Here is a 72,089-nt window from a genome sequence, read left to right on the forward strand (position 1 = left end):
ACCTCAGAATCCATTTAAGAAATTACAGTGGAATCAACCCTAAAAGCTTAGCCCTCCATGGCTTTGATGGAATACATGATAATATGATGAAAAGAAAATAAAAGAAAGAATGAGAGATGTGGTGGAGACGGTATCTGCCAAAACTAGAGAGTTCTAAGTGTCTAAGCTGTAAGTTCTAAATTGTCAGTCCCCCCGCTTCTGCTCCCTTAAGTCTCTTTATATAGGCTTCCACTGGACTTTGGGCTTTATCTGTCAGTTGCTAAAATCTTTTATTTTTATTTAATTAATTAGCAACTTAATTGCTGTCCAATTTCCAATTCTGCCCCTCTCATTTAACCATATTTGCAGTTTTGACCAGAGTTGACTGCTGACTTTGACCAGTTGACCAGAGTTGACCAGTTGACCAGAGTTGACCAGTTTGACTGTCCTATCAGATGCTGACACGTGGCAGTGTAGATTCTCTCTCCAGAATTAGGGTTTCACTCTCACACTCTTCTCCCTCCCTCGTGATGGCGGCTGTTGCCGTTTTCTGATGAGTGTGGTGGCTGCCATGGTTCGTTCTCGCTCATGGTGGCATGGACGGCGCTGCAATGCGTGAAGGAAGAAGATGTGCGGTGGTGTTCGCTGCTGTTGCGGACGGAGTTGCGTGTTCTGGCTCGCAGGTGGTGTGCGATGGCTGCGGAAGCTGCTGCCATGGTTGTGCGCGAGGAAGAAGAACTCGCTGGTGGCTCGCGCGTTTGCAGGTGCATTGGTGAAGATGGTGGTGGCGCCGCTGTGCGAACGAAGATGGTTGACAATGGAAGAAGATGGCGTCGCGATGATGGTGGCGCTGCGATGGTTCGCGCGACGGTGTGCGACGCGAAACGGTGAGGAAGATGGTGGCGCAAGGTGCAGAGATGGTGGAGGTTGGATGCGTGACGGAGCTGTTGGACGCGAGAAGAAGATGGCGTTGCTGTTCGTGGTGGCCGGCGAGTTGCAGTGGTGGCCGGCGAGGTTGGCGGCGGCGGCTGCCGTGAAGGGTGGAAGGAAAATTAGGGTTAGGGTTTCATGTGTGAGATGGAGGAGATGATGACGTGGCAAGATCTGAGTGGTCAATTTGGTGAGTGGAGGATTATGACACGTGGCAGCTTATGGTTGGCTAATTTTAAAAGGTGGGGATTGCCACATGGCATGATCTGGTTGAGTGGAGTTTAAATGGTAGGAGGGGTGCAACTTAGTGAAAACTGGGGGTGCAGAACAGGTTTTTGTGGTCCACTTGAGGGAGGAGTGTGCAAATAAAATATGGGGGTGCATTTAGCTCCTGATTTATTCTTTTCCAGAATTTCTTGATTTTGGATTTATTTTGTAACTTTGAATATTTTAAATCCACACTATTAATGACCAAAAATAAATTCCAGCTGCATTAACAAACGTTAGAATATCCAATAATATTTTATGCAACTAAAATCAATTTTTACGCCACTTTTACCAAACTTACTCAATAAATCCAATAATCATAAATCCTAATTAAATCAATCTTTAAGCACAGAAAATTCAATTAAATCCCCAAATTTAAATATTAAATGAGGGCAAAAATTTGAACTCATCAGCCCCATCTATATAATTTGGTAAGGATTCAAGGTAAGGTTGCATCCTGACGCTCTAAGGAGTCAGTTAGTCTCACGTAGAGCAGACTAACTCTTGTGGTGACAGTAGCAGGAGGCCGGAAACTTACTAAGGGTTAACCTTGTGTGTGGGGGATTGAGACATTGTAACACTTGTAACACTTAGCTCAGGGGTGAGCAGAGAAATCCACCACAAGTGCAAGCATTTGTTGAATCCGACTAAATTACATATATCCGAATGAGTCGAGTCGAGTCTTAGTGTATTGTTTGGAAGGTCATAACACGTTTGCATGATGTATGTATATTTGACTGTGAAAGTATATCTGATTGCATGATAAAACTACTTTTGGCTCTAGCTTACCCTTTTGTTTGTTTGTTGTGTGTTTTATATGTGCGATTCTTCTCTTTTTGCAATGATCATCAACTTGTTGATGTGAGTAGATACGAGAACTACCCATGGTCATCAGGGTGATGGAGGTTCCGCTGCTTAGTCGACTGGACTTGGGCTCTGCTCTTTATGTCTTTTGTTAGGGCTATGACCCATGTATTTTATGGATTAGTACTATGTTTCTAGTTACATTAGACCTTGTACCTTGTCTTGTATTGGCATCATGGTGCGCCTCAAGATCATGGTCAGTCTAGTGAAAGTTATCTAGGATCGGAGGACAAGTGACTCTACGTGGGAGTTAGAGGAGGATATGAGAAAATCACACCCGCATCTTTTTACCTGGTAAGTTTTTATTTTCGAGGTCGAAAATTTTGTTGTTGGGGAGAATGTAAGGTCCACTTTCTACTATGCCCTAAATTGTAAAGGGCTGCCCCAAATCGTTTGGGCCTAGGGCTGGCCCAAAGCAAGTCCAAACCTAATCTGCCCTAACACTCTCACCTTTACTCATTTCACATAAACAAAGCCGTCTTTCTCTCAATCTTTCCAAAAGAGCTCTACTAGGGTTTGCTCCTCCGTCCCGTTCAAGTTAGTTCAACTCTGTTCTTCCCTCACGTAAGTTGATTCGCTAACCACACTTTCCTTATTTCTGACTCTATTATCGTTATTCTAGCTAGGATGCACCTTAGTAACCCGATTTGAATCTATTATGCCATATTTCTAGTTCGCGAATCTGCTCCGAGGTCTGTCGTATTCACTAGCTTGGTGGTCGGGGTTTTCTGCTAGCTATTTCCAGGTAAGGGAAGCTAGAACCCTTTTGTCTTGTGTGATTTTGGTTTGTACTATTCTTGGTTTCATGATTTTGAGTTGTGTACTGGTGTGGATACCTAGATTTGTTTGGTTATTTTGTTTGGCATATGTATGTGGCTGATGTAGGTGCGAACAGTGGCGAGGGCTGATAATCTCGCCCAAGCGAGCTTGCCTTGCCTAGGCGAGATGAGCAGAGACTCGCCCAGGCCTTTTCACGCGAGTGGTCGCCCAGGCGACCAACTCAGTTTTGAGCGAGTGAGCGTCTCGCTCAAGCGAGAGGAGTCTCACTTAAGCTAGAATGCGCAGAGGCCATTGTTCCTGTGTGTCGAGCTCTCGCCTAGGTGATGGGAGCTCGCCTGAGCGAGCGACCCTCTCGCTTGAGCAAGACCCTTCGGCCTAAGCGAAGAGCTAGGCGAGAGTGTGTCCTGGTTTGATACTTTCTCTGTTCTTGGATGCTTGACATGTATTTGATTGGATTATTATATAATGGCATGAGGTGAATGAATATGCATGAGCGAGGGGTGTATGAGTTGTGAATGATGAATTTGGATAATTCTTGGCATGTAATGAACATGAAATGGTTGGTTATGAAAGTGGCATGGTATTGATATGAGATAAAATTCTAAATTCATGGATGGAGGATGATGAGTTGGTATGAGTTTGATCTGGAATATAAAAAGGGGTTGGTTATAAAGGTTGACATGAGATGTACATGCATGGTAATTATTACTTGGTTGTTTGAATATGATTGGTATGTGGTTAGTACGTAATTCCTTGAAACCTCTAGGTGGGATTTTAGGGTCGTGCTTCAGTAGTCGGGACATAATTCCATGACCTCTATTAGTTGGAGTTCATGGTGGTGCCCCATCTATATAATTTGGTAAGGATTCAAAGTAAGGTTACATCCTGACGCTCTAAGGAGTCAGTTAGTCTCACGTAGAGCGGACTAACTCTTGTGATGAGAGTAGCAAGAGGCCCGAAACTCACTAAGGGCTAACCTTGTGTGTTGGGGATTGAGATATTGTAATCTTTGTAACACTTAGCTCGGGGGTGAGCAGGGAAATCCACCACAAGTGCAAGCATTTGTTGAATCCGACTAAATTATACATAACTGGATGAGTCGAGTCGAGTCTTAGTGTATTGTTTGGAAGGTCATAACATGCTTGGATGATGTATGTATATTTGACTGTGAAAGTATATCTGATTGCATGATAAAACTACTTTTGGCTCTAACTTACCCTTCTGTTTGTTTGCTGTGTGTTCTATATGTGCGGTTCTTCTCTTTTTGCAATGATCATCAACTTGTTGATGTGAGCATATACGAGAACTACCCGTGGTCATCAGGGTGATGGAGGTTCCGCTGCTTAGTCGACTGGACTTGGGCTCTGCTCTTTATGTCTTTTGTTAGGGCTATGGCCCATGTATTTTATTGATTAGTACTGTGTTTCTGGTTACATTAGACCTTGTACCTTGTCTTGCATTGACATCATGGTGTGCCTCAGGATTTACCTTTTATAACTTTTGGACATCTTTAAGGAGTGGGTCTTTACTCCGTATCTTTGCTCGTATTATTATATTGTATGACATGTCATTTAAGTAAGTTTATTTATTAAATGAGACGTTATAATTATTATTATTATAATACTAATATTTGTTATAATTTTACTACTATCATTATAAATAATATTTATAATAATAATATTATAGTTGAAATCATAAATAAATTAAAAAATAAAAACAAATTGACTTTTGTAGGATTTGAACCCGGGTTCTTTTGTACTAGAGTTTTAAAATGACGAAAAAACTCATTTTTATGACACGTGTCAATGAAAGAAATTGGGTAATGTAGTAATTTTGATAGTATCTTCTTTATGTAATAGATAAAGTTGGTTTAAGGGACATTTTTTACTGACAATTGTTTATGGCAGCTAATCATTGTAATTCTTGTAGTGAGACAAATTAGTATAGAAAATCAATATATTATTCTCATCCTCTCTATATTTATATATTGCATGCTACTTACATTGGCACTAGCATTAAAAGAGAGTTGTTAAGTAAACATTTACTTAAAATATCTATACAACCAGTTAAGTGTTAAAGTTCCAACATGAGGCTAAACCATAATTTAACTTATCGCTCAGTCTTTTCGTTAAACTATCGTCTAAATATCATTAATAAGATGATATTTAGGAAAAATGGCAGAAAGTTTTCAAAACATAATTCAATTTCTTTAAACTTGTTTTTCCTTCTTTTTACAAAAACAAAAATATAATCAGATATTTAATAAAGAATGAAAGTCAATATGGTCGGCAAGGACCTTTAATCCTTGACGGCAAATGATGCTGAATGATGCAAATATTCTACGTACTTCAGTCATAATATATTAAAATAATAAGAGAAAATAGAAAACTATGCCTAATTTCAAAATCAGTGCAACTATTAATTCATTATCTTAAATACAGATTGAAAATAATTGAAGCCTAGTATTGTGTCTTCGAATATTTTAATTATTAATTTAATTTAACATATGCATCATTGAGTCTTACGAAGAAAATAAGCAAACGGAAAACTGAAGGCAAAAAAGAGAGGGGAGTAGGTAGTTTTGCTCAAATGATGTGTGAAAAAATAGAAGATATTATTGGTTACACTCATAATTTAAGCTCTCACAAATGAGTGCCGAAGATAGTAGAAACAAGTTTGCATGAATTATCTTATCCAGAAAAATTACATTTTCTAGTTATTCTAATTCCATAGTCGATTATTTAATTTTTATTATTAGTTTAATGATGAAAATTATTACTACTAAATAATTATTAATAAAAGTAAAACTATTTATTACCATTTTTTGGGTTAAATATGTTTTTGGTCCCTTAACTTTCAGTGAATTTTGTAATTAGTCCATTTTGAAACTTTGAACCAATTTAGTCCTTCATCTTTTGAAATACGTGGATTTAGTCCTTTTAATCAAATTTTGTTAAGTTTAGTTGACATTTCAAGCGCGTTTCACAATTGTATTTGACTTAACATTAAAGCAAAAATGTGTCAAACAGTATAAACAACTCAAATACAATTCTAAAATGCGTACGAAACATCAAATAAACCTAACAAAATTTGATTAAAAGGACTAAATCCACATATTCCGAGAGATGAAGGACTAAATTGGTCCAAAGTTTCAAAATAGACTAATTCCAAAATTCATCGAAAGTTAAGGGACCAAAAACATATTTAACCCCCATTTTTTTAATTAAAAAACTACGTTATTTTTTTTTTCTTTTCTTCTCTTTTACATCTCCTGTATTTCCTTCCTATTTACCAATAAACAAAAATTGAAATTAATGTTTTTTGCATAAATAAAAACTTATTTTCCAAATGTAGTTTTCATATATTTATTATATTTTTATACTATTCTTTTTAACCTTTCCTCCAATACTTTCTAATTTATGATTTCTATCTATTGGTTGTTTAAAAAATGTGAAAATGTATAAAATTGAATTTTACAAAAAAGAAACCACTAATTTTATGTATTTCTTAAAAGATTTATCTTAAACTTCTGACATAAAGATGTTATATTAAAACTATTCCATATTAATTATTATTATTGTATCAGGACGTGGGTTAGGCTGTGGGGTGGGGTTGGCGATGGTGGCTGCATAGTCGTTGCAGAATTTGGTGTGGAGGGTTTGCATTTCCTCCATGCGGACATAGTCAGCTGCATGTAACTTGAGTTCGTGCATGGAGGCGGGTGGGTGGAGATAGACGTTGTTGGCGAAGGGGCCGGGTTGTAAGGTAAGGGCCATGCACTGGAGGATCATCTCCTGATTGAGGTGTGGTGTACGAAGAGCTGCCTTACTGAAGCGATCTATGAACACTTTGAGTGGTTCATTTTGTTCTTGTCTGATGCCAAGGAGGGATATGGTGGTAGTTTGGTGCGGGCGGCTGCCGGCAAAATAGGTGGAGAACATGTGGGAGAGGACGTCGAAACTATCGATGGAGTAAGGCGGAAGGGTTGTGAACCATTCTAGGGCAGGGCCCTTGAGGGTGGTGGGGAAGGCTTTGCAGAAGACTGCGTCTTGGGATGTGTACAGGGCAACATGGGTGATGTAGACTTTAAGGTGCTCGTCAGGGTCAGTTTCGCCAGTATAGCGATCCAGGGTGAAAGGTTCCCACTGGGACGAAAGAGGGGTGTTGGCGATAAAGTCAGTGAAGGGGTGACGACGTCTGGACTGGTGGGGGGGAGCAGGTGAGGTGGGATGGGATGGTTGATCATAGTGGGGAAAGTGGAGGTTAGGTTGTGAGGGGGGATGTGGGTTGTCGGAAGGTATTGTGGGTTGTATGGTGGAATATGTGTGGTGTGTAGGGTGGTGGGTATGTTGTAGGGGATCTGGGTGGTAGGGAGGGAGCGGCAGGGGTTGGGGGTGCAGTGAGCCCCGGTTGAGTAGATGGGAAGTGAGGGGGATGGGTAGAGGGAATGGGTGTTTGTTGAGTGGTGGTGAAGGTGTGAGGGGTGGGGTTGTACTCGCTTTCTTCCTCTGTGGGCTGGAAGGCCGGAGACTTCGCAGCTTCAGAGGTTTCCTTGGCTTTTCCCTTCAGATTGGGATCAGCTTCGATCCTTCGCCTCAGGCGAGAGTTCTCTTGTCGTAGTGCCTCCATTTCGTCAGCGCTGCGTTTCTTCAAATCTGCAAGTTCTTGTTGCATCTTTCCTTGACCGTCTAGGATGGCGGCCAGATCATGGGTGATGCCTGGAGGTCCAGAGGGACCAACATCCGCCTGCTTGTTCACTCCAGCTTTGCTATGGGTGGAAACCATTTTCAGAGAAAAACGGGTACTAAAGGTGTTCGTCTCGTGCCCCACGGTGGGCGCCAATTGTTCCTACAGAGAACAAATAAGATGAGCACAAGCGTCACCTTACCATGTAGTCCGCTATCTCCTCAGTTGGCCTCTCCCCGGTTGATGCATGTCAGCTTGAACCCAGGAGGGGTTACCTGCAGAAGAGTCTCCGAAGCTCAAGTAAGTCAAAGCTCTCAAAAGGTCAAATAAGTGATTAATGAATGCGTACCTTTAATTATTGGGGTCCACGTGTATTTATAGAGCATTAATGATGCATGATTACCTCATGGGCCAGGCCTTGACTTGGGCTCTAGCTTGGGCCATGAGTGGGCTTGGGCCCTTAAGACCTATTGAATGCGGGGGCTTCTATTTTCGCTAAGTTTATTGGAGTTGTCGGCCTGGGCTTTAATCTTATCGGGTCCGCTAGAGTAGCCAGCCTGGACCGGCTACCTATCTAAGGTTACATGAGGTGTAGGTCATTCTTTTAGATGCATAGGTTAAAACCGGTACAAGTTAGGCTGACTCGGCCTAGGCTGAATACTTGGCTGCCTTGATACATTGTTTACTTATTTGGTCGAGTTTGGTTAGGTGTGGTACACCAGTCCCCCAGCCTTGTCCGATATGAGTTGTCGGTCAAGGATGATATGTGTTGGTATGCTAGTGGAACCGGCTAGGTGTGATACACCTAATATATAACATTATCACGTTTTTTAAGAAGTGATAAAAAAATGTTATTACTTTGAGTATGTCCATGTTGATATTGCTATCTATTTAATGCACCCTTCATAATAACATCACAATGACACTATTTTAGATCAATACATTACCCTCAAATATTTATTGCATAAATACAGATAAAAAAAAAAGAATGTTGACCATCATGATAAAAAAATGTTCCTCTATATCCAATAATTTGGTTGCATTGAAAAATTTTACGAGATTCGAGCCTTATAGAATAAAAAACTATTTAACAAAAATAAAGTCTACAACATAATTTAAATTTTATTTCTATTCTCATCCACTCCTAGTGATGCCGTAAAGTAACAGGTATTATTTATTTGTGGTAGGAAATTTCAGTTTGTACCATTTGCGTGCTTAGTTTGACCTTTCAGCATAGTCGTTGACTTCAATTATGGAATGTGTGGTTTGTGCTTCTTCTGCTGATTCTGCTTGTTCTTCTTCATCAAAATCGAAAACCCATTGGAGATACGATGTGTTTCTCAACTTCAGAGGAGGAGACACTCGCAGCACCTTCGTATCTCATCTCCACAGCGGGCTCTCGAACGCGGGAGTCCACACTTTCATCGATGTGGGACTTTAGAAGGGACAGAACCTTGGGCCAGAGCTTCTGCGAGCAATTGAAGGCTCTCAGATAGCAATAGTTGTTTTCTCAAAAAATTACGCGGAATCAAGTTGGTGCCTTGAGGAGTTGGCAAAAATTTCAGAATGTCACAGAACTCATGGGCAAGTGGTTGTGCCGATATTTTACGACGTTGATCCATCGGTTGTGCGCAGACAAACGGGTGATTTTGGAAAAGCGATGGAAGCAGTTGCTGTCAGAACGTTCTCTGGTAAGACGTTGCTAGACTCGTTGGTAAGATGGAGCGATTCACTCAACCAGGTTGCAAATATTACTGGTTGGGATATGAGGCAATGCAGGTAACTCAAATTTTTTTTTTCATTTTCTTCTATGAGATGTTCTCATATTATTAATATGATAAATTATAGTATATATAATATATAACTGTATGTAAATTTAAATTTTATTTTCCAAAATTGTATCGTGTTATGCTGTATTAATATATAGGCTTGATTAATTTCAATTCTCACATAATTTTTTTCTATTTTTAAATAAGTATTTATTGGGCTTTTTCTTTATTTGTTAAATATTTCAAATTTTTATATTTTTCGATTTAATCCCTAAAGTTTTATCTTTTTAATTAAATGAATGATTTGACTGTTTTTCCATTTGATTATCTTGCTAAATCGTCTTTTGTTTCAGATATGAAAGTAGCGCTAAACTGATAATTTAAGGTTTAATTAGTCGGATATTACCCACTTTTATTTGAATGTGTCAATTTGATATATGTTTCTAAAAATGTGTCAACTGAGTCACAACTTTTGAAAAGATGTTAATTGAAAATGTTTTATATCTTGCTCTTCATAATACTCCATGAACTTTGCTGATGTGAATTCTCCTCCCTTGTTAGACCGCACTGCTTTAATTTATTCATCGGTCTCTTTCTCCACCATCAACCTGAACTTGTTGAATGCCTCAAATGCTTTTGATTTCTTCAATAAGAAATGCATCCAGGCCTTTCATAAAGCCTTTTTGTCGCCAAAAATACTTAGTCAAATTCAATTTTCCCTTAAAAACGCAATATAGGGAGAACTTTGGGAATCAATTTATGGACATGGCTTAAGTCAAGTGCAATGTTTGTACTTGAATTGTGGTGGAAAAAATTATTCAAAATCAACACTTAAAAACAAAAAGCTCAAAATCATCAAATGCAAAAAATGCTATGAACTATGCATGAATATGAGACATGTAAGGCACAAAATGGTAGGAAATGATGAATTAGCTAATCATAAATGCTCAAAACATGTTTAATGATCAAAACTAGGCTAATGCAATGGTTAAATTGGTCCAAATTCATCAAACTCGAAATATGCCCAAAATCAAGAACATGTTCATTAACAAAGTGCATGGTAGCTCAAAATGGGATCTTTTGATGATATTATTGAAAATTTAATGATGCAGAATGATTATAAATTATCTCAATTGAATCTAGAAACTAGAATTACTCAATTTGGTGCACTACCAACAAAGTTCCCAATTTCATGAACCCTAATTCCCAATTTCAATTTACACCAACAATGACTGCAATCACAAAACCACGAAATTATGCAGAAACGAAATTGAAGAAGATGTAGAAATTCAAATTTGGCGATCCATGGAAGGAAACGCAAAATTGACGATTTGAATAGCTTGGGGAACATTAAAGGATGGTGAATGAAGTTCAAGAACAAATCAAGAAGCTTAAATCACGTGAAATTCGAATGAAATCGTGTTTCTGTGTTGAACATGAACGAGAAAAATCCAGAAAAATGTGAATTGATGAAATGGTGATGGAATTGGGTGTGTGATGGTTCGAATAGCTTGGAAATCATCCCAGGAGTGTCCACAAATTTACGGAACTCAAGATGATTACGAAACAAGTGAGAAATTCAATGGAATAGTAACTAGAGGTATGTGTGTAAAGTGGTGGATTGAGAAGAACTCGAAATTGTAGCAAAAGTGCAATGAAGTAGAGAAACATGAGTGAAATCAGCTTGGGTACTACCATTGGTATTAAACCCAACCCATTCATCTTGTTTTCTCTGAAACAATGATGTATAGAGGTCTTTTTGACACACCAATTCATAGGCTTGGTTCTAGAACCTAAATTCGGTAAGATAGGGTGGAGTTCAAGCTCAAAAAGTGGTAGCCAAATTGGTGGTTTAATGGAAAATGATGATGAACATTATGAAACCATAGACCAAATGAATATTACTGAAATTTTCATTCATTGAAGCTCAAATCCATATTACAATACCAAAAAATGAGTATAAGGAGTTGCCTCAACCTTCCTCTCACTAAGATTTGAGCTATCCAAGCTTCCAAAGGCAAAAATGGAGTGAAAATGGGTATTGGAAGCTTCCTCTCACTAAGATTTGACTCTTAACACTAGGTTTGACTAACCTAAGACCCTAGGACACCAATAATGATGCAACCACACTCAAATGATGTTTAAAAATACTCTACAAACACTAATTCTATGAAAATACGAAAATGGCCTTGAGTGAGGAATCTAACCTAATATGCTCAAATTACTATTCTAGAATGGAACAATGAACACTTTTACTAATGAAAACTAACAAAATTCAAGACACATCAGCAATTTTAGAGAAATCGTCTTTGAATGAAATGAAATATTTCTTACCACTAAACTAAGTAGGAGAAATTGGTCCCCACAGGTTGGTATGAATTAGGCCAAGCTACTCTTCTACCCTTACCCAAGGGAGTTTGGAAATCTAGTCCTCATATGTTTTCCGAGTACACACTCTTCACAAAAATTCTTCTCAAACTCTACGCCATGCCAATTCTACTGCCTAGTTTGATTTGTGCTATCTTCAACATCTCCTCGACCACATCAACCTCGTCCTCGGCCACCTCAACCCTGAGTATTCCAAGTTTCATTCAAATCAAGTTGCCCCTATAGTGCTTGGTAAAGAGGTTTCTTCTTCTTCCTTCTCCTTTGTTCATGAGCCTCATGTGACCCAACAAGTTCTTCCACTTAGAGAACTGACATGTCCTTTGACTCCTCGATGGCGCATATGATGCTCTCTAAATCATCTTTTAGTGATCTCAAGATTTTCTCCACATGCATCACTCTTCATCCCTGCCGAGTTGGTTGGCTACCTTCTCTACTTGAGTTATGTACTCGGTTACCTGCTCTTTGTCCTCCATCTTCAGGTATTCAAACTCTCCTCTGAGCTTGTAGCTAGACTTGTTTGACGCAATCATTCCCTCTGTATGCAACCTCCGGAATATCCCATGCTTCTTCTAAAGATGCAACACTTGCAATCTTCTCGAATAAGACTCGTCCACGCATTGTACAAGAAGTACAAGGCTGATTTGTCTTTCATTCACGTCTTTTTCAATGCGGTAATCTGGGCCACCGCCTGATTTGTGTCCTCCACAAGTTCTTGGTACTCGCTCTCCACTATATCTCTTATGTCTTGGGATCCTAGAAGGGTCTTCATTTGTAGACACCAATTATCATAATTGGTTTTCGTCGACAATTGTGACACAGTCATACCATTAACAACTTTTGCCATCTCTTTTTTTTCTCCCATAGCGGTCAAGCACAAACTTTTTTCTCATGCTATTTCACTCTCTCTCATTTCCACTCGGTACTTAGAACATGAGGCTCTGATACAACTTCATTGAAATAAACTCACACACCCGAGAACGAGAAGATGAGAATGAGACGCACACCATACAATATAAACTTTAACTTTAGTGCGTCATTTTTATTCAACTCGTGAGACCTTTAAATAGCCACTCACGGTGCACCAAAATAAGCACTTTTGCGTGAATATTACTTGAAATATTCAGCTATTTTAAAATAAAACAAATCTGATTTTGAATCTGATTTAATCTATTAAAATAAACTGCAACTAACTAAAATAAAAACTAACTGCCTATTATATTGCAAATAAAAACAATCTACTCAATTATCGAACAGTTTTCCACAGTCAATTAGTTTTTCTCCTGTTTTTGAACAGTGACTCGGTTTCCTTATTTGTTAAACTAGTCCTTCTACCCGTGCAACGCACGGGTATTTTTTATATGTAATAATTTTGGTCATAGCAATGGTTTTTTGGATATTTAATAATCTATATGATGATAATCTAATGTTTTAAAAACATGTTGACGTTTATCAATGGAATAGATCAATTTAGAATGTAATTAAAGTTGTATGTCAACTTAAGATTTGATTTCATTGAATATTGTCGTCAAGCACCAACAACAAAAATATACTAATACACTACTTTGTTAATATAAGAATTAAAAAAGAATAAATTACATACCTAGAATGTATCCTTTGGTATTGAAGTTCATAACTTCCTTTTGTACACAATGACTTCTTTGTTCAACTTTTTCAATACAATGATTTTCCTACATGGCAGAAAATAACATAAATCAATTGATATATATTTATAACAGTTTTGAAATGAAGAATAAAATTGTAAATGACATACCTATAATTGATTTCTTTTCAAAGAGTTTCAAAAATTTCTTTGTACACAACGTTTTTACTTGTGTTTGTTACCTTTCCATCTTCATCCAATATAAGTATTTTCAATCCTCTCTTGGTTTTGACTCTAGAAATAGCAACATATAGTTGGCCATGTGTGAATACAGGTTGTGGAAGATAAAGGCCAACTCTAGAAAGCGTTTGTCCTTGACTTTTGTTAATCGTCATTGCAAAGCATAAAGATATCGGAAATTGTCTTCTTTGAAATTTGAAAGGCAACCCTGAATCAGATGGCACTAAATCCATTCTTGGTATAAAAATGCTGTCACCAATGTTTTTTCCAGTAATTACAGTTGCACATATTACATTCTTGCCTAAATGTTTGACTTGCAATCTTGTGCCATTGCATAAACCTTTTGCTTGATCAATGTTTCTCAAGAGCATAATTGGAACACCTGTTTTCAACTTCAGTTTATGATTTGGTATCCCTGAACATTTGATATCATTTAAAAATTCAGATGTAAACCATTCAGATTGCACTTCATCTTGTTCATCAGATTGGCAAGGTGTATCTGAACTTAAATAAGTCACCTCATCACCACCAATTAATGACAACATGAAATCATTTACTTGCTCTACAGAATCATTTGTTGGGCACAAAATTGCTCCATCATCAAAATAATTAGGATTCAACATGTTAACCACAAATTCAGGATAGACAAATTCAACCAATGACAATAAAGGTAAATCTGTGTTTGTAATCAGGATCTGTTCGGGAATTTCAACAATGCACTCACCATTCTCATTTAGATCCATTTTTGCGTCTCCAATCTTCAAAATCCAATCAGCAAATTCTTGAATATCATTGGCTGTTTCAGTACTTGATGTAGTACTTAATCTCATGTTCTTGGATAACTTTAGCACTTTACAACAATTCCATAACTCTGAATAGTTGATTGATGATTTTATGATATCAAATTTAGATCCTTTTTTGATAACTGGTAGAATTTGTCTAAAGTCACCTCCTAACACAACTGCTTTGCCACCAAATGGTTTGTCTTTATTGGCATCATCAACATTTCGCATAATATCTCTTAGTGTTCTATCAAATGCCTCAAAACACATTCTATTCATCATTGGTGCTTCATCCCAGATAATCAAACTGGTAGCCATAAGAAGTTTTGCCCTAAGACTACCTTGTGCTATGTTGCAAGTTGATTCTTCATTAATTAACAGTGGGATGCAAAAGGTAGAGTGTGCTGTTTTTCCACCAGGAAGTAATAAAGAAGCAATTCCACTTGATGCTACGTTCAAAACAATCATGCCTTTGCTTCTTAGACCAGCCGACAATGTCTTCCACATAAAAGTCTTACCTGTACCACCATAGCCATATAAGAAAAAGAATCCTCCCTTCTTTGAAAGAACTGCTGTCATGATATGCTGATATACATCAATTTGTTCATCATTGAGTGCTTTAAACAAACTGTCATGTTCTCTCGCCATATCTTGTTTATTATATTGCAGCTCATCAACAATAAATCTATTATTGAATGTATGTACATCTGAAAGATCAAGTTGAGGTAATGAAGGATAATCTTTCAAACTTCTACCATTTGACATTAGCATTTCCTCTATTTCCAGAAGACATAGTTTTTGTAATTCAGCAGTCTCAATTTGAAGACCTGCAAATACAGATATATAATAATCATATACATATATATAATATAATAATAAACAACTAAACTTGAGAAGATTTGTAAATAAGTAAAGAACAGAAAATACAGATTATCAATCTGTAAATTAATATTGTTTATAGTTTGAGAAGACCTGCAATAAGTGAATAAAACAATTAAAATTTATATGTATACGAAATTAAAAGAAAAATATGAAGTACCTGGTAAGTTCATCTCCTTCCTTTTTTGGTACAAAATTCCATCACATAAGATACTCCAAGTAGAATTCCAAACTATATCTGGTTTAGAAATTGTATTCATGGACAACAAAGTAACAAATAATCTTCTAAGTTGATACCCACAAGCAAATTCACTTGCTTCTTTGATTGCATCAATATATTCTTTGTCATCAGCCAACAATCCCAAAACATAGCAAGCTTCTTGGTACGTTTCATAATACTTTCCATCAATTGTCTTAATGCTTTCATAATCAATACAACCTTTTTGAATGGTCAGTAATATCCTCAAATAATAAAGTTCTCCAGACCCAGGAGGAATATAAGTAAGTCTACCAATGTTGTAGCCTTTCTTCCTTGGTTTCCATTCTTTTTCTTTGGCAAACCACACAAATTTACTTGGAAATTCTGAATAAGTCAATTGTTTTCCTTCCTGATAGACTTTGTTAGCCTCAAACCAAGCTAGAAACATTGTGTTAGCATTTTCGTATCTGTTGAACACCACATTAATATCATCATCATCTTTAAACAAAGCTGATTGTTGGCCAGGAAGATGAAAGGTCAATCTCTGAACAGGAGGCCATCTGTGATGGATGTCAAAAGCAAATATTCTCCAAGCAGCTTCACATGGTGATAGATACCTACAGTCGTAATACCTTTTGATCTCATCAATAATGGTTGATTTTTCAGACTGTGCAGAGTTGTTGCTTATTTTAAGAGTAGCTCTGTCCGGACCTTTGTTCACATATTTGAACAAATATTTGATTGAATTGGTCTTGTTGCAATACTCTGTATTGACGTGTGCTTGATACCTCATTAGAAGTGGTGGATTGTAGGGAACAACACTTCTATTGTCCAGCTTAATTCCATTCTTCTCAACAAATCTACCATTCTCAAGTCTTCTATAGCATGGATATCCGTCTTCGTCAATTGAAGTGGAAGATGTGAATTTTTTTGGATAAAATTTAGAACATCTTCCTTCCTTCATGCAAGGTGAATTATGTCTTGCAGGTCCGCATGGTCCATGAATCATGTAACTTGAGACAACTTTTTCCAATTTGGGGTACAGATCAGAATTTGGCAATTCAGCTGATATTACTTTATCAATATCAGTTGAATTCTTCAACTTGCTTTCTCCATCCAACCATAAAAGTATATGTGCATGAGGTAGACCTCTTTTTTGGAATTCTACTGTGTACATTCCTGCATATATAAATAAAAAGTAAATAGAGTTGTTAGAATTAAATTTAAGAGAAAATTATATAATGTATATAACTTCATATATAACATACCTGCAGTGCTTTTTCGAAAGAAGTCCTTTTTCTTAAAATCTGTCATCATTTCATCCAGCTTCATTTTGAACACTCTACATACAATATCAGGTCTATCCGAAGCTGATAAGCCTTTTGCTAAGACAAATTCTTTTATTTCACTCCAATTGACATTGCATGTTATAGTAATGAACAAATCAGGATATCCAAATTTTTTACAAATTGCCATAGCATCTTGACAATTGTTGAACATGTATCTGGTACCACCAGTGAAAGAAGCAGGCAAGACAATACGTCTTCCAATTAAAGAAGGATCTGTCTCTCCTCTATTAACAGCTTCTTGTAATCCATTAAGAATATCACAGCGAATTAACTTCTGATTCGCTCTGATGAATGACAACCTTTGCGCTTCAACCATTGTATAGCAATCCACCAGAAACTGTTGGAACAATCTGCATGCATTCACAATATTTCCTGCTTCTACAGCTCTTTGTTGTATTCTAAAGGCAATAAATTCTCGCAAAGAAATTCTAACTCTTACCCTGGATTTTATTTTTGAATGACATTCTCTTATTGGTATATCCTCTTGATAACCATCTTCTCCATAGGGAAACATTAGAGGATATTGCAGTGGAATGAAAGCGGTGTGAGTTTCGTGCAGTCTGGTTAATTCACCAGAACATTTTTTGACCACTATATCTCTGCCTACATCCATATTGCCAAAATCACCAACTATAAGTGCAGCTATTTCATCACATGAAGGTGTATTGTAGACTCTAGGGTCTTTGTTTCTGCCTCTAAATAGTCTTAGCGTGAAATCTGATTCCATATGTTCCAGTGACAAATCTCTTACTCTTCTAAAAGTTTTCGCAAGAACATTGTGATTGTCAATCATTTGAATCAAATCAGCAACCAATGATTCATCTATTACAGATTCCTTTGTGTTTGAACTAAAAAATAATAAAGAGAAAGCATGTCAACACATATATTTAAATATTTCATATAATGAAATTATTTAATATATTGACTGACCTGAAATGGTTGACTCTGTTAGTCATTTCATTTCCGGTATCATATATGTAGAGCTGTGCAAACTTTGGCTTTGATCCATGCTCTGGCAATAAACTGCCAATACGGTGATAGTTCTGTCCATTCAGAATAAATTGTGGAGGAGCAGAACCATTGTTCATTGAATTATCAATCTTACCACCAATTGAAGTAAATGCAAACATGCTATTGTATACTCTTATGTTTTGTAAAAATGATTTGCTTCTCTGATCTTCACCATTTAACAAACCTTCAAGAAGATTAGGTGGTCTTTTTAATAGTGGAATTTGTACTTTTCCCTTTTGACAACACAATGAGAATTCAACTCCCTTAGATGTGTTACATTTTTCTGCTCTTTCTTCATACCAAAGTTGAGCTTTACAGTATTGGCATTCCAAGCAAGGTTCTCCAATATTGAGCAATTCTGAAAATCAATATAAAACATTAGAATGAAGCTGCGAAAATTTTAATCTGCAGTTATATACAATTGTGTTGGACATTATGTACCTTGTAACTCTCCTTTGCAATACAATTCGTTTGTAGTTGTAGTACTTGTATGATGTTCTTCAATATTAGTAACATGAAAACTAATTAATGATTTTAAAGGAATTTATATTAAAATCAAAAAGTTTAAAATCAGAATTACCATCATCTGTTATTGTTGCTGAATCATCGTTTGTTGTGTCTGAATTATTATGTTGTCTTGTTGTTTCATCATCAAGATTGAATCTGTTTTGAAGTGATTGTATGACTTGAAAAGGATATTTCACAGCTTTATTCTTAGAAACAGAATGCGACCCAGTTACAACATCTGATCTCCAACCTATGAAAAACAACAAAAAACAATTGTCCTACCTGCATTGGCATTGTGAGTATCAATCCAAATGTAATTACCTGCACTGGAATCGTTCTTATTTTGTCCATAATTTCTCTGACTGTTATTGTTAAAAGCTGGAGTCATTCAAAAACATTGATATAAAATCTAAAATTGTCATTTCAACATGTATATAACAAATTAAGAATAATGTACAAATATACCGAAAGGACTATGGTAAGTTAAAGTAGAAGTTGCAGATTGTGAAGTGATTTGTTGTTGAACTAAAGTACTTGAAAAACTTGAGAATTTGTTCACAGTTTCTGCATTGAAACCAAGGTTAGTTTAAAGTGGTACGGAATTAATATTGTTCATAAACAATGTTAATGTTAAGCATTGGAAGAACTTCACAACTGACCAATTTGACTGTGAAATAATGAATTCATATTGTGAAGGTTGTTGTTGTTGTTGTCAACATCTGGAAAAGGATTATTGTAGAAGCATTGATATTAAAGAAATGAAAAAAAAAACATCATTGATTAAGTTAAAAACATTCTTTAAAGATATAGATTAGAAAGAAAAGAACTTACTAATATCCAACTGTTGTAATGGATTCCTGTCTATATTTTGGTGAAATGATGTTTGTGATACAGTTGGTTTATCTGTGAGTCAAACAACAAAGATGATTGAGTATGCATCTGTGTTGTGAAGTTAAAATCCAAAACATAGCTATGGTTTGAGACGTATATATATATAAAAAGAAATTGTGAGATTTATTTACTTTGAGACGTATGGTTTGCAAATCTAGTTTTCTTTCTTGCATTCTCTTCTTTGTCATCTGCAACATAAAAAGACAAAGAAACATACAAATGCATCATTTCAAAATAAATGATTGATGAAGAATTAGAAAACATAAATGGATTAAGTATGATGTTAATGACTTACATGAATGTTGATGATTTTTTGTTTTCAACCTCTGTTGTAGCAGCAGTTTCCTTCTCAGCCTTGCATTTTTACAATCGTTATGCTCCATTACAGTACAGAAATGTTATGGAATAGTTTCAAAGGTTACAATGGAAGAAGCAAAAATAAAGGTAAGTTGACTCAATGGATGAAAAAGTGTTTACTGTTTTATTCCTATATTGGTGAATGTTTTTGTTAAACTTTTGGGTGTAGCTTGTACCTCTAATCACAATTGTGGAAACAGAAATATCTATAATTATAGTACGAAGCAGTTTTTTGAGAAGAGAAAAAGATAAAAATAGAAGACAAACATAAAAAACAGAAAGAGCATGCAGTACTGAGTGTTACTATATCAGAATCATTCATATATATAGCACTTATTTCAGAGTTGATTTGTTCTTGCAACTAAGAAAACATTTCCCTTTTATGTAGGTACAATCAGACGTTTTTTTGAGTCAGTACTATATATAGTAAAACAAAGACAACTTTTTCAAAGGAATTATGTACAATCTTAACATCATTATGTATAAAAATGATAACATACAGTTAGTGTACGCACATACTAAAGCAACATACATCCATACATATGATTATATACATTATAACTTTTCATTATTCCTCCAACTATATAGGTTTCAATTTCATCATATATATCTCATTTGAATTATAGAACAAAATAATTTTATTTCTGAATATGATACCATAACAGAGAAGCTTCAAAGAGATTTCATTGATAAGAAGGTAGAACTATACATATGCATTGCTGAAAATAAAAGAACTTGTAGGTTGAAAACTACATAAGTGGCAGAAATAAAAAAATAACTACTTATTGTAACTGTAAATTAAAAATTACAATATGTTAGCACTTTGACATTCTGATTGCTTTTGATGTGGTCCACCTCAAACACCAAGTCAATAGTTTGATGAAATCCATGAGCAGTACAAAATTCCTTCCAGCCACTTCCAATTTTGCTAGACTTCTTAGGATGATTTCTCAACAGTAGTTTGCACTTCACTGTTTTACGCGGTCCATAAAGATAAATGTATTTAAAACTTCCTTGACAAAGATAATTGCCAAAATCAGCTGGCAAATCCTAAAAAAGACATAAAGTATTAATGAAATTAGTATATGGATTAAATTTTAAAAATAATATCGAAATATGAATCAAAATATGATACAAACATCCATTTAGTAAATATTTAGTCTCACCAGATGGCTAGCATTGCATTGATTTGGATTCAGAAATATTTTGAAATGCAACTTCGGTCCATTGAAAAGGGGTTGATCTGCCTGAATTCTTTTAAGAAAACGTGCAATAGACAAAGGTTTGCATTTACTGGGAAAAATAGTGATGTGGAAGCAAGAATCACCAACATATCCAAAATAAATAGTGTGAAAATCGTGAAGATCATATATGTGCCTTAATTCAGTCCATCCTCCAATTAGCATTGGTTTTTGTAAATTCTTGTTATAAGCAACCACATGTCTATTGCCTTCTTCATCTCTTAAAGTCCATTGACGCTGAAGATCGTCATCATAAAGAATGGCGAATGCACGATCAACAAAACCAACAACCTCGAAAGACAGAATTTGTTTAACAAAAAATTGGATTAGTTAACGTTAAAAAGAGGATATTGTAAAAGAGAAGAAGAAATCCTTCTATGCAATAGAAAGAGTAGAAGAAATCTTGTAAAAGAAAATATGTCTGAAAAGTTTGACAATTAACTTACCTCGTCCTGAAGGTGAATAATAGAGAACTGGTACCTACTCATTGTATTAATAACATCATCTTCATTGAAGTTGTTTTCCATTTGGTTGGACTTTGAGAAAGATAGTACAGAAAAAGTTTGAAGAATGTATAATATCCTTGAACTGATCTTGCCGTGTAATGTTCATGGTAGAATGGAGATGAATATTTATTTATAGAAGACAAATGACAGATGAAAAGACCGGACGATTCCAAATAGATTCTTGAACAGTAATGTAATTATTACTGCATTGGAAAACTGGAAGAAGATAATAACAGAATAAAATATTAAAAATATATAACGTTATTAAAAATATATTAAATTATTCTATTACGCTACAAATATAACAATATAATATATGTAATATAAACCAATAACAAAATTCCAAAAATAAACTTCTGTAATGTATAATATTATACGTATAAATTTAATATTTCATTCCTACTTGTTGTATAAAAAAATATCCAATATATCGTCGAAGGTTTAAAACTTACTAATTAACAGAAGATAAGACAAAAAAAGTATTGAATAAAAAATGTATATGGCATCCAATTCTGTTGTCAAAACTTAAAATCTGTCAACAGATAATTCCTTTGCCATATTTATATTATTTATGAAAAGTAAATATTATGAAAAATAGACATTTAGAAATAATTTTATGAGAATAAATATAGATATGTTATTTATGAGTGGCTTCTTTTACACAAAAAAGAGGTTATTTACGACTTCCATTAAATGATGCTACAAAATGAAATCAATTTCAGCAAGTTTTGATGTAGCTGGTAGTAATCTTTGTTGACAAAAATTGAAAAATGTCAACAATATCTTCTGCACCAGCATATAAAATTATTTAAATTCTAAATAATTAAACTCAAAACCGCATAATATTGTTATCATGAAATTGAACATAGAAGTTGAGGTTCAGATGAAATTAAAGATAAAATTTAACATAGTAGTGGATGTTCAGAGGAATTTAAAGACAACAAATAACGTAGACATATTACATCCCCAAAATGAAAGTCATAAAAATAATAGTCTTGGAATAGAATAACTAAAAGTGGATCTCAAATCGCTGATTTTTCCTTCTTAATATTTCTTTTTAAAAGCTTCAATGGAACATTGTCTTCTTCGATGGATTCAAGTGATGCAGTCTTCTTTCCAGATTCTCTCTTATGTGAACTGCTAGCATCATCGTTGGTTGGATTATCTTGGATTAGTTCAGGTGATTGGGATCCAGCCTCAATTGTTTCTTTAGTAAATCGGACTAATAAATCCTACAGTATTAAAAGTAAATTTATTAAAACAAAATCGACATACCAAAATGAACACACTATTACAATTAATAAAGAAATCATTGATTTTAAAAACATTAATATCAGTTGTATACCTCTGAAATATTAACGGTGGACTCATTCACTATACGCAATTTTTCCCTGCTAAACTCACCATTCCCAGCATAAACATCCTTCAAATAGGTACAAATAATGAGATGATAGTAAAGAAAAAGATGACTACATTATAAGATATTATAATGTAATTAATATTATCTTAAATTACATCTTACCACAGATTTCAACGAAGAATCATTGAATTTGTCAATGATATCATCATCAACACATATTTTCTTCACTCTGAAAGACTGTTCAAGTTTGAAATTCTGATCGTTCCTACTTTCCACTTTAAAAAGCAGACTTCTATCAACTAACTCATCAAACTGCTTAGGCAAATTTCCAGAAGAATTCATCTACAAAAAAATAATAATTAAACATTGTGTAATTAAATATATAAGTGGACATATTGAAGAGTATACCTTATCATGAGCGTCTAACATATCAGCACAAGTTTTTTTGAAAAGGGTAGTTGCATCCCTATCAAAGAGGACAAATGTGGTTGAATCGGAAGAGTCCATAACTCGGATCTTAATCCTATATCTGAAAATTGATAAATAAATTTCATCAACTTGATAAATAAATGTTACCATGTTTGAAATTGACATTAATATTAAAAAACAATTCGTTAACCTTGGAAAGACTTTTATAACATGCTTGTTACACTTTTCACAAAAGAACATCTTGGAATCTGGATAAACAGCTTTGTTGCACACACAAGCAGTATACCACCAGTCATCGTCAACCAAGATATGCTTAATTGTTCCAAACAATATGAAAGTGGAGACCTTTCAATATAAAAAACATTAATGAATGTATTATTGTGAATAAGAAAAATTGCACAATGATACAAAAATATATTCTAACCTCTTTACAATCTTTTAGACCTTGAATGTTGGTTCTAGGTGTAAGTGTTAAAAAGTCCTCTTCCACAGTATTTTTTGAAGTCTGAGAAAGTTGCGTTAATCCTTGAGAGGGAGATTCATTGTTCTCAAACATTCTGTGCAAAAGGAAATATAGTTATACTCATAAAAATTAAATATATCATTGAATGTATGTATATCTGAAATATCAAGTTCACGCAATCAAGGATAATTTGCATTACAAAGTAAAGAAAATATAGTGTATGTCATATATGAAATATCAGATACACTATATTTTGAAATATAAAATTCCAATCAAAATTACCTTGATTTAAGTTCAGATGCTTCCTTGAAGTTAACATTGTACTTAATACGGGTGCAGAACTTACAATTTTGAACTTGAACCTTATCTATATTTAAAAATATAGTCTATGTGAGAGTAACATGGAATAAGTAGTAGAAACTACTTTGTAAAAGTAATAAGTAAATTTTACCTTGAAAAGTTTTGACTTTGGCAAATTCTATACTTACAGCAGTATTTTGAACTTCTCCACTCGAAAGAAATACATTCAGTTCATCCACATAAATACCAAACAAAGTACACTCTATTCGAAACCTAAAAATTAAAGTGCAATATAATGTGATGTAGTTATTTGGAAAGAAATATAAAAGGAATTTAATATAGTATAGATATACAATACCCATCGGCTTCTAGTGCTATGACATTTAATTTTGTTGTCTTTCCATCAACTTGCAATTCTCTTTCAGTCCCCACTCCGACCAGTAATCCCAAAATATCTATAATCCATTGTATGTGTTAAATCAGATACTTTAACAAAAAATGTTTATTAAGAAATAAATTAATAGTTACAGAACTAAAAAGATTTACTTACCAACCAAATAATCAGTATCAAATGCAGAGGTTGTCAATAAAGACAAAGGTGTGTATTGTGGTTTAATATCAGGAACCAAATCAACATTAACCAAAGAAACTTTTGTACCAAACTGGAAATTTATCTTATAAGGGTGGTGTGTTGTTCTGTAAATTCCAGAATTCGGAGCAACACTGAAGTTTTGTATGGCATAAACATGGCCTTCAGAAATGTCATTTTGAAATTTGTAAATTAGAGTACGTCTAATTGAAGCATGTATTTTAGAACCCTGAAACACATAAAATGAACATTTAGCAGGTGTAATGGAAAGTAGGTGTAATGGAAGAATTTAAAGAATAACAATAATAATAACCTCTTTGTCTTGAATAACGAACTCCATGGAAAAAGGACACCTCTGTTTAGTGAAATCAGGAACAAACCATGAACGAATGACCCTAGCGATAATATTCCAATTTTCCTTCTGGGGGCTTACTTGGCTTATGCTCTGGCTTTGGTTTGGAACTTCACAGAGAGACATGTTGAACTCAGAAGAACAATATTGAAAAGTGAAAAGTAAAAAAGACCGGATTAGATTGGAGACATATTTATAAGGAACTAATAAGACAAAATTGTTATGCATACAACTAAAGTAAATAAATACCAAAAAAAGGTTGAAATAATACCTTACTTATCAGATTGTATTTTTTATTAGTGAAAGGAGAGTAAAAGAAGTTAAACGATTAATCAAGACGTGGATATGGAAATTTTTGAAATGGTAGAAGAAAGCAAAAAGTAGAATATATTCAAATAAGGACTCTTGAAACATGGTGTACAAACGTTTAGACAGAAGTCATGGGAATATATATTGGTCAACCCTGCAAATAACATCTATTGATGTTAGAAGGAATAAAGTATTGATATTCATTTATTGAAAGGTTTCATAGTAAAGGAAAATTCAGAGAAAAGCATTCTGATGAAAATAAAGCATGAAGCACATTAGCTGAAAGTGAATAAAAAAAGGGTTGCCGTGATGGAGTAACCAAAAAACAATTAAGCAAAAAACTGCATATACATGCATACATGCTGGTTTGTTATGCATTCACGAAAGAGGAAATGTAGAGAAAAGTGATACCAAACGATAATGTCTTAGACGAAATTTCAGAACTGCAAATGTCATATCATTTCGTCTGTAAAGCAAGACTACTATATTTGTACATAAAACAAATGAAGTACATACCTGTCATGACTGGAAACGTTAATGGCTTGTAAGAATACGTTAATGTATGTGAAACGTCTTGTGGATGAAGAAACTGTGTTCGATCTGTACAAAAAGACAAATAAAAGTATGGTGCAGAAGAGAAACAATCTTCTAAGAGAAGGAACTTTGTTTGAATCTTCTAGGAGAAGGCACTCGTCTGGATTAGTTAAGTTAATAAAGTGGAAAAATAAAAAGAAATATATATGAATAGTACAATTAAATATTTTATCAAATGACGGATGCTTACAGCAGAAGAAATGTCAAAGAAGGTGGAAGATAAAGAAACATAATGAAGCAGTGCAATATGTCATATGAATAGACATTGAAATGAAATAGTTAAAAAGTATTATAAGGGATGTGTATGAAAAATGTTCTGGAAAGTTATATATTTAAATATATATAAAAAAAAATTAAAAAGCAGAGACATGATATGATTTGTGTCTGACAGTAATTAAATGCCACAGATTTACGTATATGGAAGAAGATATGGAGCAGGTATGAGTAAATAACTTAGGAGTTCTTCAAAATAAACCGACTAAAACATATACATATATCTAATATAATAATAAACAACTAAACTTCATACAAAACATACAGATTAGAAATCTGTTAAGAAATATTGTTTATAGATTGATCATAGCGGATGATAATAATCATTTATATTAAGAAGAACATTGACATCATTGCTTGCTTGTTGACCGTCAACCTCAAAAAGAATTAAATCTTTTTCCTCGAGTCCATGCACTTCACGAAAACGTTTCCATCCACTTCCTATCTTGACTGATCTAGGTCTAATCAACAACTTGCATTCAACTCGTGCCTTTGGACCGTAAAGAACAATGTGTGAGAACTGAGTGTTGGCAAAATATTGGCGTAAGTCTGAATTTAAGCCCTGGAAAAAAAATTAAAAATAATATGGAAAAAAATTACTTTTTTAGGTGTCAAGGTTAAAGAAAATAAATGATGGACAAAGAACATAAAAAAAATCACCAGAAAGCTTGATTTGCAGTTGTACTTAGAAAGCCGGAACTCAAAATGAATTAACTTGGTCCTTATGAGAGGAGCATTTGTTCTAACATGACTTAGGAATTTATGGACAGTTGATTCTGAACAATGATCGTAAAAGTGTATTTCAAAAACAGAATTCCCGATATGCCTTAAATAACATAGTTTCGGTGGTTTAATTTGATAAAAGTTTCTTATATCAACCCAGCCATCAGTAATTCGCGGACCATAGAAATTCATGTTGAAGGTAACATGGTGAGCATGGCCTTTTTTATCACAAATAGTCCAACGTGGTCCCAGTTCAATGCCTAATTGAATGACAAACAAACGATTGACGAACGCAAAATCCTTCATAAGAAAACCAACATAAAAACCGAATTAGTAAAGGATGTCGGAGAACAGTGATGGTAAATTTCTTATAATAAGCAAGTTCGCAAAAACCTGGTCTTCCATGAAAATAGTAAAGAATCCACCCTTCCATTTTGAGCCAAGTATGGATTGTTCACCAAGGATGCATTGCTTAGTTGTCATCTGTCAAATTGGAAAAATAAGTTTTTTTTGGGAAATATAAATTAAACGGACTCTAACAGTGTTGAACAAATTGTTGAACATGATGAAAATAACAGCTTCTAAGAACGTCTGTTTTAAAAAATGACAGAAAAATAATGAACAGAACCTAATATCAAAATCACTGCTTAAAAAAATCAGAGAAAGATGAAGAAAAAATATTATAAATACCACTGCTTATAGAAAGGTCTTTTTAGAAAAATGAAAGGAAGATGAAGATCAAAATGGATTATAAAAAAGGCTGCTTATAAAAACATGCATACAATATGGCGAGTTTGATGAACAGAAAATAATATAAAAACCTAAAAAAGGCTGCTTATAGACACGTCTGGTTAGAAAAATGAAACGAAGATGAAGATGAAAACCGAATATAAAAAATGCTGTTTGTAAAAACATGCATAGAATATGGCGAGAAAGAAATATGTTGAGAAGATATAGGAGATGAAGAGAAGTAGAGTTGATAAAAGGGTTTAACAGTCATACCTTTTTGTAATGAAGTGGAAGAGGAAGGCTTGTTATCGCAGTGTAATGGTGTTAATGTCAAGCAGAGAAGATAAGTTAATTACTTTGATCCTGCAAAAAAAATTAATGAAACAAATATATACCAGACAGTGGAAGAGTCTGGAGAATGAGATAAGTATGACACGGCATCAGACACTGCAATCATCATTCTCGTGAGAGGTGAAAAAAATAATGAGAAAAACGTTTCAAATTTCTAAACGTCTCTTGGAAAAATAAATGGTCATTAATTTAATCGGCTGGATGATTTGAAATAATGAAAGAGTGTTGCAGATGATCGAGGAGTTCAATCATCATTACCTCGAGCAGTGGAGTAATTAATGCGGGGAAACCTGATAGACTGCGTGATTTGAAATTAATAAAAAGGAATATTTATTGTAATATTAAAAAAAATGATTTTAACTAATTAAAAATATAAATATTGAGATGTTGCTCAGCAAATATATAATGATTCAAATTTAATGTCTTTTAATGACGTGTATGATTAAAATTATAATTGAAATACACATTAATATATATTTTGTTTAAAGTAATGATTTAAATGTAATAGTTTAAATTTATAAGAATATCATAAAAGCATTAATGTCTTTCATAAAAATGTACAAAACTCGTAAACATAAGAAAAAAAAAATATCATACAGACTAAATGTATAAAAGCAAACACATAGACTAATATATGTTATAAGTGCATACAAAATATAATTGACCTAAAAATATTCTTATATATAGATATATATATATATATATATATATATATATATATATATATATATATATATATATATATATATATATATATATATATATATAAAAGAAGATTAACAAAAAGACTATACAACATGTTATAACTTAAAACCAGACTAACGGATAAAACACTTTGATATGGTTGGTTGTTGTGTGTCCTTCAACTTCAAAAAAAACCTGACGATGATCATCTGCAGAAAGTTGATGAAGATTACAAAAACTTTTCCAGCCAGTTCCAATCTTAACACAATTACGTCTTATGATCAGTTTACATTCGACTTGTCCCCGTGGTCCGTGTAGAACAATAGATCTAAGACCACTGTTTTTTAAATAAGTGGCAAATTCTTTTTTCAAATACTGCAACAAAAAGGAGAAAATATCTTACTTATTCAGAATCCATGTAAATAAATAATCAAAGAAAAACAAACTAACCAAGTCGCTGGATCGACAGTAATATGTTGATAGTTGAACTTCAAAATGCTTTAAGTATGAAGTATGTAGAGGACGACGAATAGAAAGATGGTTGAAGAAGTTGGCTTTCAATGTTGAGTCGCAAACACGTTTAGAGACGTGTAGTTGGAAGGACGAATTTCCAAAATATTTGAAGACAACCAATTTGTCAGACTCATCTGCATAAAAAGATATTAAATCATTCCAGCCTTGGGTGATCATTGGAGTGTGAATATTCATGTTGTACGTAACAGTATGAACATTCCTTTCGTAATCAACAATGGTCCACTGTGAACCAAGGTCCTTCAAATTACGTATTATGAAGAGACGGTCGACGTACCCAAAATCCTTCAAAATAAGGAAGGTTAGAATAAAGAAATACAAACCAAAAATAAAAAGGAATGTGAATGAATAAAGAAAAAACCTGGTGTTTCAAAAACATAGTGACGAAACCACCAAGCATTTTGCCAGAAAGTATTGCTTGTTGTGTGCGCACGGATTCCATTGTTTCAGTAAATAGTGGGTATGAAGAATAATTGGAAGAGAAGATAATGGGTCAAACAAAAGAAATAAGTTTTGTCAGTATGTAGACGCCAATATATAGAAAGAGAAAACGAAAGGTCATTACTGTTGCAAATATATAGAAAGAGAAAAGGAAAAGTCATTCCTTTTGGTAGGGTCCGTACTTACACGTGAAGCGTGCATCAGAATTTATTCAATTATTTGTGAATTTAAAAGTGAAATAAAAGGACGACTTAAAAGAGAATAGGGTTGGATTATTTAAGTTAATAACGTGAAAAAATAAAAAGAAATATATATCAATAGTACAATGAAATATTTTATGAAATGACGGATGCTTAAAGCAGAAGAAATGTCGTGGAAGGTGGAAGATAAAGAAACATAATGAAGCGTGCATCACAATTTATTCAATTAATTGAGAATATAAAAGTGAAAAAAAAGAACGACTTAAAAGAGAATAGGGTTGAAATAATAAAAAAATTTATGTGAAATAATAAAAAAAATTCAAAAAATTAAACTTAACATGAAGCAATATCGAGAAAAGAAGAACAGAAGAATATGATCTGCAGAAAGCTCAGAAAAATAGATAAAGAATCGCCATACTCGATTTTTTGGTGGTTCAAAAAGATGTATGTGGTTGTACTCTTCATTTCAACCTTGTATATACCTGGAAAATAAGATGAACAAAACAAACCATGAGATCTTTGCAAAAAACATAGGGAACCATAACAAATAAATAAAAGGTTTCGACAAAAACAAATAAATCTGAAGAGAAGCGAGTCTTGATGTTGAACGTGTTTGTAGTCGTCATGTTGAAGACAAACCCATTCAAGGAAGATGACGAAGAGAAGAAGATGAACAGATGAAATTTAAGAAAGATATAAATAGCCTCGCCAGAGTCGAGTTTTTGCTGCTTTAAACAGAAGATTGTGCTTGTACTCTTCATTTGAAGGATTTAAACACTGAAAAATAAGATCAAGCAAAGAACCAATAGATATTTGAAAGAAACATAAACAAAAATACCAGTTAGGTTCAGAAACCAAAAAGTTAAGACATGAACAACAAAAATGGACAGATGAACGGGAAATCTCAGATGTCTGTGGTTGTACTCTTGATTTCAACCATTTATATAACTGAAAAATAAGATGAACAAAAAAAAAAACATTAGATCTTTGTAAAAAAATTGAAGAAAAATACCAGTTAGGTTGAAAAACCAAAAAAATAAGATATCCACAACAAAAATGGACAGATGAACGGGAAATCTCAGGTGCATGTCTTTTTAACCTTGAGTTGAAGCCTGAAAACAAAACAAACATGATGAACAGAAGAAGATGAAACGATGAAATGTAAGAAAAATAGAAAAAACATCTCCATAATCTTATTTTTGGTGGAAAAAAAAGACGTCTGTGGTTGTAATCTTCATTTCAACCATTTATATACCTGAAAAATAAGATAAACAAAAAAAAAATTAGATCTTTGTAAACAAATTCAAGAAAAATAACAGTTAGGTTGAAAAACCCAAAAAATCAGATATCCACAACAAAAATGGACAGGTGAACGGGAAATCTCAGATGCATGTCTTTTTAACCTTGAGTTGAAGCCTGAAAAGAAAACAAACATGATGAACAGAGAAGATGAAACGATGAAATGTAAGAAAAATAGAAAAAACATCTCCATAATCGGTTTTTTGGTGGTTAAAAAAGATGTCTGTGGTTGTACTCTTGATTTCAACCATTTATATACCTGACAAATAAGATGAACAAAAGAAACCATCAGATCTTTGCAAAAAACATCAAGAAAAATACCAGTTAGCTTGACAAACCCAAAAAATTAAACATCAACAACAAAAATGGATAGATCAACGGGAAATCTGAGATGCATGTCTTTATAAGCGACAGTTGAAGCCTGTAAACAAACCAAACATGATCAACATAAGAAGATGAACAGATAAAATGTAAGAAAAATAAAAAGGAAGCATCTCCAGAATGGTTTTTTTGCTGGGTCGGTCCGAGAGAATGAGAAGATAGAGAAAGAAGAAAGAAGCCGCTGCCAGAGAGAATGAGAAAGATAGAGAAAGAAGAGAGAAGGCGGTCGCAGAGAAAATGAGGAAGAGAGAGAAAGCATTGGTGACAGCAGAAGCTGAGAAGACTCGGAAGAGAGAGAAAGAAAATTTAAACTTCAGCTTTTCAGAAGTTTTAGAATTTTTTTTAAAAATGTGAAAACGCTGAGAGACTGACACGTAAGCTATTATACCTTTTGTAGATAAAAATTTGAATTATGAAGAAGATCAGATATATTATTTAATGTAAAAACTTGCCTTTTGTTAGTTCAGAATTGTATATAGTATTAGATGCAATACGACACTAACTCCTGCAATATAACAAGGTTTAGTTACTTACTTTGTCCTTCAATTTATTATTAAAGTTCAATTTAATCCTTTTTATCAAAAGAAAGTTTAATTATACGTCTTCTAAATTTTAAGGATAGTTCAATTGTATGAGTCTCATTTAAAACAAAATTTATTCTTAATTTTCATAAAATTTGGAGTGGATGAAAGAAAAATGGTATGAAATTGAACTTTTAAGAAAATAAAATATCTAATTGTAACTTATAAACTAGAAGGATTTGTTGAAGCACTTTAACCATTATAACATCTAATTGAACTTTTTAATATAGAGGAACAAATTGAACATAGTAAATAAATAAAAAGATCCAAATAGTAATTAAACCATAGCATTAATCTATTAACAAAGCCACCCACCATCTGTTTGAGACAGATATAAATGATAGAGAAATATCGGAAAGATTGGTGATACATATTTTTGGGTATGCAATTTTCTGAAAATGGTTTTACTGTTCATTCTGTCTTTGTTTTTATTGTTGAAGGGATGAAGCTGAACAAGTTAAGAAAATTGTGAAGGGAGTTTTGACAGAGCTAGACAACACATCATTATCTATCACCCAATTTCCAGTTGGCTTAGAATCTCGTGTAAAAGAAGTGATTAGATTTATTGAAAATCAATCAAGCAAAGGTTGCAAGATAGGGATATGGGGAATGGGAGGATCAGGTAAGACAACAACAGCGAAAGCCATCTACAATCAAATTCGTCGTACATATCTCTATAGAAGTTTCATCGAAAACATTAGACAAGTTTGTGAACAGGACAGTAAAGAGTATATTCATTTGCAAGAACAACTTCTTTTAGATGTCCTAAAAACAGAAGTAAAGGTACATAGTACAGCAGCAGGGACCACTTTGATTGAGGAAAGACTTCGTGGAAAAAGCACACTCGTTGTACTTGATGATGTGACTAAGTTCGAGCAAGTGAATGCCTTATGTGGAAATCGTAAATGGATAAGCTCAGGAAGTGTGTTTATTGTTACATCTAGAGACATACGATTACTTCATTTACTTGAAGTTGGTTACATTTATAAAGTGGAGGAAATGAATGAAAATGAGTCTCTTGAGCTTTTTAGTTGGCATGCTTTTAGGGAAGTAACTCCGACAGATGACTTCATTGAACTCTCAAGAAATGTAGTTTCTTATTGTGGAGGACTACCTCTAGCTCTTGAAGTTCTTGGTTCTTACTTGCAGAAGAGAACCAAACAGGAGTGGAAAAGTGTATTATCAAAGCTAAGAATAATTCCCAATGATCAAGTTCAGAAGATATTGAGAATAAGCTTTGATGGTTTAGAGGATCAGATGGAAAGGGATATATTTCTTCACATTTGCTGTTTCTTTATTGGAAAAGAGAGAGGCTATGTTACGGAAATACTGAATGGCTGTGGACTGCATGCTGATATTGGAATAACAGTTCTTATAGAGCGTAGTCTGGTGAGAGTTGAAGAGAATAATAAACTTGGAATGCATGATTTGGTACGAGACATGGGAAGAGAGATTATTCGTCACAGTTCACCAAACAATCCTGGGAAGCGCAGCCGATTGTGGTTTCATGAGGATGTACTAGATGTATTGACAAATAATACTGTAAGAACTTTCTCTACATACAGATTTTAAACTTTCCTTTCCTTTCGTAAGAACGTTTTACTTTGACTATCATTTCCCTGCTAACAAACCTTTTTCATCTCAGGGAACAGAAGCCATTGAGGGATTGGCATTGAAATCGCATGGAATTGGTGGAGATTGCTTTGAAACAAATGCGCTTACCTTGTGTTTGGATGGAGCATTTTAACAATGCTTAGAAATTAAAATGCTTTGTATTTGAATTGCTTGTAATTAAATTCCATTCATTTTTTAAATAACTTGTTTGGATAAGGAAATTAAAATACCTTACATTTCAATTTCTTGTTTGGAAAAAAAAATTGAATTTATTGTGAGATAAAATTTAATTTTAACAATATTTACTTTACGCTTAATTATGTTTTGAGTTCATGATAAATTTGGAAACATACTCGACAACTCAGATGGGTCGGGCAGACCCAACTACGCAACCGGATTGGTTAGACCCAATGACCCACCCGATGATCTAGAGGCCTGACGGCCCATACTGCACGATTGTGCTGTCAAGTTCGTCAATATGGCCCGGTCCAACCTGTCTAGGTCATTGGCCTAATGCTTTAGACGGGTCCGATGACCCGAACGGGCCCAACGATCAAGACCGGCTCGACGACCTGGACGGACCGAAGACCTGCACGGGCCCGATGACCTGGACAGGCCTGACGACCTGGACGAGCCCGACAATCCGGACGGGCCGAATACCCGGACGAGTCCGAATACTCAGACGGGTTCGACGACCTGGACGGGCCCGTACACCCAAACGAGTCCGAAGACCCGAACGGGTCCAACAACTAGGATGGGCCCGACGACTTGGACACGTCTAACGACCCGGACAGGCCCGACGACCTAGACGAGCCCGAGACTAGAACGGGCACCGACAACTCGTACGGGCCCTTTAAAACCATCAAGCCGGTCCGGATAGTCTGGCTCGTACGACTCGTCGGGCCCGTCTGGATCGTCGGGATCGTCCGTGTCATCGGGCCTGTCTAGGTCATCGTTCCTGTCCAGGTTGTTAGGCTTGTCCGAGTTGTCGGGCCTGTCCGGGTCGTCGGGCCTGTCTGGGTCGTCGCACCCGTCCAGGTTGTCAGGTCCGTCTAGGTTGTCGGGCCCGTCCAGGTCGTCAGGCTCGTCTGGGTTGTCGGGCTTGTCCGCATCGTCCCGCACTTCCGAGTCATCGGGCACGTCCGAGTCGTCGGGCTCATCCGGGTCGTCAGGCTTGTCCGCATCGTCCCGCACTTCCGAGTCATCGGGCTCGTCCGGGTTGTCTGGCACATCTAGGTCGTCAGGCATGTCCGGGTCATCGGGCCTGTCTGGATCGTCGGGTCCGTTTGGATCGTCAGACCTGTCTGGGTCATCAGGCACGTCCGAATCGTCTAGAATGTGAGGTTGAGTGAAAAGAATTTCCAATTCCACTTATTTTGAAGGTATTTGAATTTCTACTAATTTAGCTAATTGAAATCCTTCAAAAAAAATGCTTGATTTGAAATGCTTTTTAATTTCTCTATCCAAACAAAGCATTTCATTACAAAGAAATCTAAATTCTTCAAAAAAATGAATTGCTTCATTAAAATACTCTATCCAAACACACTCTTAAGGAAATGAAAAGATTGAAACTGTTGAAACTTGATTCTGTACAACTCACTGGGTCTTTTCGGCATCTTTCTAAGCAGTTGAGATGGATCTGTTGGCAAGGATTTCCTCTGAAATACATACCTGTAAACTTTTATCAAGGAAGTGTAGTTGTGATAAACTTAAAACACAGTAATCTTACACTAGTCTGGAAGGAAACTCAGGTATATATATATATTACATGCCAATACTAATTATTTATTGCCACTAGTCACAACAATTCATATTCCATTTTCTTCTCTGACTTCCGTATGAAAATGTTTGTTTTCTGTAGTTGTTGGAGTGGCTAAAAATCCTCAATCTTAGTCATTCCAAAAACTTGACCACCACCCCAGACTTTTCTAAGCTACCTAATCTTGAAAAGCTAATTCTCAAAGATTGTCCACGTTTGTGCAAGCTGCACCAGTCCATTGGAGATCTCTGCAAACTTCTGCTGCTAAATTTGAAGGACTGTACAAGCCTTCGCAATCTACCAAGGAGGACCTATAAGCTGAAATCTGTGAAAACTCTAATCCTCTCTGGTTGTTTGAAGATGGCCAAGTTGGATGAAGACATAATGCAGATGGAATCCTTGACAACTTTAATTGCAGAAAATATTGCTGTGAAACAAATTCCCTTTTCGATAGTAAGATCAAAGAGCATTGGATATATATCCCTGTGTGGACATAAAGGATTGTCACGTAATGTTTTTCCATCTATCATTTGGTCTTGGATGTCACCAAAAATAAATCCCCTATCCGGTATTTACCCATGTTGGAGCATGTCATCATCTCTAACCTCCATAGATGTGCAGAGTAACAATTTGGGTGATCTAGCATCAACGCTTACAAGCCTTTCAAAACTTCGTAGTGTTTTGCTGCATTGTGACACGGAGTTTCAGCTATCTAAAGAATTAAGAACAATTCTGGGTGATATATATGACGTAAGTTCTTTTAAATTAGATACAAGGTCAAATGAATCGCAGATAACAAACCATTCGTTGAGGCCTTATTTCATTGGAATAGGAAGCTACCATGAAGTCTTCAATACTCTAAACAAGAGCATATCAGAGGTTCTTTCTGTCAATTTTCTTTTGATATAATATTCATCTTTACAATTGATTAAGAGACATGGAATTATCTTGGTTAAAATATCTATAGGAGATCCAATGTGTGCTTCTAGAGTTAGTAATAAATTTTTTTTCTGGACACTATATTTTCTGTTTGCTCTGTTTTGTTAGGTTGTAAATTTACTGATAATTCTTTTCTAACGGAAGACCTGGTTGCTGGTTGTATCGTCAGTTTGATTTGGTAGAATTGACTACTGGTCTTCATTTTGTGCTGATTTACATCCTTTTGTAATATATATATATATATATATATATATATATATATATATATATATATATATATATATATATTACCCAAAATACTCAATAATGATATGAGTTTTCCTCCCTTCTTACTCCGGCACCTAAAAACTAAAGCTCTCTTATTTCTTTTTTCTGTTTTTCATCCTTTCTTTTACTGTCTTTGATTTTGTAACACTACCCAATGAAGCCTTTTAGCCTTACCTATAAAAGCCCACTTTGTATTACTTTGTAAACGTTTCATATATAAAGTCCATTTTTGCATAATTAGTTGACTATTCCTTATATAATGTCTCAATAAAATGGACTGAGTGAAAAGAAAAACAGATTAGTACATGCTTTTTTTCCCTTCTGCATTATATAATTACAACATGAAGTGTTTTTTCCTCCACATGCAATTGTACCCGATAAGTAACAAAATTTTAATCGAATTACACAAGAATCCCTACTTATGAATTTGTTCTCTATGTAATAATACATCAAGTTTTCCTTTCTGTAATTTGGTATTAACATACATCAGCTTATAAGCCAATTTGAATAGCATGATTAGGTCATGACTTTGGTTTTTGTATGTGGTACAGGGATTCGCTATCAATGAGTCTTGTGATGTTTGTCTTCCGGGTGACAACCGTCCACTTTGGTTGACTCATACAGGTGAAGGACATTCAGTGTTTTTCAAGGTGCCTGAGGATCGTAATTGTCTAATGAAAGGAATGTTTTTGTGTGTTGTTTATTCATCACCCCCTGAAAAAGTGGCAAATAAATGCCTTCTTAGTGTCTTGATAGTTAATTACACAAAGTGCACCATTCAAATATACAAACGAGACACAGTAATTTCTTTCAATGAAGAAGATTGGAAGGACATAACATCACAGCTAGGATTTGGTGACCAAGTGGAGATTTTCGTAACTTTTGGGCATGGATTGATTGTCATCAAGATGGCTATCTATCTGTTATATACTGAATCAACTGACATGCAAATGAATGCTTCTTTGGAACCAAAGGAAAATTCCCTCCTTAGATTCCTAAAGAGAATTCTAATATGTGACTTCTGGTGAGCCATATCTCTTTTTCAGGAACAAATCAGGATTCCTTGTGGAATGGAATTAAATCTTAGTTTCCTTTATTCACAAACCTCAACATCCTAATCATGCGAGTAGAAATTAAAATCTTCCCGCAACATTTTTACAGGCCAAGTTTCTAACTTCTGACAAATTTAATGATAAGGTGATAAGGTTTATCGATAGTACTGGGTAGACCTTGTTTTTTTTTAATGGGCGTGACAGAGTTTCAGTTTTCGCTTCCTGAGTTTCGAGACTCAATTTTGCTTTAACATATGGCTTCCTCACATAAGGGTATTTGATTCAAACGTAAAGTGAAATGAAATAAAAAATAAAATCAAGACATTAATGCCATAATCCAGAATGTAAAAGCTATTTTTCAAACTATGACTAAGACAAACAAAATGAAATATCAAGCAATAAATTATTGTTTAATCCACTACTAGATATATAATGTACACTAACACTAAAAAATTGTTATTAAATCATGAAAAATATTATTAATAGAATTTAGTAACATTTTATCACATGTTACGTATTCCCCATGTTACTATTGATTTTTTGTAACATTTATACTTATTAATAGAGAAATTTACATAAATATTACTAAATATTTTAAGTAACATTTTTTTAATAAAAGTGTAACATTTTTAAAATGTTACTAAAAGATTATAGTAACATTTTTTTATAGAAAAGTGACATTATAAAAATGTTACTAGAAAGTTTTAGTAACTTTTTTTTAATAAAAAGGCTACATGTTAAAAATGTTACTAAAAATAACAAAAATTTTACACGTGATTGAGCAGGGCAGAAAATTTCACACGTGATTATAATAACAGATAGCAAGATAAATGAATATATACACACATGAAGCTATTTGATATATCCACAAATTCACAAGCTAGATACACGTTCACACAAACAAATATATTGATCACTTGAAAGTATTAGCATTTCAAGGAAAAAATCCAAAATTTTAAAATATGCTGAAGGACTATCATATTAGCCGATACATATTACATTTATGGGTTAAGTATCTTTTTAGTCCCTGAACTTTGGTCAAAAATTGGAATTCGTCCCTGGTCGAAACTTTGATAAATTTTGGTCCCCAAACTTTACAAATGAATGAATATAGTCCTTTTAACTCAATTACGTTGACTTTTTTCAACATGTCGAATGTGTTTCATGTTAATATTGGAGTTGTTTATGCCGTTTGACACATTCTCGACTCAATATTTACTGAGAAATCCATTCAAAATCTAAAAAAAAGTTAACAAAATTGAGTTAAAAGGACTATATTCATTCATTTTTTAAAGTTTAGGGACCAAAATTTATCAAAGTTTTGGCCAGGGACGAATTTCAATTTTGGGTCAAAATTCAGGGACTAAAAACATACTTAACCCTACATTTATTTAAGCAACCAAAGCTAAATGATCAGAATCCAGAAACCAAAAGATTAACCAAAAACATCTAAAAGAAAGGGGAGGATAACCCTAGAAAGAACAAACAAGTCCTTAATCTCCTATATGCAACAAGTGAACCCTTGTTTAGGCAAAGGCCTTCCACCTTTGGCACACGAAAGAACACAGCTAGAACCTGTTGAATAATAAAAAAGAAACAAAGCTCACGAACAATGCCAATTTCAATTTCAACCACATAAACCAACACAAAGGCACACTTATAAAGAGTGTGTGGACTCATTAAGTGGTTTTGAACTACTTTATACAACTTATTTAAATTTTAAAATTAACAAAGGTAAAGTCTATTCATGCAAGTTTAAAATAACTAAAGAAAGCTAAAAATTAACTCAAAACCAGAATTCTACAAGAAACTAAAAACTTCACTAATCAAGACCTAAAAAGGACTCTAAAAGTAGGCTAATACTAAGGACTGTATTAAAACAGAAAGTAAATAAGTAAAAAAATTATCTAAACAAGTTTTAATGGACTAAAAATAACTAAAAACTAACTCAAAAACTGATTCCTAATAGAACTCTAAAAATTCACAACTCAAATCTAAAAAATTCTACTAGAGCATATCTTCATAAAGCCCTCCCAAACTAAAAACTAACACCAGTACTAAGTAAACACAATACATGGCAACTACATAGATGCTCAATAATGTCAAGTACTAAACACAATACACAATAATAAGCACACATAAGAAAATCTCTAAAAGGATGTCAAGTTCAAAGCTCTAAAAGATTTAGACTAGAAAGTGAACCAACGTGTTAAACAACTGCATTGTGAATAGACTAGCATGTGACGTGAGAAACCAACATGAATCTTTTCACCAGAGTCACAAGAGCATCATACCTCAGTTTTTTATGTCATAGTTGATTGAGCTGGTTTTTCTTTAGAACCAATTGGAATCTTTTCACTAGGATAATGGATTCTACATGTTTTTCCCTCTCTGATAGTTCAGAAACAGTGTACATATAGGTTTATTCCTACAAAAGTAAAACATACACAAAAAATTGATTTAATCCAAACATATTTTGACTAGTACTCAGAAAGTGAAAGAAACAACGAAACAAAGCATAGGGGATTAGTACTGAACACTATATTAAAATATACAGGGCTGATTTCAAATATAAAATTTATTTGAATAAGCATAAGTAGTATCTGAAAGCTAATAGCTTGGACATAAGTGTGTGAAATGGAAAAAGAACTGTAAGTGGCTCTGCAATTTGTTTATCATAAAATCGAAAACATAAATACAGAGTTTAAGAAGAATGGTAAAAAATTTCAAGTCTTCCATGCAAATCCAAACAAAATATCTGCATATCCATCAAAATAATAAATCATAAATGCTACTGCCAACAAATTGTAGTAGAATGTAAAAGTCAAAGTAAAGCAAAAATGAAATTTGATTTGCCTGAGGATGGCAATTACTGTTATATGTATAATCTTAATAAAAATATAAAATCCTAGACAAAAGACTTCAATTTATCCAGACATTCCAGCCTTCTCTCTACTAGTTTCCACTTATCATGAACTTTAAGTATCATCTTATATCAATCTTAAATATTGGAAAAAAAATATATATGTAAAGCTGGAACATGCCTGATTTGAATTCCCCTTCATTTGAATCTTCCTCCACATAATCTTCCCTTATCTCCACGAGGCCCTCTTGTGCCAAATTAAACCACATTCATCTTGTGTCAATTGTTGTTCCCGGCACATCATCCCTAAACCAACTAACATCTTCACATTCATCTTCATCAATCACAGGTTGATACAAAAGTGGACTCTTTAATTCATCTCCCAAGTATTTTTCCAAATCATTATTCTCTAAATCTCCATATACATCAAACAAATCTCTAGGGGTAGTTTTAGTCACAACTTGCCAATTATCCCTTGGATCTTCTGTATAATATACTTGCTTTACTTGGGTTGCAAATACGAAAGGGTCACTTTTGTAAATCAACTTCCCAAAATGAACAAGTGTTAACCCAAAATGATCTTGCTTACTTTCAAACCAATCACATTTAAATAACACAAATTCAAAGTGTCCATAATAATCTAATTGTATTATATCTTTCCAAACTCCATAGTAGGTAACATTTTCTACTTCAGGATTTTCATCTTCTTTATTTCTAAACCTCACAGTAGATAAAGTAACCATTACTTCAAAGTTTTGTGTTTGTCTCTCACAACCCTCAATAATGAACTTGTAACCATTTATCACAAAAGTTGAAAATCTTCTAGCAACAGTATTAGGCCCTTTAGCCAACCATTTAACCTCCTCACTCACAACCAAATTTTTGACATGGTATTCAAACTAGAGATGTCAAAATGGGTTTCAACCCGTGAGCCAACCCGGCTCACCACGGGTTCGAGCCGGGTTGAGTTGAGAAAAATTCAACTTTTTTAAAAGTGGGTTGAACTCAACCCGGCTCACTTAACCCACGGGTTAAACGGGTTCGAGCCGGGTTGAAGGTGGGTTGGCCCACTTAACCCACCAACATTTTTTTACAATTTTCTTTTTATTTTTTTTAAATTTTCTTTTATTTTTTTTTAATTATTTACTACTCCAATTATATTTGTTCACAATTTCATATTTTTAAATGCTAGAATGTTGCTTAATTATATTTGAATTATTTGAATGTTTAATTAATTTGATTGTCAAGTTATATATATGTTGATACTTTAATCTCTAACTATAATCTTTATAGTAAATTACTCAAGTAACCGTCTTATAAATAATTTTTTCTAAATTAGCATGAAAAAAATGTATAGTTTTTTTTATTTATATTTTGTTGAATAGCATGACAGAAAATTTGTAATATTAGTTATGCTTTCTTAGACTAATGGATACTTTCTTGGAAATAATTCTTCATATATTGGTGGTGAGCATGATCAAAACACTGGTTCTTGATTTTACTGTGATTGTCATCTCATGGGTTACTTAAAAGTTTATTTAAATATTTGAATAATAAAAAAATAATAATAATTTTTTTAGGTGGGTTGGTGAGCCAACCCACTTAACCCACCAACCCGTGGTGGGTTGAGCCGGGTTACAAAATTTCTGGCTCACCAGAAAGTGAGCCGGGTTGGGTTCACTCATTTTGAACCCGGCTCGTGGTGAGCCAACCCGTGTGAGCCGGGTTGGCTCACTTTGACATGTCTAATTCAAACCACTTGTGAAATGTAAGAGATTGATCTTTTGCCATATTCCAAGTTCTTGTTGAATTTTCATAAACATTACTAGAGAGGAATTCCTCATGTTCTCTACAAAAAAAAATTGAATAAGTTCACAAAATTTTGAAATCTCACACAAAAGACAAAAATATGAATATTTTCTTACTTGACAAATGACTTGGTGAGCTCACAATTAAACAAGACACAACGATGAGCTGGCTCCCACTCAAGAGGTTGCAAAGTAGTCATCACTCCATTACCTATTGGACCATCTAAATTCCTTGGCAGCTTGTTGAACTTTGTTTGCACATCATCTTTCAAATATCTTAAGCAAAATGTCAAACAATTATCCGCTAAATATCCCTCTGCAATTGAACCTTCTGGATAATTTCTATTACGCACATAAGATTTTAACCTATGAAGAAATCTACAAGAATATAAAACTATGATTAGGAATACAAGTGGAGGAAATAAATTTACCAAAAAAGATTTCCTTAGAAAAAGAATTACCTTTCAATTGGATACATCCATCGGTAATGTACAGGCCCGGCAATTCTAGCCTCATATGCTAGATGTATGGATAGATGAACCATTATGACAAAAAAAGATGGAGGAAAAATCCTCTCTAATTCACATAGAATTAATGCAATTTCTACATCCAATGATTCAAAATCTTCAACTATGATGACTTTAGAACATAACATTTTGAAGAAAGAACTTAACTTCATTAGAACTCTCGCAACTTCCTTTGGCAACACTTTTCGAATAGCTACTTTTAGCAAGTCTTACATCAATATATGAAAATCATGACTTTTTAGTCCAAGAATATTGTGTTGTTCAAGATTAACACATCTAGAAACATTGGAACCATAACTTTCTAGAACTTTCACTTCTTTTAAAACACGACAAAAGATGCCTTTTTCTTTTAATGAAAGTGAAAATCTTGCATGTGGAAGGACTACCTTGTTTGGTCCTATATTTATAGGATGAAGGTCTTTCCTTATACCCATCTCAACCAAGTCAAGTCGGGCTTTGAGATGCTCCTTTGGTTTCCTTTCTATATTTAGTATTGTTCTTATTACATTTTCACATATATTCTTTTCAATATGCATCACATCAAGATTGTGACGAAGCAAATTAGTCTTCCAATATGGCAAGTTAAAGAATATACTCAATTTTGACCAAGGATCACCCTTCTTTCTTTTCTGTTTTTTTAGCATTGCCAAATGAATTTTTTCTATCACCTAATATATCCAATATGTTAGACCCTGCTAACGGAGTAGGTGCTCCTCTCAATTCTTGGATACCATCAAAACATTTTTTATCCTTTCGCCACCTATGTTTTAAGTCTAACCACCTTTGATGACACATATAACACATCTTTTTACTATTGTTTAAGTACCTTGAGCATGTGTGGTAGTTACATACAGGACATGCCAATTTTCCACTTATAGTCCAACCTGATAACATAGAATAAGCAGGCAAGTCATTAATAGTCCAAAGTAATGCAACATGTGCCTGGAAAAATTCTTTATTAGAAGCATCATAAGTTTCAAACCCTTTCTCCCACAACTCCTTCAACTCGTCAATACGAGGTTCCAAATAAACATCAATACTACTTTTAGGGGAAGAAGGACCAGGAATTAGTAGTAACAACATCAAGTAAGGTTGTTTCATACAATCCCATGGAGCTAAATTATATGTCATCATAACTACAGGCCAAATACTATGTCCTTTGGCCATCATCTTAAATGGAGTAAATCCATCACTTGCTAACCCAAGCCTCACATTTCGAGGATCTGATGCAAAGTTAGGATGGAGAGAATCGAAGGTTTTCCAAGCAAGTGAATCAGCTGGGTGTCTTAGCTTTCCATCTTTGGTGCGGCCTTCATCATGCCATTTCATTGATTTAGCAGTTTTTGATGACATGAATAGCCTTTTGATCCTTTGTTTTAAAGGAAGGTACCTCAAAACTTTGGCTGGAATTGGAAGTGAAGCTACCTTAGAAGAAACTTTTCTTCTAAATCTTTGATGTTTCATTTCTTTATATCTAGAAGCATGACATTTAGGACATCTAACTTCATTCTCATACTCCTTTCGAAATAAGACACAATCATTAGGACAAGAATCAATTTTTTCATAACTAAAACCTAAGTCCTTAATGATCAACTTGCAATCTTGATACGATGATGGCAAACAAGAGTTTTCAGGAAGTAACTCTTCTAAAACTTTTAGCAACATATCAAATGACACATTGCTCCATCCATGGAGATTCTTAATATGTAGCAATCGAACAATGATTGATAACTTGGAGAAATTTTTACTTCCAGGATATACTTCTTGGTGAGCATCACGTATTAACTTGGAAAACCTAGTTGTTTCAGTGTCAAACTCACCATTATCTTCATCTATAGTGTCATCAAAATCATTTTCTCCTAAATTTGGGGGCATCATGAACGTTTCCTCTAACAAACTATCCAAATCATTATGCATACTAAATTTCTCTCGTTCATCACTGTACATCTTATTTGAAGAGCCAGATTCTCCATGAAAAACCCACTTTGTATAGTTTCTATCAAATCCGACACACATTAAATGCTCATGCACTTCCTTTCGACTACCCTAACTACAATTGTTACACTCCTTGCAAGGACATAGAATTTGATCTCCTTGAGCACTATTCTCAAATGCGAAATTTAGAAAAAAATCCAATCCATCCAAATACCTAGTAGATGATCTAGGTGCTACCATCCACTTTTTTTCCATGTTTATATATTCTTAGATCGCCCTGTATGGCTTGAATCCATCAATTACCTAAATGAAAATGATACGAAAATAAAACTGAGAAGGTTATATACAAACATCGTTTAGGTAAAGCTCGTGGTTTAACAAATTTGTAGAAGCTAAAGATAATATAGTAAAAGATACAACAATTGAACAAAACAGAAGTAATAGGTGAATAAAGAGAAAAATTTAACTTTTGTAATGTATCTATCAAACGGTTAATAAAGAGAAGAAAAAAACGAAGGATGTAATAATGTTTACATATCCAAAAGAAAATGGATAATACAAACATCATGAGGGATGAAGGATTAACAAAACATTAATAGCAAAACATTCATTTGTCTTATACCATTCCCTTAATTTTCTTTAAAGTATGTGATTGTGAAGATATCAGATGCAAACATGGTTGAGTAAACAGGGCATTGGACAGTCCATAAACTAAGGAAATCAAATAAGTGCAATGATACTCTATCAGCTTATGCAGTTATAGCAGTGAGAGCATAATTTAGGAAAACTCGAAAAACTCAATGGATGCTATATTCATATAAGGATTACCTTGTACCAAGTCAAGGGTTGATTTATAGGCAAATCAGATTGTGAATTCCACTATCCAGAACTTCCACTTGATGGACCTAAATCTTCATATTTAAGGCCAACCTGAATTTACAAAAATATAGATGGTGTATTTGGTCTATGCATGACTTCATTAAAGAAAGGAAAACTGAAGTTCAATTTACTAGTTCTACTGTATCTGTTCAGTTAATTGAACAAAACTCAAAATGGGAAAGAAAATAAGTGGCTTTAGTTAAGCTGAGACTAACCTAATATGTCTACTGTTGGGAGGAGAGATCAACTGTGCTTCCATTCTTCAAACCTTTCAATATCACTAGACCAGTAATCCCCGCACCCCATGTGTCAAAAAATGCTCCATAGTTCTGATGGTAAAGTGAAATGATGTGAGGAAGGATTAACAAGCCAATGCATATATAAACCAATATTTCCTCAGCCTTCTATTCTTATATACAACATAAGAAGTAAAGCCAAACCTGAAGTCCCACTGTTAAACTCAGGAGATCAATTATGTTCTTCCCAGCAACTAGTTTGATGGGGATGTCTACTGCAACCTTAGCTTTGTTACTATTGCCACATCCACTCACTAAAAAAGTTGTCCATAATGTCACATATAAGTATTATTGGATAGATCAAGGAATATTTTACGATGTAGTGAAATAAAAACATTGTCATCAGATGTCGTTGTTTTTAATTTCATTTTACGTGCAAGCTTTCCATTTATGAAAGCATGTAGAGCTTGACTAAGTGACTCAATGTGAAGGACAATTTGAGAACCAACATCATCTTCAATATCAATACTGCAGAAAAATACTGCAGAAAACGAATAATACCATGAGGGATGAAGGATTAACAAAACATTCATAGCATAACCATAACCATAAGTTTTCCTAGAGAAAGCTAGGGAATGGAATAATGAGACAGAATAGAAGATGATACCTTATAACGATGGTAATGGTCATCAACAATGTCACCATTACTTCCATCAGTGACAATTCCTGAAATGTACAACCATATATACCATTGGATTTTTTTCCCCAATATAAACAATAAATGTTTTAGAAAATAATGAGTAAGAAATGTGAGCCTAGCTTGTGAGAGAAAACATCCCAGTTATCTAGCCCCTTTCCATCAACTAAGTAAGTTTCTTCAATCTGCGAAATCGTTCATTGTTTGGCAAAATCACTGGAGAAAATAAGAAGAATAACCAATCACAGTGTTTCATAGAGAAAGAACCTGAAACGAAGAAGATGCAGTTCCGAAAAGAAAGTTTGGTGGAAATGGAGATGAAGATGAATCCTCTTTGAGAGACAAACCTAACCTTCTAATGTATGAAATGGAGAAGAAACTAACCTTTTTATGGAAGCTATGCAAAAATCTAACTTCCTTCTAATCCGAACTCCAGTGCAGCGGTGCGGCAGTGAGGCGCGGTGCTAGAATGTTGATGTGGAGCGTAGGGTTTAGAACAAAGAACGAAGAGAAAGAGGGAAAAGAAAAAAAAAGTAGAGGAAAAAAATAAAATAAAAATTATTTGTTTGTATTTATTTATTGAGGTCTAAAATAAAACTAAAGACATTTTCTGAAGTTTACAACTAAACTTTTGAAATTTAACCAAAGTTAAAAAAACCTCCCTTAAACCAATTACTGATAAATAACTTCTATTAAATATGATTTTTTTAGTGTTAAATAAATTCATAAATCAAGGGCAAGAACAAAACAATATATTCTTTTAAAAAATGTTAAATAATTTACAATAATATTTATTTAAAAAAATTACTACAATCTATAAAATTATGTATATTAACATTTTTAATAATTATAATATAAAAAATGTTACTAAAAGTATAAAAAAATTAATAATCTATAGTGACATTTTTAAAAATGTTACATTTCATTTTGTTAATATTCTCTATAGTAACAATTTTAAGAAAATGCAGCTATAATATATATATAGTAACATTTCTAATAAATGTCACTAAGAAAACGTTACTATAACCCGTAAATGCTATAGTGAATCAATGATTGTTTTAGAATGTGTTGAATGAAATGCTTTTCTTGAGAAGTTGATGTACTATCTAGACGATATAAAATTTATTAATTACATTTTTTAATAAGGTTTACATCAGTAGAATAAGTTTCTATAACTTTCCATATGTTAGTTTATGAATTTGATATATATATATATATATATATATATATATATATATATATATATTAATGATCAAGGTCGAATTAAAATGATCATCGAGCAAATTATGGTTTGCAATGATCATTTTGAATTCTTCCAAAGTTGTATTGTTACAATTAAGGACTTATTCATGGTGTGTTGCACAAGTCCCCTAAGACACAAGAAGCTTTCCAAATTTTTTGAGAGTCTCATAATTAGCAAGAAACTCTACAATGTTTTACAACCACCAATACCTTTAGAGACGAGAGAAAAATGGAGAGAATTACTAACGGATGAAGCAGTCGGTAATTACGGATGGGCATAATCCGTTGGTAAATATTACCTATGCCACATTTACCGACAGATTATTACTCATCGATAATCCGTCAAAAAAGAATGTTTACGACAAATTTTGATTAATTTCGACGAATTTTCATTGTTTTGCTTCTCAAAGGCACTGAACTACAAAGCTAAGGTGACTCATTTTTGTTCATAACATCCATTTTATAAACATAATCAAATTTTAGTAGATTCAATACTCAAACATCTCTAGTTGTAATTATTAAAGTGTAATGCAAATTCTAGAAGAATCTAGAAAATCCTAAGATAATGAAATGCAATAAAAGTTCTAGTATAAAGTAGAAAAGCCTAAGATAGGAGGAAATTATCAAGAACGTTCTACATAGGCAAAAATGCAGAACATTCCACACAAGTTATGGCTAACACTTTCTAGAATAATCTATAGGTCTATAAATACCCATGTATTCTACCATTTTACGTATGAAGACCAGACAATTAAGACAACATCCAATACAACCACGCACAACTACCTAACATACTACTTCCAACTACTACTGCCACATTCTATTATCTCTACCATTTTTCACTATCAGTAATGATTACCATAGTTCCTTGGCCGAATCATTCATGAGTCTCGCATAAGTTTTCTAATTGGCCAAATCCATTAACATCATCAAGCACAATGAGCAACTTTTTTCAACAAAGTTCGTTTTCGATCATAGTTCTTCCAATCCAAGTGCATTTCAACCTGAATAAGAATTTTAGGATATCAGAAAGAATAATTTCTAGCAAATCAACATACCTTTTCTATTTTTTGATCCAAATCTTCTCTAATATTTCGAATAAATGTCTTACCAATGAATGGATGATAAATTCGATTATAGAGAGCTTTAGTCATGATAGTTTTCCTCGATACTCCCATTTCCCATATCCCGTTGGACTCTAATACATCAAATCACCTTTTCCATGTTGGACTCTAATCCAAGAAGAATCAGATAATATACAACTCTGCACAGTCCAACAATGTTTGATCACGGTTAACACAAGTACAACATCATGCCTTCAAGATAAATGGTAATGTATTACGAAAAATAAATCACAAGCTCAACATATGCTTCATTCACTCTCAAACAATAAAAGTACGAATAATTCATTTGTTTACCTGAAATATTTGACATCCCAACTAGTGATAGCTATAGTTGTGGTTAGTGCACAATGTTAGTATTATGGAGCTTGATTTTGTCTCACGTTTTTTATTATTGTGAGATGTTGTTCTCTATTTTGCTATATAAGCAACCCTTTGTAAAGCTTGAAATACACATTGAAATAAAAAACACTTCCTAGTGTAGTCGTGGACATATGAAAGCATACAGATTGTATGCTGAACCAATTTGAATTTTGGTGTCACTTATTTTTCTCTCCTTTTATTGTCATGTTCCTAACAATATAAGATTAGTGGAATCTTCTAGTTCAACATTGAGTACTGAAACTAGAGGAAAAAGTAGCCAGAAAGGTTGTAACAAAAGTCCAAAATAATATCACTTGTTGGAATTGTCAGAAAAAAAGGGTGACTTTACAAATCAATGTTGGTTTACAAGGAAGAACAACAAAAAGAAGCAACATAATGATCATTCATGAAATGTAAGGAAATTCTACCTTGTAGATGAAAAATCTCTTAAGGAGTGTACTAATGTGATGGGGACTCACCCTTGAGGAGAGATTGTTGGGAAACCAAGCGTGAGTCTAAGTCCCATATTGGGTAGAAATGAGAAAGTAGAGTATTATATAAGGATGAAGACCCATAAAACCATTGTCTTAAGGTTTTGGGTTAAAAGTAATGTCAATCCCTTATTTTGATGAGAATGCTATGAAGACCCATAAATCAAAGAATCCTATTAAAAAAAAGTTGAAATGCGATAGAATAAACTTCAATTCTTTTATCAAGAACGTAAATAGTTGGTGAAAAGATAGTAGGCTCAGCCTGCATACTTCTTTTTTTCCTCTGAACTTAACGTTAAACTTTTATAAAGACACTTTAAAAGCTACAATTATTCACTTAGAATTTCAGACTAACATCTTCTGCAACATCAACTGCTCCCCTAACGAGTTACATGATCATCACCAATCAAAAACAAATAGGGCGAGCTTAATAGAATAAAAGTGCACTACACAATATATTAAATAACTATTCAATAATTCAAACACTTCTAATAACCCTCAAGTCTCACGCCCTAGACTTCATCAACACCCTTTGATGATTACTTTGATCGATCCATGCTGCCACGAGTATCTACTCGCCCCTCCGACTACAGGCCACCACCTATAGTCCACATGTAGGAATGATCTTGTCACAATCACAATTCACAAACCAAGAGGAGTTCCTAATACGAACCACAATCCATATTTGTCCAAAGACTACCAAACTCATCAGATAACACCAAGGAGGCCAATCTTCTGGAACCCATCTGTACGAACCACAATCTCACACCTTCCACTAGACTTTCAAAACCACCAGGCTATAACGTCGAGTGGCCACGTGTTACCCCAATACAAATTACACTCGTAACTAGGCCCCTAACAAAGCATCACATCAGAACCTCCATCCAAAGTTGTGTAGAATCCTCCTCGAAGTCCAATTCAGCCCTTGGAACCGTTTGGTGCCTCGTTCATATCGCTTGGAGAAAACTGGTTCTAGATCCCTTGGTAGGATACTTGGCGCCGCCAGGAGCCAACCCACTAGATTTTGGTCCAAGCCTAGTTCTACAACACACCGCCTAGCAGGACCACTTACGTCGTCAAGCGCCAATTCTCGGGTTTTGCTCCAGAGTTCACTTTGTGGCCTATTTTCTGGCGATTTACACTGTTCTTCCAGATGCCACACCAGTAACTGAAAACTTTTTTGTTTTTGGCACTCTAGAATAGGTTCCAATGAACCTATTTACACAAGACACTCAATTCACGCAAAACATGCATCTATGACAAGTAAATATCACATTGTCATACATAAAACACAACCATATCATTGCTTTCATACATCCTGGAGAATCATAATAAATTCACATAAAACCATCAAAACAAAGTGTTATACCCAACACACAATCTTGGACAACCAAACAATATACAAACTAAAAAGAACACATAACCATTGTCTGAAAATATCGCACGAGTAATAAAATAGTAATAATAATAATAATCATAATGATAATAATAATAATAATAATAATAAAAACAATAACAACAACAATAATGATAATAATAATAATAAAACGAAACAATAAATATAATAATAATAATAAAAGAAAATAATAATAATAATAATCATAATAAGAATAAGAATAATATTAAGTGTGCCGTATTTAGAAGAAAAACTCTAAACATCTTGTCAAGACAAAGGATGAATCATAATAATCATAGCAGTGATTGGGTCACAAAAAGAACTTAATACAACGGAAACCACATGCACACATACTATCTCTAAAACCACATACAACAAACATGAAAAGGTTAAACAATAAAATAATTTGGTTCAGGAGAAGGCTTTCATGCATCAATATATAACGCAATTGCATATAATATCATTAAAACAGGAAATGTCAGCTTCCCTAACTTGGATTCCTCGCTCCAAAAATGTTTCTAAACTTTCTCTTTGCTCCAAATCGTCCTTCCTTTGAACCTCCAACCTTGAGACCTTCTCCCAGCCCTTTAACACTCTCCTCACTCCTCTCTTTAGGGTTTTGAACTCCCTTGGTTGCAGCCACACGAAAATTCACTTGATTCTCCTCACTCTTCAACCCTAAAACTAATTTTATTAAATTAAAACGAAATTAGTTAAAATCCCCTACTTAATTTTGTCCTTAAACTCTAATTAAGTCCCATTAACCTCTTTCTCTATGTCCAGATTCGTAGAACCTACTTCCAGCTCTTCACGTACTCAAATTTGTCACCAGGGAAAAAATAAAATATTACAATTTTACTTTAGCCCAAGTTCAAACAGACAACCACCCTCTTACTTAGTCAAATCACAACCATTCAACTAATTCATGGTTCGTGGTAATTCTTACGCATCTAGGATTATATTATCACGCACCATGATCATACATATTCTCAAAAGAATAAAACAATTAATTTAACACACAAATGGCATACATAGGAATTGAACCCAAGTCCTCTCAACATAATTAAGTACTCTCAACTATTTAACCTGGTACTATTCCACATATAATTTCCAACATTAAATGTCATAAAGGTTCTCACTACCTGCATTTATTCATTAATTAATTATTTAATTAATTAAATTTCTTGTGTCTTACAATTTCAGTCAGCTAAATTTGCAAATTCAACACAAAATTTCACTTAAATTGTCAAAATATGCATAATTTGTGTTGTGGAACTGTTTCAATCTACTAATTCTCACAAAACATCACATATATTTCATCTAAATTGGTTTGGTGTGAATTTCGTGTGATCTGAAATTTTTAGTCAACTAAAACTACAAAATCAACACATAGATTTCACTTAAAATTGCCATTGCACAAAAAATCAATGGTCTAGTATAGTTTTAGTCGATTGACTTTGTATTTTTATGTGTTAATTTCACTTATGTTGATGTGGATTTGCTTGAAATTGATTGACCCAGTCAAAGTATCCATCACTTGACTGTTTTTGGACTGTAGTAACAGTATGTAACAACTATTACATCAACTAAAACAACTTTTCATATTGCATTGACCATAAAGTGCTTTAATTACATGATTTTCAATGTGCATGCATTAGATGTGAATTTTTTGTGAGTGGATTGTTCATAAAACGCATGGAAAACACATCAATGAATACTCTGATACAGATTACATCACATTTAATTGATTGTGATTTCCTGTACTGCATTGAAACCATAAAATCTGTACAAAATAATTGATTTATTTTGAAAATCAACACGTTGATTCTATAAATAAATGCATAAGCATCATGAACTGGCATTCCTATCTGTTAGCAAGAGCCAAACCTACAATTCACCATGCCTAGAAGACAAAGAACATCCCCCTCAGATGATGAAAACTCCACCCTACATATTCCATCATCACCTATTGCCTTGAATCATGGTAGGCTTGAAGCATGGTTTGAAGAACATGAAGATAGGATCCAAACCTTCTTGATTAAGATCACTAGGAAGAAAATCATTCTTCCTAAGGTGTTATGCATGTCATGGCTGAGGGCTAAAACTTTTGGCACTCTTGAGCAACATCTCAAAGCTCAAAAATTGAAGAATTCCTTGAACTTTCGGGCAAGGTGTATCCAGATTTTGTTCAAGTTCAGCAATGACATCCTCAAATCAAGTGTCAAAGGTGTGGAGAAGGAAATCACTAGGCAAAGATGGAAGGATGTGGCTGGCCTAAGGCAAAGAGGTGTGTAAGTTCACAAAGGTGAAACAACCGCAATGGATGAATTCAACAAGGTGCAATACTTTAACCAATGTGTGCGCAATCAAGGTGAGCAAACACAAAATTTTCATGTGGGAAGACTTCGTGCGGAGGAAAGGTCACTAACCATGGTGGTGACCAAGATTATCATGCCTAGGGGGAGCAATCATGCAACGTTGAATGAAGGTGATCTTGTAGTGATGTATTGCATCCAAAATGGTGTGATGGTGGATTGGACATACATCATCTGTGATCATATGATGAAGGTTAAAAGGCTCACAGATTTTAAGCTTCCATATGTGGTGCTCATCTCCAAGTTCATTAAGCATTTTGGTATTGATGTGGAAGGAGAGCTTGAGGAGTCTACTGGCCTATTGAACCATGTTTCCACAGTCAATATGCATAAAATGGGATTCACTAAGATAGGTAACACATGGCTGGTTGAAGGAGATCAAGGTGCAAACATTGAAGTTGGTGCTAATGACCATGAAGCGGGAACTAGTGGAGCAAACCAATGAGAAGATGATCCACAACCCATGGCCATTGAGATTTATCAATCTCTTGAGAACACTTGACCTACATATTCCGAATTTGAGAGGATGGTTCTCAATCAACTTCAAGATCTAAACATGGCACAAAATACACATCATGCATACTGCACAACAAGGTTCCAAGACCTGGATGATCAATTGTACAACGTTCATGACCTCCTCTCCAATGTCTACAACAGAGACAACCCCAGGGATGAGTGAAGGGGATGGCTCATAGATCATGCATTGCATTTTCGTGATTTTGTGTGTCTATCTGTCTGTTCCAGTATTTTAATCGGTTGTTTTCCTATTTGAATCGATTAATTATATCAGTCTTAGCTTCATGATGTATTTTTCATTTATGTTTTTATTTTGGTACGTTTGTATTCATATCAGATGCATTGATACACCACTATGTTACTACTTTAATGAAAATTTTCATCTTTCCAAATTGATCTATGCATTTCCTTACATTTGATGAATCCAAATGGGGAAAAAATGAGTAAAATTGAGTTAAAATTGGAAAACCTAAAATAAATTTGCTGGAACCATGTAATACTACAAACTGTATCTGAAATCTGAAGTTAAATCAGATTATTAGTGATAGGTGGAGCATATGCATATGTGATATGTATGTATGATTGTGTGCTTTTGCTTGGATGTGTGTATTTGTATGTTGGTATCTTGTGTGCAAAAACTTTTTCAGGTTTCTCTATAGATCTTAGCTCATCAATTAAACTCGAGGATGTTGGCTTCATAAATTCAAGGGGAGAATGTTGGCACAAGCAAACTTGAAGCAAAGAATTGATAAAGCCAAATGCATTACGATCATATTTGTTTAATGAAGATTGATGAGGATCCACTTGAAGATTAAGTTTTTAGTGTGTTAAATATGAAAAACAATATGTTAAATGTAATGTTTTAGTATTATATAATGTTTTAGTATTATATAATGTTGGTAGTGTTAGTTTTGAAATGGTTGAAATGCCAAGAAGGGGGGTTGAATTGGCTAGTTAAAAATTTAGGCTATCTTTACAAGCTAAAAACCACCTTTAATTGAATCAATTAGATCACCAAGTTAAGATGCAAAAGGTGTTGGACAATATAATTTTAGTTGATCAAAAACAGAGTTAATAGATTGATTTTACTAAACAGATTCTGTTATAGTATAATCAATCGATTGAAACAGGAAAACAGTCGACTGAAATACTGGGAAAAATGCTGAAATGCAAATTCGAGTTTTAAACCAATACCAATGCTCAAGAATGATAAAGACAGGTTCTAATTGATTATGCAAACATGCTCAATACTGCAGATTTCATGAAAGCATGCAAGAACATGAAAAAGATGATTAAAACACAAGTTCTTGAAACTTTAAAATGAATATGCAAGAGAGAAATGTTAGAGAAGAGGGGAGACCACGAGATTTTTATACTGGTTCACTCAAACCTGAGCTACATCCAGTTTGTCAAGGCAACCTGAGCTTGACTTTGCACTATTTCAAAAGATTTACAAAGTATTCACCCTTACACTTTCAAAATATGCAAAAACCACACAAAAGACTCTTGAATCACACAAGAGTCACACCAGCACAGCAAGAACCCTCTTGTAGACTTGGAAAACCACCAGGCACACACACAAAGCTTGAGAAAGATCAAACCTCAATGGTAGCACAACCCAGCCTACCACAAACCCCTTTCTCCAAGCTTCAAACCATGCCAAAAGCTTCAAGAATTGATCCAAGATCAATCTTCAACTACTGCATACTGTATGATCACAAAGGAGAGAGTTTCCACAAGTTTCCAGAACAAATTCGCGCTCTAAAATGATCAACCGACCTCTCTTTCGAAAAACATAGCTTTTATAGTCAAACTGTTACAAAATTCAACAGGTTGATTTTCAAATCAATCGGTTGATTTCACTTGACTTAAGTGAAATCAGTCGATTAAAAACTAAATCAACTGATTGAATTTGTTGCAGTTTAAGACTACTGCAGCCAACCTTTTACCTGTTAAAAAACCATTCAATAGATTAAAAGAGACATTTTAACCTGTTGAAAAACCATTCAACAGATTAAAAGACACACCTAAGACCAAATACATCTAATTAATGCTACAAGGTCTACAATATGAATTACAAACATCAAATACACTTTCTTAATGATGTAACTATGTGTAGAGCACACGTTCTAGCCTTGATCAACATGAATATCATCAAATCTCTTTTCCTTCATCAATGTAGGCTTCATTCCAATGGTAATGGCTTCAAGATAGTTTAAAAGAGCTTCATTAAATCTTCATCATGTCAACAGGTAGGCTATATGACATAAGTTAGATGTCTTGTTAATGCACTTTAACAGGTTAAAAGGCTTGCAGTATATAGTTTCTGGTATGAATGCATTCAGTTAGTTGAATTATTTTTCACTCGACTGATTTCAGTTAAGTCAAGTGAAATCAACTGAATGTACGGAAAATTCAATCGACTAATTTCACTTAAAGCAGACTATATATGTTGTGATTTCTAGAGTAGAGTCATGTTTTTTAGTTTTTGAGAACGAAATTTTGTCAGTCTTCTTTGGAAAACTATCTCTCTCTTTCTCTACAATACACAGCTGTAACTCGTTGTTTGAAGACCTTGGTTGATCTTGGAGGCATTTTGGCTTGTGAGTAGGTTGAAGAATTCATGTATGGTTGGCTAGGGACAACCACCATCAATTTTGGATGTTCTTGTGCCTCCAGTTTGTTGCCTGATGTGATTTCAGGTCTGTAAGTGTGATTCTTGTATGGTAGTTATCTAGATTTTTATGTGAGTCAAAAATCTTGTGTGGTTCTTTCTTCAAAAGTATAATATTTGTGTTTGATTGGTAAAATTTTTGAATATAGCTCTATTATTGAGTGAACCAGTATAAAAATAATTGTGCAATTCTCTTTCCCTATTCTCACTCACTTTGAATCACTTTAAAATCTCAAGAAAATCAAGTATACCACTATTTGTTGTGTTTTAATGCGTTCTTGTGTAATCTGAAGTTGTATAAGAGTTAGATATATTGATTGTAACAAGTCTTGTATGTAAAAGATTGTTGTTTGAGTTAAATCTGCGAATTCTATATTCTTCATAAATTCCTGTATTTAATTAAAATAAAATAAGATATCATTAAATAGCCATCATTGGTGTAGATTTTGCTTTTTACCTTGCCTTATATGCCTCGGTTGGCAAGGAACCGAAGCATATAATGGCGCGGTGGCAGTTTTGCAATTCCAGGAAACTTTTATGCCTCGGTTCAGCTAAAACCCGAAGCAAAAAAGGGTTATATGCTTCGGTTCAAAAAAACGATACCAAAGGTGGCTCATATGCTTCGGTTGCACAGACCTGAAGCCAAAAACGTGGCTCTTTGGCCTCGGGTGGCACTGAACTGGGGCCAAATAGGGCTACATGCCTCGGTTATTAATTGAATCGAGACCATATAGTTGAATTAGGGCACAAAACTAGCAAACCCCTATTCTCTTTCCTCGTGCTGCATTTCTCCTTTCTCTCTCTTTGCAAGCTGTTGCGCGAAAATGAGGATGCCTCCACCCTGCGAAAACAAGAACCACCACTGGCGAGTAGCAGCAAACTTTCGGGGACACGATTCCGGCGAGGACGTGCGTTTTCTTTTCCCCGAAAAGGAACTTGTGGAGGATGACCAAGCTTTTGGCGAGAAGGGCCATAGGCGTGGCAAAACACTTCCAACCAGCGGAGATAGTGAACTCTGACAAAATGCAAGTGTACAAGGGCCTCGACATCACCACGAACAAGGTCACCGAAGAAGAGTGTGGCGGGGTCCCAAATCACTTACTTGGCACTATTGACCCTAATATAAATTTCACCTCCAGCAACTTCTGTCGCCACCCACTTTCGCAATTGATTCCATTGTGGAAAGGAATGGCTTACCCATCATTGCTGCAAAGAAAACCAGACCAGAACCAAGCACCGTCGCGACGCATTGTTGTTCCAGACGCAAACAGAAAATGACTCTATGGCCTCGGATCCCACTACAACTGAGGCAAAAAATGACTCTATGACCTCAGGTGATAACCGAGGCCAAAAGACCTCCCTTTTGTTCTCGCCCCAATATACCTCGGTTCTAAAACCGAGGCAGAATTACGAAAATAATCGGGGCCAAAAGCCCTTACTGCATTGGTGCGTATTTAATTACTAATCTTACTAAAAAGCGTGGGAAATTTTTTTTCATCTTTATTAATCGCGCCAAATGAAAACAAATTCCAAAACCAATATTCAATTAAAAAAGTACAACTCCAAGTTCATATTCCACTAAAAACAAATGAGATAAATACAAGTCTTTAAAAAAATATTCCCATGTAAGCCCTCTCTCCGACTCTATTCTTCAACAACTCTACTTGCAACATCCTTTGCTCACGTGTAATAAGTTACACGATCATCGCCAAACACAAACAAATAAGGTGAGCTCAAATAAAAAGAAATACCATACATGATAACTTAATAATTTAAAACACATAACTCTAATGACACCCACCCGTCAAATCCAACATTCACATCTTCCCCTGGACACCTCTTGATTTTACACCTTTTGATGATTACATTAATCAATCCTTGCTGTCACAAGTGTCTACTCGCCCCTCCGACTATAAGCCACCACATATATCAACACGTGGGAATAATCTTGTCACGACCATAATCTGCAACACCAAGTGGAGTTCCCAATTACGAACCACAGTTTATATTTGTCCCAAGACTACCAAGCTCGTCGAATATCACCAAGAAGGGCAATCTTCCGGAACCCATCCTTACGAGCCACGATCTCGTACACTCTAGTAGACATTCAAAACCACCAGGCTATAACCTCGAGTGGCCACGTGTTCCCCAATACAAATTACACTCGTAATTGGGACCCCAACAAAGAATCGCATCAAAACCTCCATCCAAAGTTGTGTAGAATCCCCTTCGCAATCCAATTCAGCACGTGGAACCATATGGCGCCTCGTTCGCATCGCTTGGCGAAAATTGGTTCCAGACCCCGTGGTAGGACACTTGGCACCACCAGGCGCCAACCCATTGGATTTTGGTCTAGGCCCAATTCTACAACACATCGCCTAGCGAGACCATTTACGTCGCCAAGTGCCAACTCTCGGGTTTCGCTCTAGAGTTTACTTTGTGGCCTATCTATTAGAAATTTACATCGTTTCGCCAAACGCCACACCAATAACTAGTAGTTTACTTGTTTTTGGAATAGGTTCCAATGAACCTTTCACACAAGACACTTAATTCACGCAAAACATGCATCCATGACAAGTAAATACACTTTCATATCTTTAAGTTGAACTCAAATACACAATATCACATGGTCATATATAAAATACAACCATATCCTTGCTTTCATACATCCTGGACAATCACAATAAATTCACATAAAACCATCAAAACAAAATGTTACACCCAATAGACAATCCTGGATAACCAAACAATATACAAACAAGGAAGAACACATAATCATTGCCCTAAAATATCGCACGAGCAATAAAAAAATAATAATGATAATAACAACAACAACAATAATGATAATAATAATAATATTAATAATAATAATAATAACAATAAAATGAACAATATAAATAAAAATAATAATGAAAATGAAAATAATAAGAAAATAAAATGAAACAATAATAATAAAACAATAATATTAATAAGATAAAATAATAATAATAATAATAATAATAATAATAATAATAATGATAAAATAGTAATAATAATAATAATAATACAATAAAGCAATAATAATAAAACAATAATAATGATAATAAAATTATAAATAAAACAAAACAATGATAATAATAACAATAATAAATAAAACAATAGTAAATAAATAAAATAATTATAATAAAAATAATTATAATTATAATAATAAAAAATAATAAAAATCATAATAAAAATAATAATAATAATAATAATAATATAAATTATAATAATACTAATAATAATAGTAAAATAAAATAGAAATAATAATAATAATAATAAAAAGAATATTAAGACCAACAACAACAACAATAATAATAATAATAATAATAATAAATATTATAATAATAAAATAAAATAAAAATAGTAATGATAATAAGAATAATAATAACAATAGTAATAATAATAATAAATAATAATAATTATAATAATAATAATAATAGTAATAATAATAATAATAATAATAATAGTAATAATAAAAATAATAATAATAATAATAGTAATAGTAAAATAAAATAAAATAAATAATAATTATAATAATTATAATCTACAACGATAATAAAGAGGATTCCCTCTTTTGTGTCCACTTTCTTTAATTCCTATTTTACCCTTTTTAATATAATAAGTTATTTATTATTTTTAAAATTATTTCTCAAGTAACCGTTATTTTACAGTTTGTTTTTCTCTGCAACCACATCATTTCATCATTGTTCCTTTCGTGAAGTTGTGTTGCCTTGCTTATTGTCTTTGTTTTCGCACTCACTTTGCCGATGTTATTTATCTTCATTGGACAAAACAATAACGGTATTTTCCATTGTTCATTTTCATTTATGATTACTATTGAATGTCCAATTGTCCAATTTATGATTATTCGCTTTTGATGTATTTTTATTGTTTCTGATGTTTTAAGAAAATTTCATAAAGAACAATAAAAGCGCTTACTTTCAGAACCTCCAAATGTCGGATTCAAAGCCAAGTTAAGTATACTTTTACAAAGTACAGGTTTTGCTGTGTGAATTAAAAAGAACCATACTTTCACTTGGTGTAAAAGAGATTTAAAAGAAGAACCCTTGATGTAAGAATCATATAGGGACCCTCAAAAATGGAAAGACTCACGTACCTTGGCAAATCCATATAGGAAGCAGTAGTTTCTCAAAGAAGTTTCTCATTCTAATCTCTCCTAAACCCTAATTTCTACTCATTGGTGGAGGGATGATGCCACAAAAAATAAACTCCTCAATTTTCCTTTCATTTCAAAATTATTTTTAAATTATAAGCTTAGTCAAAATTTATCTTTCATCAATTATAATAATGCAACGTAGATCACACACGGTTTTGCATAAATAAATATTTATTGTTCAAAATAAAAAGAAATTGGTTTTGTAAGAGGGGTGTGTTTGTTTATATGATATAAACTTGACATAAAAAGCTACCATATTTATCACAATATGTTTTAAAGTTTATTTTTGTGACAAAGACCACTGAAGAGTATAGTTTTCATCAGTTTTTAAGTTTGACTTTTTATAGAAATCAATAAAACTTAATATTTTTAAAAATAGATGCTTGAACAATTTTAATACAGTTGAAAAAAAAAACTTAAGATACTAATGTTAGATTTATTTATTTTTAGCCAGTATACATCTTAACATTCTAATTAAAACAAATTTTATAAACTTTTGAATTCAGCCTACATGTTATACCCATCAGTCTCTCTGTAAGATGGTTATTAATTTATTTCCTTATTTATCAGAGGTAGAAATTTATGACACTTGATATTGGTTTTTAAAATTATAATAATAAAAATTAATAAATGTATTGTTTTGTAATAGAACGATTACATTTACATTACACTACCTCTTCATGTATTATTTATTTTATCATTTTACCAAATAAAAAATGTAAATGGTCATTTGATAATAAGATTAGTCTTATAGTAATAAATTGTAACAGTATAATCATGTATTAATATCAAATTTAAAATATATTTTTCTTCTTATTATTGTACAAATCTTTATGTCCCTGGCCTTATGTCCAAACAAAACATAGAATATATTTATACTAAGCAATTTTTATTAGAAATTAGCAACTTTTTAACATGCTGTATTTTTTTAAAATTGACAAATTACTTTTTTTAATTACAAATCTTTTTTTTTCTTCAGTAACTTGCTAACTAGCTGTCATCATCTGCATTTGCTGCTCTTCATTGTTACATCAAATCAAATTTTGTAGTCTTTCTACTCACACGTTTAGGTACTTCTTCCTATATCATTATCTTCTTTTAGTTTTATTTGTTGTATATATTATGCACTACTTTCATTGTTCTTCTTTTCATTCATTACTTTCTTCCAAGTAATACATTTTTAAATTTATATTAATTTTGGATTTATTATTATTTTTTTTTGTTTAAATAGACAACATACCTAAATGGAAAATATTCCTTCTAACAAATCAACATCAGAACAACAAAAACAAAGATGGAGAATAAATGTTGCAAATAGAAGACATAGAATGATCCCCCAACAAAGACTTATTGAACAATCTAAAAGAAGGAAAAATAATCCTGAAAACACAACCAACATTGTCCAAAGGCCAAATAGAGCTCCCCGATTGAGAATGACATCTATTCGACAAATGGCTCGGTCAGTAACTAATGCAGGTAACATCATATTTTTCCTCATCACTATTGTATGTAAACTATATATTCGATTTAAATAAAATTTAACTTATCTTTTAAATATTAGGTGATGGTTTGGTCCCACAAAGGTTTGTTGGACGTAATGATAATGAAGCATGACCAAGTAATACACATATTACTGACACTCAACATGGTCAGTCAATTTTATTCATCAATATTTAATCCATGTTATTTACTTACCATTTTATGAAATATTTACATATTTATATTTATTATGCTTCATGCTTTCACATATTGAAGAATATAATGTACATGAAGCATTGTCAAGTACTTCACTTGTCAGTAACATGGATTGTGGTCAATACACTATATTTGTATTATGTACAACAGTAAAAGACATATATAAACAATAATGTATTCTAACAATCTTAAAAATACTTCATAAATAATTACATTTACATACGCTTAAAAAAATTTATATCTAACTCTATATAAAAAAGTATAATACAACTTCTTGTTTAGGTTTAAACCCACCTCATCACTACTGTATGTCATTAGCCGAGAAAATCCTTCCAAGTATGTTTACATTCTTTTTAGTTCTTTCCTGTAAAGTATATATTTGATTAAAATACAATTTATCTTATTTTTTAAATATTAGGTTATGGTTTTGTCCCACAAAGGTTTCCAGGACGTAATGATAGTGAAGCAGGACCAAGTAATACACACATTACTAACAGGTTTCCAGGACGTAATGATAATGAAACAGGACCAAGTAATACGCACATTATTGGCACTGAACATGGTTAGTCAACTTTAATCATCAATAGGTAATTTATGTTATTCACATTCCATTTCAAAAAATATTTTCATTTTTTTTATTTATTATTATAGGATTTGTAATTATGATTTTCATATAATTTATTACGGTGTTGAATAATAAAACACCTTTAAGTTGTCATTAATTTTCGCAATTACTTCCTTTTTTTCTTTTTTCTCTGTGTATCAAGATATGATTTACTTTATTACCATTTATCATGGTTTTTAATTTGCTCTTTATTTATTAGAGTGATATTGGTTTTTTATTATGCACTTTTTTCATTGATTTAACACCACACAAGTTATGGTTTTCCTACACAAAGATTAGAAGGATGTAATCATAATGAAGCAGGACAAAGTAATACACACATTAGTACCCTTCAACATAGTTAGTAAACTATTTCCATTAATAGTTAATACTCATTTTGGTACCATTGAACCTTATTTGTATCTTTTTCCTACCATAATTAATACATGTTGTGCTTTAATAATGCACTTTTAATACTTTTGCAATTTATAATACTACATTATTTACTATTTCTCCAATTTATCACAATAATGTAGATATGCTACATAGATTCAAATACGGTTCTGATGCTCAAATTTCAATTGCCTACACCAACTACATGTCCACATTATCATGCACGATTATTTTATCATGAATCGCGCGATGTGTGTTGCTCTGGTGGCAAAGTCTTACTTCCACGTGTTCCTCCTCCACATGAACTACTTCAAATATTTTCAGATCAAACATCTGAAAGTAGACATTTTAGACAACATATAAGAAGTTACAATCATGTCTTCTCATTCACTTCTCTTGGTGTTCATATGGATGAAACTATAGTAGCAAATGGTCGTGGTATATATAGTTTTCGTACTCAAGGTGCAATCTATCATTTTTGCAATTGTACATTTATGACACTAAACATTTAGGATCATCCCACACATATTGATGTGCATCTCTCAGGAATTTCTTCTTTTGGTGCCAATTAAGATCTTCAGGTATGACCCCTGCAGCTTTGAAATTGGCCATGTCAGCAAACCATGGCCTTTCTTGCACCATCATCAATTTTTCATAAGGAAACTCCTCCTGCACCTCTGATTGAGTGTTGGTCACCTCAGTATTCACCAATCTAGACAAATGATCAGCTACAAAGTTTTCACTTCCCTTTTTGTCCTTGATCACCAAATCAAATTCCTGCAACAATAAGATCCATCTAATTAGTCTTGGTTTTGAATCAGATTTGGTTAACAAATATTTAATTGCAGCATGATCAGTATATACAGTGACAGATGAACCAATCAAATATGCTCTAAATTTTTCTAATGCATAAACTATAGCTAACAATTCCTCTTCAGTTGTTGCATAATTAATTTGAGCTTCATTAAGGACTTTGCTAGCATAGTGTATAGCATGGAAAACTTTGGATTTTCTCTGTCCTAAAACTGCTCCTATGGCATAGTCACTTGCATCATACATTAACTCAAAGCCTAAATTCCAATCAGGAACAATTATCACAGGAGCTGAGACCAATTTCTGTTTTAACAATTCAAATGCATGCAAACATTCAACATCAAAATTAAAAGGTGTATCCTTGTTAAGCAGATTGCTGAGTGGTTTGGCAATTCTAGAGAAATCTTTGATGAATCGTCTGTAGAATCCAGCATGGCCTAGAAAACTCCTGATACCCTTTACATTTTTGGGTGGTGGCAGCTTTTCAATGATCTCCACTTTAGCTTTATCAACTTCAATACCTTTAGCAGAGATTTTGTGGCCCAGCACTACACCTTCAGTTACCATAAAATGACATTTTTCCCAATTCAAAACCAGATTGGTATCAACACATCGCTTCAGTATGATGGTTAAGTTTTCCAGGCATTGATCAAATGAAGTCCCAAATACAGAGAAGTCATCCATAAAGACTTCTATGCATTTTTCGTTGAAAGGTTGCTTGTGTGTTACACAATCCAAAAGGCATTTTCCTGTTAGCAAACACACTAAAGGGACAAGTAAAAGCAATTTTTTCTTGGTCTTCTGGATCCACTGCAATTTGATTATAACCAGAATATCCATCCAGAAAACAATAGAAAGCTTGCCCTGCTAACCTTTCTAGCATTTGATCCATGAAAGGTAAAGGAAAATGATCTTTCCTAGTGGCCTGATTTAGTTTTCTATAATCTATACACATTCTCCAACCTATGACTGTTCTAGTAGGAATTAGTTCATTTTTATCATTACAAATAACAGTCATACCTCCTTTTTTGGAACTACCTGGACCGGGCTGACCTAGGCACTTTCGGAGATTGGATAGATCATACATGCATCAAGTAACTCCATTACTTCTTTCTTAACCACCTCTTTCATGGTTGGATTCAATCGCCACTGAGGCTGTGCTACAGGCTTGTAATCTTGCTCCATGTGAATTTTGTGCATACAGTAGGATGGACTAATTCCTTTAAGATCGGATAAAGTCCAACCTATTGCACCCTCATTGGCTTTAAGAACTGAAATCAGCTTTTCCTCTTCAGAAGTCGTTAAAGCACTACTGATCACCACTGGTTTATTACCTCCATTTGCAAGAAAAACATATTTTAAATGAGGAGGTAATACCTTTAGCTCAAGCTTCTGACTTTCAGTTCTATTTTCTTGCTGCAATTTCTCAAGTTGTATATCATTTGATGCAGTTTCTTTTGCTAAATTTAGATGTGTCATGTATTCATCAACTTTCTTTTCTTCATCTTCCTCCAGATCATCACAAGCACCAATCAAAGCTTTTTCTAATGGGCTTGCCTTTGTTAACTGCTTCCTGGATGACAGAAAAATTTCATCTATCACATCCATCCTGAAGCATTGTTGTTTGTCCTTCGGGTGCTGCATTGCTTCAAATACATTAAAGTTGACTTCATCATCTTGCACCCTGACCTTCAATTTGCCATCATCAACGTCAATAATGACCTTGGCCGTCTTCATGAAAGGTCTTCATAGTATTAGAGGAACTTGAGTGTCTTCCTCAATATCCATTACTACAAAATCAACTGGGAACATGAATTTGTCAACCTTAACTAAGACATCCTCTGCCACACCATAGGGATACTTCATGGATCTGTCAGCTAGCTGTAATATCATCCGTGTAGGCCTTACTTCCAGATCTTCTATTCTCCTTAGCATAGACAAAGGCATCAAATTTATACTGGCACCCAGATCAAGCAATGCTTTTCCCACTGGTAATGTCCTGATTGTAACTGGAATAGTGAAGCTCCCAAGGTCCTTGGATTTCTGAGGTAATGATTTCTGAATTATAGCACTGCACCCTGCTTCAAGCTCCACTGTCTCTTCAGAGAATCTTCTCTTTTTTGTTAGGAGCTCTTTCATGAATTTTGCATATGTCGGCATCTGCTCCATAGCCTCAACAAAAGGGATGTTAATCTGCAGTCGCTTGAAAATGTCCATGAACCTTGCAAACTGCCTCTCTTTGTCCTTTTTGGAAGGGTTTTGAGGGTATGAAAGGTTTTTCAACTGGGGTACCTGTTTCTCACCCTTCTCCCTCTTTTTCTCCACACTTTTATTTTTTTCTTCCTTTTCTTCTCTTTTATTTACAAACTCTCTTTTATTTTGTTCTTCCTCTCCTTCACACTCATTTTTTTCATTTTCTCTATCTTTTTCCTCCAACACCTCCTCCTCTACACCTAGGTTGTCTCCAATCCCTCTTCCCACAACTTTACCACTTCTAGTGGTAATAGATTTACAATGATCCTTGGGATTAATCTATGTGTTGGCTGAAAATTGACCTGTCTGCTGATCTGATAATTGTTTCGCCAACTGTCCAACCTGTGTTTCGAGATTTCTGATTGAAGCTTCTGTATTTTTCTGATTGGTCAAAGAAGCTTGCATAAACTTTTCTAAAGTTTCCTCCAGTTTAGATGTTCTGTCATGCACCGAAGGATAATGTTGTTGCTGTTGTTGACAAGGAGGTTGTCTGTTTGAAGGACCAACTTCTTGCTTCCATCCAAAATTCTGATTTGGATTGTTTCTCCACCCCTGTGAAAAGTTGTTATTGTTGGAGAAATTTCCTGGTCTTCCTTGGTTTCTCACATATTGAACTTCTCCTTGTGAGCTACTCTGATAAGAAAAATGACCATTTGGATGATCTCCTCCACAAAAGTCACATCTCATGGGTTGGTGACTGGGAGAAGTTTGCACAACTTGCAACTGCTCTAGTAATTTAGACATCTACTTCGTCAGTGCTTCAATCTGTTGAGTCAGAATTTTATTCTGAGCTAAGATCGCATCTGTAGTACTAAGATCAAGCACTCCCTTCCTCTGAACAGTTTGCCTATTATGCTGAGCTTGATGATCTGTGGATGCTAATGCCTCAATGATTCTTGTTGCTTGCTCCGCATCTACACTCATCATTGTTCCACCTGCTATTGAACCTAATATCATCTTGGTGTCAAGCCTCAGACCATTACAAAATATGTTCAGCTGAGCAATATCCTCAAATCCGTGATTTGGGCATTTCCTCAATAAGGAATTGAACCGCTCCCAAGCTTCACAAAATGGATCATCTAGTCCTTGCCTAATCGTTGAAATATCAGCTTTGGATTTAATGTAGCGAGATGGTGGAAAGAATCTGTTAAATAATTTCTCCTCAACATCCTTCCAACTGTTCAAACTCTGATTTGGATGTGACTTAAGCCATTCCTTTGCTTTACCTGCCAAAGAAAAAGGAAACAAACGCATGTATACATGCTCAAGATCTCCTTCTTGAAAGCCCATGGTTCCTATCAATTCATAGAATTTAGAAAGGTGAGTATATGGATCTTCATTATCCATTCCAGTGAATTGATGAGAACTAATCAAGCTGAGGAATGCTGGCTTCATCTCCAAAGTTTTGGTGGTGGGTGGTATTGCTATGCTAGAAAAATATCTTGGCCCTTGCTGCATAGCATAGTCTCCAAGTGTCTTTCTGGTTGGAGTTGGTCTTTGATTCTCCATGTTTTCTGATTGAGATGTGATGGAAATACAGGAAGATTCTTCCCTTGTCTTTCCTTGCTTCTTTTTGCTTTTGCCTCTGTTCCTTCTAGCTGTCTTTTCTATCTCCGGGTCAAATGCTAATCGATCTTCAGGAACCTGACCTCTTAAGAGCATAAATCAAACAGCTCAAGCAAGGATTAGTACAAAGGGAAAATTTAATAAGCTATCTAATAAAGAAAAATATACACAAAGCTGGATGAGATAACTAGAAATTTCAAAAGAACACCGTTCCCCGGCAACGGCGCCAAAAATACTTGTTGATCTCTTGGCAAGCGTACCAAAAGTCAACTGTAGTATAATGATTTGAAGTAAGAGTGTCGAACCCACGAGGAACAGATTCAGTTAAAATAATTAATTATCTCGATCAGCATATATATACAAAGATTTTAATTTGATTTGACATTAACTATTGCATAAACTTAATACAGTAAAAGCGGAAAAGTTTAGAAAAATACAGTAAAAGAAACTGGGATTGAATTTCATTTATCTCCCTTGTCTGTAATCTGGATGAATATAATATATAACATCTGAAAATACCAATATTGATGCACACTCAAAAATCATTTATACCGATCCCTCGCGTATAAAATTCATAAGATCAGTTCCCTGAATATTGATTCCTCACATATTCAACAAACTATCCAGCATTACGGTGGAGTGTTAAAAGCAATTGATATATTGAGATCTATTCCTAGCATCACAGTATATCAAGTATCATTGTTCAAATCAGATTTTCAGAAATACTTTCCAATCAGATCTAAAAATCAAAATCAAAACATCTATTGATCAGATAGAAGTAAACATTAAGAGCAAAACAATAATACCAATATTGAGTAAAACATAAATGCTATATATAAATATCACCAGATTACTTCCAAGTTTGAGTAAACTACATTCAATCCCAAAGGAGAAGATTAGCCACTCATGGCAACCATCAAATCCTAAGAACTAAGAAGAAGAAGAAGAAATAAGATCTGTGATGCTCCTGGTAGCAGCTCTGTAGCACGGATGCATTCTTCTCCCAAAATTCCAAGCTGATTTGCAGTTCTGAACCTCCAAAATATATATACAGCCCGAACTCTCGCTTGGGCTACTGAATCTCGCTTGGGCGAGATAGAGTACTTCAGCATGAAGGAAGGGTCTTGCTTGGGCCACTCATTCTCGCTTAGGCGAGATAGAGTTCTTCAGGTTGAAGGAAGGTCTCGCTTGGGCGACCATGTTCTTGCTTAGGCGAGAATTGAAAAACTGGACATGGCTTCTTCACGAAATCTCACTTAAGCGAGATCAAGCTCGCTTGAGCGAGAAAGGCGGCAAGTGTCTCGCTTAGGCGAGAAGACTTTAACTTTTGGGCGAGCCTGTCCTAGCTTGAGCGAAACACCTTAGTTTTGACCGACCTGTAGCAGATTTTCCTCCTTTTCTTCTCTATTTCTTGCTTTCTCCTTCACTCTTCTTGTGTTCTCTTTAATCTCTCCTGAAAAACACACAAAATAGGATCAAATGATTTCTTTAATTCTAAACTTGGAAGCATGTGATTGAAACTTAGATTTAGGGAGAATCAATATGAAATGAACACCCATTAAAAGCATACGTGCCTGATTTTGTTATGAATCTTTACTGAATTTTGGCACTTATCAAACATGAATTACAAAATAGGATGTTGGAAAACCCTTAACTTCATCAAACTATTGTTCATAAATTGCAACAAATATTATACCGGTGCAATCCTTTTGTGCATGTATTTTGACAACTTGCTCAAGAACCAAATATTCAGATATGTTCTTTACTCATTAAAGAGCGTCCTACGAATCAACCACAATATCATCTTCCAACTGCATCTAAAGTAGCAGCTGTTATTGTTACTGCAGACACAAAATCAATGGCACATGGCCGAGATATTAAAGTTGTAGGTCATGATGAAAATTTAATAAACATACAAGAGACCGTAGGATATTATGACCCTTTACAATATCCTTTATTATTTCCATTTGGAACATATGATTGGGACACCAACATAAAAAATCAGGTCAACAAGTCAACTTAAAAATAGTCAACCAAGCCAACTTAATGGAATTTTAAACTAAAGAAAATAAAAGCAAAGAAGGGATCAAGGAACTCCCTTTCTTCTAAGCATGTGCCATGGGCCATCATCCTTGGTAGGGATCAATCGTTTATCATTCTCCCCTTGTTGGAGAGAATTTGACCTCAAATTCTTGAAGTCTTTGTTGATGGAGCTTGACTTGAGTTGATGAGAACTTTCTTCATCTTTAATGATTCCATCCCTAGTCTTGGAGATGCCCTCTTTCTTTTTAATGCCACTCTACTTTTCTTGCTTGTGTTTTTGTTCATATCTTTTTGTTTGGGAAGAGAATGAAGAGTGGTGTTGCACCTCTTGCTTTGAAAAACTCTTTTTGTAGGCAAGTAACTCCTTGGTGAAAGCTTGCCCTTTTTCTTTTTCTTTTTCATCTTTTATTTTATTTTTGTCCTCATTTTCTTGTGGAGGTGGGAGAGGTAGGATTGTGAACTTCTTTCCTAGGGAGGAGAAAACATAGGTGTTTGCATGGCCATCATAAACAACTTTTCTATCAAATTGCCATGGCCTACCTAGCAAAATATGGTTGGCTTCCATAGGCACAATGTCACATAATACCTCATCCTTAAAATTGCCAATTGTAAAGTTAATGAGGACTTATTTAGTTACTTTTATTTCTTCTTCCTTAAGCCATGATAGGTTGTAGGGTTTGGCATGAGGAATGGTTTTCAAGCCAAACTTGTCCACCACCCTTGGGCTAGCCATATTTACACAACTTCCACTATCTATGATGAAGGGACATATCTTGTCATTGATAAGGCACCCTCCATGAAAAAGGTTTTGTCTTTGAGAAGGATCAAGTTCTTTGGGAACTTGCCCTAGTTGGCGCCTTACCATTAACAATCCACTTTCAAAGGGTTTAGTCCTTTCAATTGAAGAATAAGTGTGGGAAGAGGTATTTTGGGGGGAAGGGGAAGAAAAATGTTCACTCTCATCATCACTCTTCTTTAAGATCATTGTCCTCTTGATTGGGCAATTCAAAGCAATGTGTTTATACCCCAAACATTTAAAACATTTAATGGAACTTGATCTTTGAGAAGTGGAATGGTGAGTGTGACCACTTGGTAACTTATTTTCACTTGATGGTTCTTGGTGAGACTTAGAAGGAAATTTATCATGTTTCTCTTTAGCTTTTCCCTTCCATGAGTGACTATAGTAGTGGTTGGGTGAGTAACTCTTCCTTGCCCTATTCTTTCTTTTCAAATGATTTTCAATCCTAAGAGCAAGTGTGAAAACATTTTGAAGAGTGGAGTACCCATACAACTCTACTTGGTCTTGTATGTCTCTCCTAAGACCATTCACAAACCTTTTTATTTTTTCTTTGTTAGTTTCTTTTATTCCAACCCTAAACATTTGAAACTCTAATTCTTTAAAGTACTCACTCACACACATAGGACCTTGGTGAAGCCTTTGGAGCTTCAAAAGAAGTTCCTTCCTATAGGAGGGAGGAACAAATCTAGCGTGCATAAGAGTTTTAATGTCCATCCAAGAAGCAGTGGTTGGCCCTTGGTCATAATTTTTACAAACTTTATGCCACCAAGTTTTGGCATACTCAAAAAATCCTAACACTACTAAATCAACTTGTGTTTGATCCTTTACATGATTTTCATTGAAAATTTGTTCCACTTGAGCTTCCCAATCAAGGTAGATTTTGGGATCACATCCACCATAGAACTTAGGAATCTTTGGAGTTTCCTTCTTTTGTGATGGTTGGTGCCTAGAATGCTCTCTTTTCTTAGCCTCTCTTTGGAATGGTTGCAATTGTTGTTGAATTTGTTGAATTTGTTGTTGCATTTGATTCATGTAAACTTGAAGGGTTCTTTCTTGTTGTTCTCTATCTTCTTGTCTCTTAAGCTCCACTTCTTGTAAGATTTTACCAATGTCTACCAATGCACCTTGATTGGCCATGGGAGTCACCATCTCACTTT

At 34.2% G+C, this 72,089-nt stretch overlaps 2 protein-coding genes, 1 long non-coding RNA gene, 1 other non-coding gene and 1 pseudogene across 4 annotated transcripts; 3 read left to right on the forward strand and 2 right to left on the reverse strand.

The window, feature by feature from the left end:
- Positions 1-8,665: 8,665 nt before the first annotated feature.
- Positions 8,666-37,421, forward strand: LOC114165309 (annotated as a pseudogene).
- Positions 13,441-17,586, reverse strand: LOC114166218. Its single transcript, XM_028050914.1, has 3 exons — positions 16,632-17,586; positions 15,325-16,542; positions 13,441-15,112 (listed from the first exon to the last, which is right to left on the reverse strand). The coding sequence occupies exons 1-3, from the start codon at positions 17,503-17,505 to the stop codon at positions 13,452-13,454; spliced, it is 3,753 nt and encodes a 1,250-aa protein (XP_027906715.1). The 5' UTR covers positions 17,506-17,586; the 3' UTR covers positions 13,441-13,451.
- On the forward strand, positions 17,571-20,073 carry LOC114166219. The gene is made up of 3 exons (XR_003599874.1): positions 17,571-18,525; positions 19,457-19,565; positions 19,867-20,073. It is a non-coding gene; the product is annotated as an uncharacterized LOC114166219 (long non-coding RNA).
- A 28,596-nt stretch (positions 37,422-66,017) lies between the features above and the next one.
- LOC114165310 lies at positions 66,018-66,488 on the reverse strand. The gene has a single exon (XM_028049959.1). The coding sequence runs from the start codon at positions 66,486-66,488 to the stop codon at positions 66,018-66,020; it is 471 nt and encodes a 156-aa protein (XP_027905760.1).
- A 1,048-nt stretch (positions 66,489-67,536) lies between these two features.
- LOC114167985 lies at positions 67,537-67,642 on the forward strand. The gene has a single exon (XR_003600584.1). It is a non-coding gene; the product is annotated as a small nucleolar RNA R71 (small nucleolar RNA).
- Positions 67,643-72,089: the final 4,447 nt, after the last annotated feature.

Source organism: Vigna unguiculata, chromosome 10, assembly GCF_004118075.2.
Source record: "Vigna unguiculata cultivar IT97K-499-35 chromosome 10, ASM411807v1, whole genome shotgun sequence".
NCBI lineage: Eukaryota > Viridiplantae > Streptophyta > Magnoliopsida > Fabales > Fabaceae > Vigna > Vigna unguiculata.

Bases quoted from the DNA above. Each gene is read 5' to 3' on its own strand.
- LOC114166218 (XM_028050914.1), bottom strand. From the start codon at position 17,505: ATGATTGACAATCACAATGTTCTTGCGAAAACTTTTAGAAGAGTAAGA. The intron at 16,543-16,631 runs GTATGTTATATA...TTATATATGCAG, and splicing joins CTTTCGAAAAAGCACTGCAG to GAATGTACACAGTAGAATTC. The intron at 15,113-15,324 runs GTACTTCATATT...CTGTATTTGCAG, and splicing joins GAAGGAGATGAACTTACCAG to GTCTTCAAATTGAGACTGCT.
- LOC114165310 (XM_028049959.1), bottom strand. From the start codon at position 66,488: ATGGACATTTTCAAGCGACTGCAGATTAACATCCCTTTTGTTGAGGCT.